This window comes from Adiantum capillus-veneris, chromosome 23, assembly GCF_014529385.1.
Source record: "Adiantum capillus-veneris isolate H3 chromosome 23, ASM1452938v2, whole genome shotgun sequence".
Taxonomy (NCBI): Eukaryota; Viridiplantae; Streptophyta; class Polypodiopsida; order Polypodiales; family Pteridaceae; genus Adiantum; species Adiantum capillus-veneris.
The window spans coordinates 81,889,912-81,962,000 of record NC_140953.1 but is presented as its reverse complement, the minus strand read 5'-3'; the positions used below and the strand labels follow the sequence as shown (position 1 = coordinate 81,962,000).

The following is a 72,089-nucleotide window of genomic DNA, read 5'->3' as shown; positions in this document are numbered from 1 at the left end:
TATATAAATCCCCTAAGCTAACAAATTTAATATGACTATGAATAGTGTGGTATTAACTTGTCACTGACATATCCATCACAGCAAACAAAAAAAAATGATAAAAACTAAAAAATTGAACATTATAGTTAGAAGCAAACCACTTGTTTAATCTGCTTGAAAATGCTCCACTTTAGAACTACATCCCCAGATATAGCTTTGACAATCAGCTCCAATTTGTAACAGGTATCTTCTCCATACAAAATTGCTCGGTTCTGCAAAAAGATTAGACTACACTCCCCCTAAAGGAATGTAGTTATCCTACTCCTAAATTTTATGGGTTTTTTTGTTGTTTTTGTTTTGTTTGTTTTGATGTTTTTGCTTGTTTTTAGTGTTTTGTTTTCAATAAAACAAAAGAAATCAAGCATAAAAGAAATGATTCTTTTTGGATTTTGTGAAATTTTTTTATTTGTTTGGGTTTTGTCATAATAATCAATATCTAATTCTCCTAAATGATTTTCTCATGTTAAACTGATCATTTAATATGGGGAAGTGCCAGGGGAGAAAAAGCTAGAATATTGGTCAAGCTAGCAGACCGGCCATAGTAGGGATCCAAAGGGGGGGTCATCTGCAAAAGAGCCATGTGCAACAATGGGCTAAAAAGACCCTAAGGTTCAGCCCATTAAGACTGCCAAAATGCTAAGGTTCCAAAATTCAAAGGTTGTGTCCAAAGGTCAACCCTAGGGGAATTGGATGCTTTGTGTGTGTACAAAAAAGTCTTTTGCAATCCCTACTTAGGAGGGGGCGAGCCTTTCTTGTAGGGGATGAGAGAGAAAGCCACACACACACACACACACACACACACACACACACACAAGCTCCCTTTACACAAAGGGAATGAGGGACACATGTCAGCTCCCCAGCCCAGATGCCCACAAGGTGTACCCAATTCCTATTGGATGGCCTTGGAGGTGGACCAATGAGAATTAGGCTAGAGTAAATCTAGTTTAATTAATTTAAAAACACTTAATAAAAGAACCAATGAGAATTAAGTCCTCTAGAAGACTATTGGATAGTATTCCAAGTGGTCCAATGAGCATTTAGCAGCCCAATGGCTTGCCTGATTCCTATTGGCAAGGAGGCAAAGGGGTCCAATGAGAGTTTAGTTGAATTATTAAATTACCTTAAGCTCTCACAAAAGGGAAAAGGGGGACACATGTCAGAAGGCTATCACTTATGCTGCTTAATTGTCATTGGCTAGCTCTAGGGAGGTCCAATGGGAGGACATCAAGAGCAAATAGCAAGGGGGCTCGCCCAAGAGACAGAGGGGGCTGATTTTTGGAAGGCATTATCGCACACACACTCACACAATCTCATGTGTGAAGTAAAGAAGACTCTCTCTCCTTCTCAAGATTTAATGGAAAGCTTACCACCTACTCCAAGCTTGTGAGAAGGGAGGCCTACACCAACAACTCTTGGCTTTGTGATGCAAATCCAACCAAGAGCCAAGCTTCAATGCATGCTGATCTCCTCTACCATGCTAATTACTAAGCTAATCTATGCTAATATGAGTGATTATGTGAGGAGATGTACATCTTTCTCGTAAGATACTCATTCTTCCTCTCAATCTACTCTCATACCCTGCTAGCTCTCACCATCTTCGAAGGTGTGTGAGGTCTTTGGTCTGAAACCGGGGATAATTGATGTTGTGTTTGCTAAGTGTTTTGCTTAGTGCCTGAAGCTTTCATCTTTATTGCACTAGCTAGTCTTGAAGGAACACAAAGAATTGTATTGTACAATGTCTCTCTTGATGGGAGAAACCATAATACAAAGCCTTTTGGAGGGGTGACCGGCTCCATGCAAATCCGGTCTTCAACTATTGTCAATAGCTTAATTTCTCTCTCTTTTGAAAGTATTATTCATGCTATCTAACTATGTGTTATGCTTTTTGTTGCTCTCTCCACCCAAGCACTCTTGTAATTCTCATTGGGAATCTATTCTAATGAAATGCCCACTATGTTCATGCTAATTTCTGTTTTAGGCCATTAAATGCTACATTGGTATCAGCACAAGGTTTCTGTTTTCTTGCTCAAGAAGGGAGGTCCTCAAGCTAGCTATAAATGGTTGGTATTATTAATTGCCTGTGAGTAAGTTGAATAGGGATTTTTCAGCCTTGCAGTGCGCTTGCCTTTGTGCAGTTAACGGGGCATCACTGTCGAGAGCTATGGTCCTAATAGTGGAGTCCTATAGGGCTTGCCTACGGCTTAACCACTATTGAGCTATTAGAAGCTTGACAGGAGCCGGTGTTGTTTTGGTGTTGAACAACCCTCTCTTTTATTCCTTGCAATTAATGGTATTCGAGCCACGGGTACAGTAGCTTGAGTGCTTTTTCTAAAGGGGTAAAGAGGAGTAGCAACTACGGCTTGAAGTGCCAAAGTACACATAAAAAGTTTACACCTAAAAGTTGTTAGAATGGCTCACAATAGTAAAGAGAGTGAAATTAATGTTGATAACTTTGATTTTGCTAATGAGCAAGCTACTAATGATGCTCCGATGCTTGTTAACTATCTTGTTTCTAGGCTTCAACAAGCCATGGGCAATCCATCTCTCAAAAGTAAAGTGCAGTGGCAGCTCCGTGCTCACGGGATTCTCCAAGCTTATCACCATGACGAGAGAACACCTAGGAAGCCTCCTTGTGAGACTCCCAAAAGAGGTCTCTCTCCGATTCGGGAGGAAGAAGAGAATCCATACAAAGGGCTCAAGAACTTACTTCTTGATGATGCATCTCCTTCCCAAAGGAGAACTCAAGAGCCTCCACCGAAGGAACGAGAAAGAAGTAAGTCTCCTGCCACCTCGGCGAAGATGGCTCCACGAAGACGGCGGGCTAAACGCTCTCCATCACCACCAAAGTGGAGAAGACTATCGCACTCTTCTCCACACCATAATTCCAAGAGGGATGATGAAAAGCAAGAGAAGAAAAAGGCAAGAAAGAGGACACCCTCTTCTCCATCTTCTTCATCCTCTTCCTCTTATGAAAGTGATGGTGAAGACGACAAAGATCAAGACAAGAAAAAGGCGAGAAAGAGGTCACCCTCTTCTCCACCTTCTTCAAATTCTTCACCTTCTGAAGAAAGTGATGGTGCAACCTTTGAACCATCAAAAAGAAGAGGCCATAGGAAATCCTATGCCGCATGGAAGAGGTCATCCAAGCTGAAGAAGTTCAAAGAGGGAGGGAAGAACATCTCTTTCCTTACCTAGGATGGCACCTTTGGTGCTACAGACAAAGTCTTGGACTTTATCCAGCAATTTGATGCGGCGTTTGGAGATGAGGGCTTCACGGTGTCCTCTAAGCTACGCCATGTAGCTATGCACTTTCCAAACTCCGCCAGGCAATGGTGGTCTAGCCTATGAGCCAATGGTGAAGCTCCACGAACATGGAAAGCTTTAAGAGCTTCCATTATGAAGCAGTTTTTGGCCACCGATGCAAAAGACAAAGTAGTCACCGAATGGTGAAGCTTAAAGCTCTCTCCCTATGAATCCATCCACAAATTGTAGACAAGCTTTGGGACCTACAACTCAAAGCCACTGTCTTCAAAAAGTTGTATTTTGGAGAGAAAAAGCAACAATTTTGTGCGGGCTTAACTGAAGAAATGGCGGAGTATGTCAACTCCCAAAGGCCACGTACCATATCGGCGGTAATACACCATACTATGGTGGCCTCTGGAATCAATTTCCAAAATGGGGCTAAAAGAAATAATAAGCCCACGGAAAACAAGGGTTCCAATGAGCCTAAGGGGAAGGACAATGTCCAAAAGTCTCCTAAGGGCAAATCCAACAAAGCTAAAGAGAAGGGAGTTTACAAAGGTAAGAACAAACTCTCTCCTGAAGATCTTGAGCGTTATCATAAGGATAACCAGTGTTTCAAGTGCGGCGAACAAGGGCATGCGTACCGCGCTTGTCCCCAAAAGAACAACCGCCAAGATCCTCCTAGAGCTTCCTTGGTTGAAATCCAAGAGGAGGAGACTCACCAAACTCACCACAAAGGATCTCCTCTATGCCATGCTTGGGGAAAGGTAAGAGAACATGATGCTTTTATTCTCTTTGACCGTGGTTCTACTCACAATTTTATATGTATAGAGTTTGCCACCAAACTAGGCATACAAGCTGACGAGATGGGAGATGTCCTACCCGCAGACAGTGCGTTCAAGGAGCAAGAAGCCTCAGTCACTCCCTTAATCGGGAAATTGAGGCTTCATGTTCAAAGCTATGTGGACAAAGAGGACTTCTTTATCTCTCCTCTCAAGCATGAGGATGTAATCCTAGGGGCACCATGGTTTGATCGCCTGGCTGCGAATGTTAAATTTCCTGAAAGGAGAATCTCCTTTAAGTTCAGGGAAAAAGACATGTATATAGATGCTAAGGAAATGGGTAACACTATTCCCATTGTACATACACCAGCCTTCAACAAGTCAATAAAGAGCTCTATTTCCGTGTACATGATTTTTGTTAAAGATTCTCAAAATGAACCTAATGCTTTAGCAAAAGAAAATAAAAGCAACCAAAAGGAATTAGAGTTATCCAATTTTCTCAAGGGGTTTCAAGATGTTTTTATTGATGACATCCCTTGTGAGCTACCTCCTAAACGAGGTAATGATGACCATGCAATTGAACTTCTTCCAGGAAGTTCACCGCCTAACAAACCTCCTTATAGAGTTTCTCAAGCTCAACAAGAGGAGATTATGCCGCAAGTGCATGAGTTAGTTGAGAAGGGCATGGTTAGGCCTAGCTCATCTTCATTTTGCTTACCTGTGCTATTAGTGCAAAAAGAAAGACGGCACATATCATATGTGTGTCGACTATAGAGCACTAAATAGGATCACTATCAAGAATAGGTTTCCCGTTCCATGGGTAGAAGACCTATTTGATAAGCTACAAGGATCGACCTACTTCAGTAGGATTGACCTAAAAAGTGGCTATCATCAAATAAGGATAGTTGATCAAGACATTGTAAAGATCGCATTTCGGACCACATTTGGTCTTTATGAATACATTGTCATGCCTTTTGGCTTGACCAATGCACCAGCCACATTCAACCGCTTGATGGAGAAGCTGTTCAGGCCTCATCGAACCTTCACTGAAGTGTTCTTTGATGATATTATCATCTACTCTAATTCATTAGACGAACACAAGCAACACCTCCAAGTAATATTTCAAGCTCTAAGAGAGAATAAACTTTATGTTAATCGAAAGAAAAGTGAATTTTTCTTGCAAGAGATTCAGTATTTAGGTCACATTATCTCTCAAGATGGCATCCAAATGGATCCATCCAAGTTAGAGGTAATAAAAGGATGGCCTAAACCAAGGAATCTTCATGAACTAAGAAGCTTTATAGGTATGTGTGCATACGATAGATGCTTCATAGAAAATTTCTCACAAATTGCGGGACCATTACATGACCTAACAAAGAAAAGCGTTAGGTATACATTGTCTGCTAAGGAGAACAATGCTGTCGAAAAGCTTATCTCTGAACCTGTGCTTACACTACCGGATCTCTCAAAACCATTTGAGGTCCAATGTGATGCTTGTGGTGATTGCCTTGGAGCTGTTTTGCTCCAAGAAGGGCACGCCATAGGCTATGAGAGTCGAAGGCTCGACCCTGTTGAGCAAGCTCTAGGCATATATGAAAAGGAACTCCTTGCAGTTCTACGTGCCTTAGACTCATGGAAGCACGATTTATTGGGGACTCCTTTCATTCTGCGAACAGATCACCAAAGTCTTAAGTACTTCATGACGCAGACCAAGCTCTCCGACAAACAAATGAGGTGGGCAAATTTCCTTTCGCAATTTCATTTTCATATTGCTCACATTGCTGGCAAGCATAATCAAGTAGCTGATGCACTCTCAAGACGACTGAGAGTGAATGCAGTTTCCATAGCAACTCACAATGATCTATCTTCAATGACAGATGAGTATGCTATTGATCCCGATTTTAGAGATGTGATTTTAGCGCTTGCATTAGGGAAGAAAGAAGAACCATTTACTTTACAAGATGGTTATCTTCTCTACGGCAATAGACTATGTGTTACTAACTCACTACGTGAGAAAGTAATGTATGAATCACATGCTCCACCTTATGCGGGGCATAGAGGGATTCAGTCTACCTTAAAGGGAATTGAAACATATTTCTATTGTCCTACCATGAAAGTGAACATACAAGAGTATGTTTCTAAATGTGTGGTATGCCAAAAGACAAAATTTGATAGAGGGAAGCAACTTGGATTGCTTCAACCCTTGCCAATCCCTAATTCACCATGGGAGAGCATATCCATGGATTTTATCTTTGGATTGCCTAAGTCTATCCATGGGAATACGAGAATATGGATGATAGTAGACAGGTTCAGTAAACAAGCTCATTTTATACCTGTCAAAAAGACTATCAAAGCCCATCAAGGGGCAACCCTCTTCATTTCACAAATTTTCAAGTACCATGGCTTGCCAATGTCCATAGTGTCGGATAGAGATCCTAGAATGACCAATAATTTCTAGAAGGGTCTCTTTGAGAATTTAGGGACAAGGCTAAACTTCTCTTCGGCCTATCATCCACAAACGGATGGCTAAAGTGAAATAGCTAACTTAACAATTCTCCATCTACTAAAAGCCTATGTAACGGAAGTAGATCAAAGATCCCAATGGGAGAAGTACTTACCCTTCGTGGAGTATGCTTACAATAACACTGTACATACTTCCACGGGAAAAGCACCTTTCGAGGTAATTGAGGGGAGATCAAATAGTCCCTTGCTACTTAAGGTACATGGGAAGATCTTCGTTGCAGATGAGTATAGCCGAGACCTACAAGAATATTTTCAAAAGATTAAGGATGCTATCTCTATCTCATAGCAAAGGCAAAAGGCTACTGCTGACAAGCACAGAAGAGCCCAAGCCTTTAAAGAAAATGATTGGGTCTTATTAAAGTTTCAACACCCACCGGAGGTCGAGGACCAAGAGGCGGTGCTGTAGCCCGAGTCCATTCTCCAAAATGAAGACAAGGTATTAAGAGGCGGTAAGACTATCCAACGATATCTTATTAAGTTTAAGAATTATCCTTTTGAAGATGCTAGATGGATGCAAGGCATACAATTAAAGGATAACCTAAACCTTGTCAATGCTTACAATGCTTCCCAAGAGTAAACAAATGTTCAAAATGTTAAAAATGAACAAAGTTTTTTGTCTTATAAGACTCTCTTTTTCTTTATTGTGCACAAAAATGAAGTAGTATGCATGCTTAGATCAAGTTTGCGGAGACGACGTCTCCCAAACACCAAGTAGAGCTTGTCACTCTACTATGGAAGACTGCTAGGACTAATGTGCAGACATGCTTGCGGCAGCCTCAGGCTCTCCAACGTCAAATGGACTAGTCATCCATTATGGAATGATGTCGTAGGGTAACATAGGGATCCTCTACCCGCTACGAAAAGGACTCATGAATATGCTTTATCTTCTCTACACCATAGTCGAGGACGACTATGATTTCAAGAGAGAGGTAATGTCATAATAATCAATATCTAATTCTCCTAAATGATTTTCTCATGTTAAACTGATCATTTAATATGGGGAAGTGCCAGGGGAGAAAAAGCTAGAATATTGGTCAAGCTAGCAGACCATCCATAGTAGGGATCCAAAGGAGGGAAAATAGGGATCCAAAGGGGGAGCCATCTGCAAAAGAGCCATGTGCAACAATGGGCTAAAAAGACCCTAAGGTTCAGCCCATTAAGACTTCCAAAATTCTAAGGTTCCAAAATTCAAAGGTTGTGTCCAAAGGTCAACCCTAGGGGAATTGGATGCTTTGTGTGTGTACAAAAAAGTCTTTTGGAATCCCTACTTAGGAGGGGGCGAGCCTTTCTTGTAGGGGATGAGAGAACAAGCCACACACACACACACACACACACACACACACACACACACACACACACAAGCTCCCTTTACACAAAGGGAATGAGGGACACATGTCAGCTCCCTAGCCCAGATGCCCACAAGGTGTACCCAATTCCTATTGGATGGCCTTGGAGGTGGACCAATGAGAATTAGGATAGAGTAAATCTAGTTTAATTAATTTAAAAACACTTAATAAAAGAACCAATGAGAATTAAGTCCTCTAGAAGACTATTGGACAGTCTCCCAAGTGGTCCAATGAGCATTCAACAGCTCAATGGCTTGCGTGATTCCTATTGACCAGGAGGCAAAGGGGAACAATGAGATTTTAGTTGAATTATTAAATTACCTTAAGCTCTCACAAAAGGGGAAAGGGGGACACATGTCAGAAGGCTATCACTTATGCTGCTTAATTGTCATTAGCTAGCTCTAGGGAGGTTCAATGGGAGGACAGCTAGAGCAAATAGCAAGGGGGCTCTCCCAAGAGAGAGAGGGGGCTGATTTTTGGAAGGCATTATCACACACACACTCACAAAATCTCATGTGTGAAGTAAAGAAGACTCTCTCTCCTTCTCAAGCTTTAATGGAAAGCTTACCACCTACTCCAAGCTTGTGAGAAGGGAGGCCTACACCAACAACTCTTGGCTTTGTGATGCAAATCCAACCAAGAGCCAAGCTTCAATGCATGCTGATCTCCTCTACCATGCTAATTACTAAGCTAAGCTATGCTAATATGAGTGATTATGTGAGGAGATGTACATCTTTCTCGTAAGATACTCATTCTTCCTCTCAATCTACTCTCATACCCTGCTAGCTCTCACCATCTTCGAAGGTGTGTGAGGTCTTTGGTCTGAAACTGGGGATAATTGATGTTGTGTTTGCTAAGTGTTTTGCTTAGTGCCTGAAGCTTTCATCTTTATTGCACTAGCTAGTCTTGAAGGAACACAAAGAATTGTATTGTACAATGTCTCTCTTGATGGGAGAAACCATAATACAAAGCCTTTTGGAGGGGTGACCGGCTCCATGCAAATCCGGTCCTCAACTATTGTCAATAGATTAATTTCTCTCTCTTTTGAAAGTATTGTTCATGCTATCTAACTAGGTGTCATGCTTTTTGTTGCTCTCTCCACCCAAGCACTCTTGTAATTCTCATTAGGAATCTATTCTAATGAAATGCCCACTATGTTCATGCTAATTTCCGATACACACAAGTTTTTAGGCCATTAAATGTTATAGGTTTTGTGGTTTTGTTTGTTGCTTTTAAAAAAAAAAGGCTCTCGCTACATATGACGGAATAGTGCAGGTGCATTGGCTAAGCCAAAAAGTACTAGATGCTATAGACTATAGGTATCAATACATGGTCCAGTTACCTACTTTCGGTAAAGGCTTCAGAATCCTACTCCTAAACAATGCCCTAGTTAAAGGCATCTATACAAGGTTCAGAAGCCTACTTTTACCAAAAATTTATAGCTCCCTACATGTATGTCAAACCCTATCCACTTTTCTTATAGTGTGCTATGGATTCCAAACATATAAACATGCTATAGACACCTACTTTTCACTTGAAAAGCTACAATGTCCTACTTGTATAATGCTCTATCCAATACAAAAAATTTTAAAAGAAAAATTCATTCTTTTCAAAAACCAAAATGTATATGCAAATAAAGTAGCATCATGTATTATAACTCACTAGGTACAATCAATAATATTTTTGCATTGCATTACTCTCATGCATCTCTAATCCTTAAACACACATTTTCCTTGCACTAACATATGCATTTCAATTTTAAAACACAGATCCCACCAAACATGGCATCACATAAGTCTAAAGTACCTATTTCAATTGTCATAGAATTATTCATTGAATTTTTCTCATTTGGTCAACTCTCATGGAAAATTTTGCTAAAATTCTATTGGTCAAACACCAAAGTTTTGCCAAATATGTTTGAATTTGGATTTCACTGAAACTCATCATTCTTTCTACAAATGAATGAAAATAACTTGTATATGAGCAAGAATAAACAAGGAACCCTCTCCTCAACAATAACTTATGTCACACCAATCTTGTCACACTTACTCATTCCTACTCTTTACTCACTTCTCACTCTCTCTCAAACTCACAATCTCTTTTTTAACTTCTCTCCTCACACAATAACTTAACCACTTAATCAACTTCCATGATTCTAATTCATCTTGCACACACATAAAATCCTTAAACATCCAAATGGGAACAACAAAAACTCCTCAGTGTAGCCCAAATATTCACACATAAATGACAATCCATTAGAACTCACACTCACTTCCATATGACATGAAATGACATCTCTCTAATTATGAGTATCTCAATCAAAATGAGCTAGCTATTCCATAGTACAAACAATAAAATATTTTGTTTTATTTTTCATTTTTCTAAACCAAAACAGTCACTATAACTTACTCTCTCCTATGATTCTCTTGTCATTGAGCTCAGGTAATTTGGTTTACTAATTTCAATTTTTCACCAAAATTTGCAATATGGCCTATTACACCATAATATTTATATCCAAATTGTCTCTTTTCGTATATTTTGCTATCCTTGTTTTCTATACAGCCTTTTCTAGGTTCTATTGGAAACTTTGTTTGGACATTTTGTCTCCTAAGCATGCTACTATTTTTTCTTCTCTTTCCTTCATCTCCCTTTTGCACATATGCAACGCATTGCCTAATCTCCTTCCCTAAAATGACTACATTTACTTGAAATTCATATCTAATATGTCTCTTACATTTTTTACCATCACCACTAACATGTTCATTGTGATTTTCTCTCAATCTCTCAGATTCATTCAAAGATAAATTCCTTTCTATGTTTAACTCCTCACAATCATGTCTAGTCTCAAAAGTAGAAGAACCTAATTCAATTTCAATTCAATTAGAAGAACCTAATTCAATTTCAATCTCAGAGCACTGCTCATATGCAAAGTAATTCATAGACATGTTCTCCTCACAAGAAACAATACTTCCTATACTATCTTTCACCAATATAGAAGTACATATCTCTTCCTCAATATCACACACACCATTTAATTCATAAGGTAATAGACTTTCAAAAAAAATTTGCTCACACACCTGTAAATGCTCTTTATCAAGGTATGCTTCTAACAAGACTTGTCTTTTGTCAATATCTATCAAGGTAGCTATATTATTATCTACTAGCTCTCTTTCTTCTCTCTCTAAATCTTGTAATAAACATGGGTTATCAATAGAAACATCTATATGGTTATTGATAGATTTGCTAATATTGTCAATACAACAGTCATTATTGACTATAGGAGTCATAGGCGTCTCACTCTCATGTGACCTCTCATCATTCAAAAGGACTTGGCATCCAAATGTAAGTTTCCTATCCTCATCAAGCTCCTCTCCCATTGTATTAATGCACCCACTCTTGGTTTTTACGTCCTCAACATACAATTTAGGTTCCTTATCTAGAACTTCACAAGTTTTTCCTATTTCTTTATTAAAACGTATTATATCTTGTTGAAATAAATTATATTCTAGCATGGAAGACTCTTTATCTTGTTTAGCCTTCATCAATGCTTGACCATTTTCTACCTTTAATCTAATCAATTTTTGTCGAATTTGAGCGAAAGCCTCATCAACTAGTTTCTGTTGTTTAAGTAGTTCTCCTTTTGAACCTAGGTCTTCTTTCTAGCGGGGGGAGGAGACGCTTTCCCTTTATACAGACACCCAGAACGGTTACGCGCCGCAATCCCTTTCTTATTGATAGGCTCAAGGGGGACGCCAGCGGGCTAGTTAACTGGGCCTTGGGAATGCCGTCCGACAAGACCCGGATAGGATTTGGTTTGGGTTCACAGAGCTCTGAAACCAATAGCTCCTACTTTCTGTGATTTACGACACTAGGTGGTAGCACGACCAATAACGCTCCCAGCGGTAGCGCCGGCGGACCCTCAGGGAGTGCAGGATCTTTCGACAGCCTCGGGGGGCTGTCAAGTGGCTCTACTACACCCTGTGCCCCTCCCCTTAACTTTGCCAACCCCCTTTTCTCAAGCAGTGTAGATCGTCCGTCCCACAGAGAGATATCCGAGGACGACCAGCCGTCATCCAACATTGTCGATTTTCGAACCGCTGAGGTTCACCACCAGGAGCCTCTCACAAGGCCTTTGTCCCCATCCCGTCGGGCATGGAGTGCTCCACTTGATGTAGACCCCATTTTAGTAACTATTATTGGCCCTGACGGCTCCTCCTCCGTCTATAGGCAGCCTGGGGGTGGCTATAACCCTGCCTCTGGCTCCATTCCACTTAAGCGCTTTATTGTCGCTTTGCGTCGAATATGGCCAGCGTCGGCTCTTCCGCAGGCTCCCGGATGGTTTGAACGGTGGTGGAACGGAAGCACGCCCCAACCAGCGCGCCCCAGAACGAGAAGCACTTGGGCTATCATCCGCGCGGGGCAATTCAATTGCCTTGATTAGACGACACTTCTGCAAATAGTTGCATTATTATCAATCGTCCTACTTGTACTTCTTTTGGTATACCTACTGTACGACAGTCAGGTGCGAGGCACACCTGGGGTGGCCGTCTCCGCCTCTGACGATGGAACGCCTAGCGGGCGCGCTATATATATAACTAAAGGCCAGTTTAGGAGAGAACGGGATTGTCGAAAGGGCAGGGAGAAGCCCGCAGAACAATTACTAAGAACTGCCCCCCCTACAAGGACGTCTCCAACTCCTAACTACGCAGCGCTTTACGAATACCCACCCCGGTGGATCCCTTAAAAGGAGGTGGACAAGATATGCCAATAGATCGATTTGACGAGGTTCCACTTAGGCTACAGAAGGGCGAGGTAATAACAGTAACAGGTTACCACGGCTTCAAGAGTGCAACCAGTGTAGTAAAATATCCCTTAAGAATGGATTTTGAGGTGGTTCGATGGCCATTGGGTTCATCAACCTGAGGTGTTTTGCGTACTCTTTTATTTCCCACTGGCTCGAAACAGTATTGCTTCCTTTGCAATCGTCTGAAATAAGGTGGTACAAGATGACCCTTTACCTTGCGAGCGGTAAGACCTACCAGATACCTTTGGTGGGCAAGTATGGCAAGTTTGAGGGGCCTCAGAATACCGATAAAATGTTTGAGGTTAGCCTTATTCCTAACCAAGGGTCTAAAGCAACAAAGACGTTCCGCCTTCGAGGTGTAGCGGAGGCCTATGACCAGTTTGACCGCCCTGACCTCAAAGCACCCGAGATAATCCAACAGGCCCAGATCCTTGAAAGATCCCTGGTTACCCCAATGATTTTCCCAGTTGCAAGCGGTGTTGAGGGGGACCAAGAGGTCATGATCCTACGATACGTAAAAATCCCACAGGCAGAAAGGAGGGCTCAACAACGGGATCCTAAGCGGCGCGTGAAGATCGTGCCCATCCATTTTTCAGCTGCCTTCTGCATGGGATTTCATTAACCGTGCATAAAAGCAGGTGGAGGTAGATAACTAATGGTTGATATAATAGAGGGGGAGCCACTGGCTCAATGCTTGATCCCCCTGTCGTATTTAGAGTTTGGGTTGATCAACGACCTTTTGAACTGCGGGTGCCACTTGTATTTCCAGAAGGGTAAACAGCGTCTCTCGGCGGAAAAGGAACGGAGGGTGATCAGAGAGGATTTGGTAGGAGAGTGCGCGGTAAGGGCACCACATCCCAGAGGGTCTATAGGGTTGGATGTGGATTCGCTCCCTCATGGAATTGGCCTTATAGATGTGGATGATTCCTTTGTTGCGCGCACTATTAGAGACTACCTTGGGAAGGGCGATTCCTTTATACAGGAAAGGACTCCCTCGGGCGGCCTCCATCTTTGGGGGCGGGGGATTCCCCTCTGGGAGAAACCTATGAAGGGCGGTTTGTGTTTAGCAGGAGTCCGTGTAGAGTATTTTTCCAGTGGGAGAATAACAATCTTGGGAGAGGGCCGTGAGGTCTATAAGAGGGCCCCCCTTGACGGATTAGGCGTGTTCCCGCATCCTCTCTAGCCCGCCCAGGAGGGCTGCGTAGCTGAGGTTAGAACGCCTATTCTTAAGGGGACCCGGTGGAACACTCTTTACGGGCAGGTAATGGGTAACCGGGCTATGCAAAAGGAGACCCTCATCTTCCAAGCTCGCTATCTTTGCGACCCCCCCTTTGAGAAGGAAGAGGAGCTTGACCTCTTGAGAATTCTTGAAAAACGAGCGGATGAGCAGGCAGGCGAATATGGAGGAGATAAGGTTGAGTTGGACCTCGAACTGGACGCCCACATAGGGGCATTACTGGCCGATCGCTTTAAGGATACCTGGGCCTACCTGCTTCCAGACGAACAGTGGTATGAGTATTAAAATAAAAGGTGGGATAGTCCACCCGGATGGGCTTACGAGATACTAAATAAGATAGAGGAGGAGATGAAGGGAATGGGGGCTGCGTTTACACGACCCCAAAGGAAGAGAATGAGCTCCCAACATCTTCTTAAATCAGTAGAGGAGCGCCTGCGCTGGCTCCTTAAGTGGGCTAGGACGGTTGATTCAGGGCTCCCCTTTCTCAACGGAGTACTTGTTCCTCACAAATCAGGGCCGTTGTTACACCCGCCGAGTTCCTTGTGGCTCTGCACGAGCTATGCAGGTATTGAGCTGGATATGTGTACACCAATGACCCCCATCCAGAAAAGCTTCCTCCTTACCATGATGGATGGAGACGTCCTAAAGTTAAACTTGTTGAGATCCTTCCTGAGGCTAGTCTTTACATTGGATACCCGCGAGCAGTTTAGTCTCTTTCTGTGGGGGCCCGGGGCCACGGGAAAGTCAACCCTAACAACGCTATTGGGGCACATACTAGGGGAGAGGTGTGAGAGCCTGGACGTGAGCCGGATAGCAAATAGATTTGAGCTGACACTGGTTGAAGGTAAGAACTTGCTGCTCTTCCCAGATGTTACTCGACAACCGAGTAATGCGGCTACCAGCATATTAAAGAGGTTGCTCTCCAACGAGAGGGTAACTGTGGAGGCTAAAGGGAGGCCGGCTATGTTGGTTAAGGCCGACGCCCACTCCCTTTTTATGGCCAACTGGAGGTGGCCTGACGTGGACTGATCTAGCGGGGGGAGGAGACACTTTCTCTTTATACAGACACCCAGAACGGTTATGCGCCGCAATCCCTTTCTTATTGATAGGCTCAAGGGGGGCGCCAGCGGGCTAGTTAACTGGGCCTTGGGAATGCCGCCCGACAAGACCCGGATAGGTCATAGTGTGGAAGCCCTTAATGAGTTAACAGGAGGTGGGGCTGACTGCTCAGAGATTATCGAGTGGGTGACGAAAAAGGTTAGATATGACCCAGGGGCCGAAATACCACTAGGAGCAAAGAAGGTGCCTATTCCTGGGTCTCTCTACAAGGATTATATCCTCTACGTGGATGCAAATGGGATAGAGCCTATCCCATTTAACCAATTTGGGGATGCGCTGGACGACGTCATAAGGTCACAAGGGTATCACGACGTTGTTATTAGGAGGAGATCTATAGGGAGAGTAGTGCAAGGGCTAAGGCTGGGTCATGGGGAACCCATAAGGAAGAACAAAATAACAGGTTCAATGCGGTACCTGATGAAGACTGATCCTTGGCCGGGATTTAAGGAGGACAAGGAAGGATGGGAGCGGGGAGGCTGCGAGACAGTGGACCACGTTGAAAGCGCGGGCAATGTCGATAGTGTCGATAGTGCTGATACTTTATCCAGCGGGGAACACGTGGACGGAGAGGAAGAGGAGACCAAAGCAAAAGGTATCCTACCCCCTAACCTAGGACCAGTCCTGGAGGACAGGCCGTGGAAGCGAAGGAAGGAGAGCCTCTGCCAAATCTAACCCCCCCGGAAGTTGAGAAGGCCCTAGAATTCTTGGGGCAGTATCTAGAGCTTAAAGAGGCCTATGGAAGAAAGGAGGTATGGAGAATAAACCGATCGGCCAGTAACGCCCCTATGTGGGCGTCCAGTTCGAGGTCCAACTCAGCCTTATCTCCTCCATATTCGCCTGCCTGCTCATCCGCTCGTTTTTCAACAATTCTCAAGAGGTCAAGCTCCTCTTCCTTCTCAAAGGGGGGGTCGCAAAGATAGCAAGCTTGGAAGATGAGGGTCTCCTTTTGCATAGCCCGGTTACCCATTACCTGCCCGTAAAGAGTGCTCCAACGGGTCCCCTTAAGAATAGGCGTTCTAACCTCAGCTACGCAGCCCTCCTAGGCGGGCCAGAGAGGACGCCGGAACACGCCTAATCCGGCAAGGGGGGCCCTCTTATAGACCTCACGGCCCTCTCCCAAGATTGTTATTCTCCCACTAGAAAAATACTCTACACGGATGCCTACTAAACACAAACCGTCCTTCATAGGTTTCTCCCATAGGGGAATCCCCCGCCCCCAAAGATGGAGGCCGCCCGAGGGATTCCTTTCCTGTATAAAGGAATCGTCCTTCCCAAGGTAGTCTGTAATAGCGCGCGCAACAAAGGAATCATCCACATCTATAAGGCCAATTCCATGAGGGAGCGAATCCACATCCAGCCCTATAGACCCTCTGGGATGTGGTGCCCTTACCGCGCACTCTCCTACCAAATCCTCTCTGATCACCCTCCGTTCCTTTTCCGCCAGGAGATGCTGTTTACCCTTCTGGAAAAACAGGTGGCACCCACAGTTCAAAAGGTCGTTGATCAGCTCAAACTCTAAATACGACAGGGGGATCAAGCATTGAGCCAGTGGCTCCCCCTCTGTTCTATCAACCATTAGTTATCTACCTCCACCTGCTTTTATGCCCAGTTAATGAAATCCCATGCAGAAGGCGGCTGAAAAATGGATGGGCATGATCTTCACGCGCCGCTTAGGATCCCGTTGCCGAGCCCTCCTTTCTACATCTGGGATTTTTACGTATCGTGGGATCATGACTTTTTGGTCGCCCTCAACACCGCTTGCAACTGGGAAAATCATTGGGGTAACTAGGGATCTTTCAAGGATCTGGGCCTGTTGGATTATCTCGGGTGCTTTGAGGTCAGGGCGGTCAAACTGGTCATAGGCCTCCGCTACGCCTCGAAGGCGGAACGTCTTTGTTGCTTTAGACCCCTGGTTAGGAATAAGGCTAACCTCAAACATATTATCGGTATTCTGAGGCCCCTCAAACTTGGCGTACTTGCCCACCAAAGGTATCTGGTAGGTCTTACCGCTGGCAAGGTAAAGGGTCATCTTGTACCACCTTATTTCAGATGATTGCAAAGGAAGCAATACTGTTTCGAGCCATTGGGAAATAAAAGAGTACGCAAAACACCTCAGGTTGGATGAACCCTATGGCCGACGATCGTCAGTGCACTAGATCCCGACGATATAGCGCAGATTGTTGCAGATGAGTCTAGATTGCAATCATTATACACTGGGATTGCCTACAAAATGTTGTTGTTATATCCAGACAAAACAACCGAATCAATAATCTCATTACTGAGCAGTTGGGTGGGCAATTTGCCCAAGGTGGCCTCTGATTTGAAAGAGGAATTCCCTCAAGAAGTAGACAAGGGTAAGCTAGAGCATTGGAACACTAGATGGAGAGCTGAAAAGAAGAGGTCAAGGGGAGCATCCCACATAGACACACAGTTTGGCCTAAGCAAGAAAATGCAAATGGCTATCACCAAAGTTGTGGGGAGCAGCCAAGTTGGAGAACCGTTTATTGAGGAGGCTGCCATTGAGGGAACATCGGGTTCTATTGCTTCTGCGAGTCACCTGGAGAGCAGTATATACAATTCTGAATGTAGTATGACTCTAGGCATTCCAAATAAGTCCATTAAGAAGATCAAGAAACTTGGGTCAGGGGTTTATGGCACAGGGTGGCAAGTTCAAATGAAAGGGATTAGTTTCCTTCCTGCAACTAATACTTATTCTGCCAAGGAGTTCAAAGGACAGGCCAAGCATCAGTGGAAAAGCTTTGCATCAGAAAGTGGGGTAGATCTCAACCATAGAGGGATTGTGAGGAGTATTGCCCACTCTGTAACGTTGCCATGGTTTCTGATATTCCCCTACTTCAATGGAGACAGTGCCCCATCCACATGGCTCTTTCACGACGCTTGTAGCGCATCAAGAGGGGAAAGGAAAGATCCTTGAAGACTTTAAATGGGAGCAGCCCTCTGAAGACCAGAAAACATGTATCAAGAACCTGTGCAATCATGCTCCCTCGTTGATCCATGCCTTGGTGAAGGCATTGCGATTCGCACATGACGAGGGAGTGATCCACAATGATCTCCATCCATGGAACATCATGTTGGACTTTACCAAGGATCTTACTCCCCGTATTGGAATAATTGATTGGGGATTGGCTCTGTGTGTTGGCTTAGAGACACAAAAGACCAACAATATCGATGAAAACTGGCAAAAGCTTCATCCTTGGTGAGCTCCTGAGTTACTAGATGCCAATCACCCGTGCCCATTGACCAACGCCACATATGTGTACGGCATAGGATGGGTGATATGGCAATTTTGTAAGTTTTGTGGAGAGTTCTCTGACTACTACTGCACAGATTGGTTCAAACATAAGGTTTCAGTGGAGGTACAAGCCATATCTAGGATTGTTGTGGAAGGTTGGGTGAGGAAGAAATCCACAGAGAGAAACACCTTGGCCCTCCCTCTGAAATGAGTGTAGCCTTTTTTTGATGGATATATGATGTACTTTATGAAGCAGGGTTTTCTGAGACTTTTGACTTATAAAAGCACTTTTAAAATGGGACGGTTAAGGAGCGAGCTTAGCGAAGCGAGCTTTGGAGCGAGCTTTTTTGTTTTTTCCATCCCACCACCCCTTAGCAACCATCACCACCCACCACCCTAGCCCACCACTAGTGGTTAGTGGTGCTAACTTACTACCACCATGTGCCGCCCCTACTCCTACCACCACCGCCAATTGTCGCCCCTCTCTCCAGTGGAGTAGCCAAGGACATCCTCCTCTCTCTCTCTCTCTCTCTCTCTCTCTCTCTCTCTCTCTCTCTCTCTCTTCTGTTGTCTTCCCTCTATGCATGTGTCTCTCTCTTGCCCGCCACCCCTCTCTCTTGTTGTCTCCCCCTCCCACCCCCTACCCCCCCCCCCCTTCTCTCTCTCTCTCTCTATGTGTGTGTGTGTGTGTGTGTATATATATATCTATATATATATATATATATGTACTTTTCTATAGCGTTAAAATTCTCCTCTCTTTCTCTTTGTCTCTCTAAAAAACCTAAAACGTTATGGATTTTGCTAGTGTCTTTGGTTTTTTTTTAATAAATTAGACCCTCTCACCGCTCCCCTTCTCGCCCTCTCATGATCCCTCCAACCCATTCCTCTCTCTCTCTCTCTCTCTCTCTCTCTCTCTCTCTCTCTCTCTCTCTCTCTCTCTCTCTCTCCAACCCACCTCTTCCCTCTCTCTGGCCCCCACCTCTTGCTCTACGCCCGCCCTCTTCCCTAGCTCCGATCCTTCCCTCCCCCCCCTTCTCTCTCTCTCTCTCTCTCTCTCTCTCTCTATATATATATATATATATATATATATATATATATATATATGTGTGTGTGTGTGGTGTGTGTGTGTGTCCTCCTATATTGCTCTCCCTATCCCTCTCTCTCTCTCTCTGCCCCCCTCCACTTGCCACCTCTCTCCCCACCCCCTATTCCTTTTCTCTCTCTTTACTCCCACCACCCCCCCCCCCCTTGAGTCCCTCCAACCCTAGAGAGAAATGAAACGAAATGGAATGAAATGCTGTATGAAGGATTTTCATAAGGTAAAAATGACATATGAGACCAAACTGATACAGTCTTGATGGATATAATAATACAAAGGAAAATGAGAGAGAAAGAGGGGAGAGAGAGAGAGAGAGAGAGAGAGAGAGAGAGAGAGAGAGAGAGAGAGAGAGAGAGAGAAGACATGGGGGAGAGAGGGGTGAAGCTCACTCCAGGAAGGGAGGGAAGGCAAGGGGGGGGGGGGGGAGAGGAGAGAGAGAGAGAGAGAGAGAGAGAGAGAGAGAGAGAGAGAGAGAGAGAGGGGAGCGGGGGGGGGGGGGTAGGGGGTGGGAGGGGGAGACAATGAGAGAGAGGGGTGGCGGGCGAGAGAGAGACACACGCACAGAGGGAAGACAACACGAGAGCGAGAGAGAGAGAGAGAGAGAGAGAGAGAGAGAGAGAGAGAGAGAGAGAGAGAGAGAGAGAGAGAGAGAGAGAGAGATAAGAAGAGGGGTTATAGAGCGACTAAAAAAAGAGAGAGGAAGAAGGGAGTAGGAGAAAGGAGGACTTTAGGGAAGGGATGGTGTTTTCTAGAGGAGGAGCTGGATGAAGGGAAGGTGGTTAGAGGAGTAGATGGAGAGAGGAGTTGGAGGAGAGGAAAGATTTTGGAGGAGGAGGCTGAGGAGGAGGAGGAAGGGAAGAGGAGGAAGCACATGGGCGGCAAGAGGAGGAAGGGGAGGTAGAGAGGGCGGCACTCCAAAAAAAAAAAAAGCTCGCTCCAAAGCTCGCTCCGTTGAACTCGCTCGAAGACCTAACTCTTTTAAAATTTGGGTTTTATGCGCCATGGATGATGTATGAGTAATAAAAACACTTTGTTATATCTCAATAGACAACAAATTTTCTATGAGTTTTGTTTTTTCTCTTAAGTTTCAAGCAATAAGCCACGTGGAATCACTGATTGTCATTCATTGATTTAAAAAATGGTGGTTACTCTTATATCAATTGATTGTCATAAGATGGTGGTTATTCTAATATCAATTGATTGTCGTAAAATGGTGGTTACTCTTATATCAATTGATTGTCGTAAAATGGTGGTTACTCTTATAGCAATGGATTATCATTAAGTTTGTATGCCGTAACTGAAGTATAGTGTTTAATCAGGATATGGATAATGATAATCAAAGGGCTAAGCGCACTTTTGAGCATCTCAAATCCATGTGTCAAGGCGGTGGAGTGAATGACACCGCTCGAATTGCAGCTCGTTGCTCCCAATGAGCCAACCCAGTGGGTACACAATGGAAAGAGGTGAACTCTACGATTGACCGAGAAATGGTCAAATCCATATGGCCAGGCGTTGCAGATGACAACATCAAGAAAGGCCGACTCAAGCTATCACAATGCATTAATGCAGACATACGAGACAATGGAGAGAACATATATCTTGATGTTATGGGTCATCCTATGCATCATATGGATTGTCCATTGTGGTTTGCCAAGATGTTATACATGCATTATGTCTTGGGTGAAGCAGTGGACTTCAGCTCAAGGACACCTCATATGACGGTTGAGGACATTCGCAGCAGTGCAATCACCGTCACACGGCAAGAGATGTCATTGGCACTAGAAGGTGCATCAATGGAAGTGCACCAAGTTAAGGAGGAGCTTCAAACTCAACTCAGGCAAGCATCACAAGCTACACAAGGCTCTCATGTAGAAGCAACCCTAAATAGAGACTTGCAAAGGGAGGTGAAGGTGCTATCTCGCCACGTAAAAGAGTTAGAGGCGACTTTAAAAAAACAAAATGCTGCCACATTGATTGAGCACCCAGCATCTGTTGAGGCCCCTCCAGCTTCTGGTGAGCACGGTGGTCCTTGCCCCATATGTAGATCATTCTTTCATGAGTGGTGTGGTCACTTCAGCTTGCCATGCGAACATATGTACCATATATCATGCTTGATGCAAAGCATGATGAATAGCTTTCGTTGTGCTATATGTGAGTATGAGATATCCAAAAAGCTATATGCAATGTTCAAAATGTCTGAAGACTATAATAAGCTTAAAGGTCAGCGTGAACAGGAGAATGAAGATATTCTCACAAATATTTCACTATCACTTGGATAGTTTTTGTAACATTTGAAAACATTTACTCGTTGTCTTGCGAGAATTCATTAGTGAATTGTGAATTGTCTTCACTTCATCTTCAATTATGATATGTGATAATGCAAAGATTTTTTAGGGCTTTGTATATTAAGAAGCTTTAATAGTGATTTGTGGCCTTGTAAAGGTTTTTAAGGGCTTCGTTTATTATTAAGCAAATGTCTAAACCTTAAACTAAATATAAAAAAAAGCTTATAAGATAAACAGTTTCTGAACTTAAACAGAAGTCACTCAATGGATTCGATAATCTATTAATTAAACCACCGTCGCTTGCTGCGAAGGGTCAAAGTTGGTTCAATTTCCAAATTCTCTTCAATCTCTTCTAAAGTACATGTAGTTTCTACTTCATGAGATTCCCCTTGCAGCTCACTGTCTTCGTCCACCTCATCATTGGTTACATCATAAGTCCAGCGCGGCATCTCGTCTTTGTAGTTCTCAGCTTGCACTCTTGCAATAGCCGATGGGTGGTTGCAGTACATATACACCAATTTTTCAGCTCTTGAATTTAGAAGGTGGTTTCTGATGGTGGAATTGTCTACTATCCATTTGAACCACTCTGTGTCATTACTCTTGTACCAATCTTGCAATACCAAGTTCAAGCTGTGTGTACTACAACCAGCACTATATAGGTGAGAGAAGCGACTTTCAAGTATCCTACTTGCAGCCCTGCAATTTTTGGCATTGTCCATGATTACTTGGACAACATTTTCTTTTCCAAGTTCCTCAACTGCGTCGCCAATGATGTCAGCTATAAAACTGCCAAACTTTATTTGACCAGAGCTATCCACAGCTTTGATAAAACATTCACCACGAGGACATACAAGCATGATGTAGATCAATGGCCGCCTTTGAACGTTGGACCAACCATCACTAACTATGGTGTATCCAGATTGTTCTGTTGCATTTAATATTACCCTTTGAATATCCTGTTGTGTGCTTGTGTAACATTTATCCAACATTTGGTTTCTCATATGGTGATATATTGGAGGGGTAAATCCAACACCATACTCCCCACTGCGTTTCCAAACTGATTTCCATGCATCACGGGTGACAATGGCCATTGATCCCCCAGTGAAATAGACGGCTTTAGCTAGTGCAAGTTGTGCTTCTTCTAAGGCAAGCGTTTTGAAGCTCGTCTGGAAGATAACCTGTCTACTTTTTGACGATCCTACCTGAAAGTCAGGAGATCCATGGTTTGGAGGTGTAGTTCCATTGATATGAGAAGTTGGTTCCCTGCTTTGAGTGCTTCCATTGGTGGGCGTCACACCCAATGATCCCTCGTACTGGTTTGATCTTATCGATACCGGGGTGTGATGGTCGAAAGTAGAGAGTTTTGATCTTTTGCTCGTGGAAATTAGCTTACCAATTAAATCTTTTAAGCGCATAGCTGCTTCTTCTGCACCTAGGCCCTTGCACTTTCCTCCTTGGATTCTGGTATTGCCACCTAGCAAATGATCTCTTATTCTTGGTGCTCCTCCAGATTTCTCTTCACCGCAAAAGTTACATTTCCAATATTGATACTTATTAAATTTGTGGAAAAATTCCACTCGGGTCCTGGACTTTTTCCACCTGCCTTTCGCTTGCCCTGCGAAGTGGTGCCCTACGAAGCAGGACCTGACATCGAGGTAGGAGGTCTCCTCAAGGAAGCTAGGCTTGAGACACCAACATCACCGCTCACATTCCTGGTGGAAGACATACTTATTGGATGCCTGCAATACCAATAAACATAGCTCAGTATGCTATCTCTTCTTTCAAGTATTATTCAAACCAAACATTAGTGTTATAATCAATATCACACACAAGCGTAGTAGTGAAGCCTGAAGGGAATAAACCTCAATCTACTCAAACATGAGCAAGCAAATACAACGGTGAATCAAATATGTGATCAGTCCATCCCAAAAGTAGAGATATCGACCCAAAGATTCACCTTCCTACCTCCTTTCATGAATCAGTCCAGTCCAAAAAAGAACTAATGACCCATGATTGGAGCTCTAATCGAAATAGCAAGCAAATACAACGGTGAATCAAACATGTGATCAGTCCATCCCAAAAGTAGAGATATCGACCCAAAGATTCACCTTTCTACCTCCTTTCATGAATCAGTCCAGTCCAAAAAAGAACTAATGACCCATGATTGGAGCTCTAATCGGCATAGCAAGCAAATACAGCGGTGAATCAAATATGTGATCAGTCCATCCCAAAAGTAGAGATATCGCCCCAAAGATTTACCTTTCTATCTCTTTTCAAGAATCAGTTCAGTCCAAAAAAGAACTAATGACCCATGAGAGAAGTTCTAATCAATATAGCAATCAATTTAGCAAATATAACGGTGAACCAAACATGAGATCAGTCCATCCCAAATGTAGAGATACCGACCCAAAGATTCACATTTCTACCTCCTTTCAAGAATCAGTTCAGTCCAAAAAAGAACTAATGATCCATGATCAGAGTTACATTAAGTTTAATTTTTTTTAAAGACTATTCATTTTGTTACCTTTAGTTTTTCTTCTAAATTTTAAAGGATGACTAAATTTAGAGGAAGAGGTGATGTGATGTGATGTCTATAAAGGGGTTATATAGAGTCGCCAAATATGGAGGGGGTACACGACGGGCCCGGCGGGATTCTTGCTTGTCCCGTCGGGCTCGCCGGGTTTCATATTAAACCCGCCGGGGCTGCCGGGATTGTTGGTTGTCCCACCGGTTCTACGATTTCTACCGGTTTTCGTAGGTCATGACATTAGATATGTTATTAACATGAAAAAAATAGTGATAATAACAACAATAATCAACATTTAACAAAATGCGTCATCGCGTAATTAAAATCCCTGCTTCCAAGTCTTTCTAACTACGTTCATTAACCTAACGGCCCTCTTAACTAGGCTAAAAGTGCACAATTTTGCCTTTCATTTGCTACCTCCAAGCCCATTTTAGCTAATTTATGATTATGCGTTCGTATTTCATTTACTTTGCTATGCTTCGTAGTCCAAATATGTCTTCCCTCCCAGTTTCGTAGTCCAACAAACACTAATTTATATCAATTTCCCACTTATGCGTTCTCAAATCTACTGGAACTAACTCTAAAACACACAATAATGCATTTCAAATTACACTGTTACAAACATTTCTTTCTCACTAGCACTAATCACTTATTTCCAAAAACACTTCTTTATCACAACCACAGATCCCAGATTCACTTTCAAACTGACATATGAACTCAATAATCATAAAATTTGATATTTTTACTTTGCAGAAGCAAAATTTAACTCTCAATTTGCCCATTCACTCGCTCATTGAACCACAAATAGATGAATAATGAAATAATTGCATTCAAAATAAATTATTTATGACAAATGTTCACTTCTCCCCATCCAAATGCTTTTAATATGCAATGATTTTCTAAATTTAACCTTTAGCAGACATTCACTATAATGTTGAATCATAAACATACATATGCCACTTCGATTTATATTCAACTATGTCTCAAAATTTTATGCTCAACATTCAATTTTATTGTTTATTGGATAATTTTATGTTTAATTTGTAATATATTTCAAAATGTAGACCAACCTTTTACTTCCTTGAATTTTTGTTACGGTTATCTTTTGACTGTCGTATTGACTTCTCAGCTCCCTAACTTGGCTCTGGTTTGTTTGTCCATGCCAACTCTTGTTCACTCATCCACTCTAATGCTCACTTCGCTCACTTACGCAAACTCTCACTCTTCTCTGTCTAGTCTCTCTTATTACTGCACTTCCTAACTAGGCATTCTCTCTCTAGAGCCTAATTTCTCTCTTCTATTCCTTCTCTATCATCTGCTAACAATTCTCTCTGTCTAGCTTCTTGCTCGGATCAGACCTGTAGAGGCTCTTTCTCTCCTCGTCTGTCTCTTCTCTTAATCAAATACATACACACACTAACATGCTATCATTCTCCTGCAACTCTCCTATTTCTCCGAGGACTCTCCCTTTCTCTGTCTTCAATACTACAGCAAGGATGAAAATCTCTCTCTCTCTCTCTCTCTCTCTCTCTCTCTCTCTCTCTCTATTTAACATTGCAGCAAAGAATTCTTTCTCTATCTTGCGCGCACACACACACACACATTTAATGATAGAATGCATCGCATACATAGAACGTCACAAACAAACACCTACACACAGAAATTTGCTAAGTCAATTCTCCCTCTCTCTCTCTCTCTCTCTCTCTCTCTCTCTCTCTCACACACACACACACACACATTTCCCATGCACGACAGGGCCTTGTTGCGGCTCCTTGTCTCGCAAGCTTGCATATTAGCCTCTCTCTCTCACACTAATCTTGCGCTACAGAGGCAGAAAAATTACTCTCTCTCTCTCTCTCTCTCTCTCTCTCTCTCTCTCTCTCTAATCTCAATAACACACACACAGCCAGCGCTCACACAGAAAATCATTACCGTCTCTCTCTTTCTTGCATCAAAATCTCTCTCTCGCTCTTTCTTTCTCGGCTCCAACCTGATGAAGTGATCTCTCTCTCTAGTTCTGAACACGGAGCAGAGGCCTACTCCTCGAAAACCCTACCCGTCTCTCTATTTCTTTGTCTCTCTCCCTATCTTCACGTCGACAGCATCCTCCTTGGCAGAGCCTTCATCGACTGCTTCTCTCCCGGCCTACTCCTTCCTGGCTGGCTCGCCAACCAACACAAGGAAACCTCCTCTATCTCTTCTGGATTTCTCTATACACACACAGGGCACAGTGCCCTCCTCTCGGGCTCCCCTTGGCAGCTCGCTACTCCATTCTCACAGCGCCATCATGGGCCTCCTCGCGACGGTTCTGATCAGATCTATGCAATAAAATTTTATTTTTGATTTTGTTTTTAAAAATGTGAAAAAAAATTACTCCTTTTAAGTTTCCATTCACACCTCAACTTGGTCTCTCTCATCTTGAGTTCAACTCTCGTCCGCTATATCTTTAACGTCTCTTGGGATAGTTTCCTAGGACGTTAAAACTCTTTCTTCCCTCACTTCAATTCACTGCAGAGCAGAGCTGGCCTTTCCTCTAATTCTCAACCCGCTCGGCAAGGAAACCTAAAACCCTTCTTCATGGCTCGTCTCTCTCTCTCTCTCTCTCTCTCTCTCTCTCTCTCTCTCTCTCTCTCTCTCTCTCTCGTTATCTGCCCAAAAGAAAGGTGGCTCCTTTCACTCTCTCTCTCCCTAAACTTCATACTCAGTAACCTTGCGGCCCACCGACGTCTCTCTCAATATGATTCTGACGCTTGGCACTTATAAGCTTCCTGCAAAACAATGACCAAGCATTTAAATTTCAATGACATTTATATGCAACATAAGATCATACTAAACAGGCATTCTGATGCAGTGATTTACATGCATATGCTCCTAATATGCCCATGCAGGTTCCCAAATTAACTCGAGTTTGGTACAAAAAGTGAAAATATTCAAGGGTAGAGAGAGAGAGAGAGAGAAAGAGAGAGTCAAACCAATGGGCATGGGAGTGGGATTGAGGGATAGAGACATAAAGGGAGAGAAAGGAATATGTAAAGGGACATTATCCATGATGAAAACTGATGGGAGCCACAAAAGAGATGTGTGTGTGTGTGTGTGTGTGTGTGTGTGAGAGAGAGAGAGAGAGAGAGAGAGAGAGAGAGAGAGAGAGAGAGAGAGAAGAAGATTATTTCAATTTCGTGGGAGACTATCCCAAGAGACCTCAAAGATCTATCCGATGAGAGTTGAAGTCAAGACCTTATTCAAGAGGGAAATGGCATAACCAATCTACCACACTTGGGTGATAGAAGAGTCTCCATCAATAGGCCACACTTAGAAAGATATTGTTGAGTGTGGGATGGAGAAAAAGAGATCGGATAGATCATTTAGATGGTAGGAGAGAAGAGGAAACAAGAGGGAGCTAGGTCCACTAAGTGACTGTACAGACGCTCTGCACGAGGCCATGCAAAATCTCCTTTGTGAAGATCCCCTTTCCCCTTTTCGCCCTGATCTTTTCCTTTCCTTCTCCCTAAGCTCCCCTCTTCTCCTTCCCCCTCGGGGGGAAGGCAGTAAATAATGATAGCCATTCTTTGGCTTTCCAATTTTAGAACAATAATCTACTGCCCTTCATCCTTGCAATAAAGCATATGCCCTTATGATAGGCTATCTTTGCAAAGCAACAGAAAAATTCACCTTCTCTTCTCATTGTACATAGGTGTGTGTGAGTTACCAATTATCTGACAAATAAGAAAAAATATAAAAATAAAATATCCTATATATATCATGGTCCACCCTTTGCGTGTAAATATTTCCCCTTATCTTGAGCCTAAATATATCATAGTTTTAATTACTCTACTATATAAGAGTTATGTGTATATACTCTTTTAGGTGTGTGTAAATACCAAGCTTAAGTAAGCCACCTGACATTTTAGCCATCCACAATACATTTTCATAGCGCCCATGTATACATCTCATGCATTTGATGTCCTCACTCAAGCTTCCACTAAGCTAGGTGTGACTCCATTCTAGCAAAACTCACAAAAAATCATTTGATTCTCTCAAGATGAATTTTTACTTATCTATTACATCTATCTTCCTTACAATAGATTATTGAATTCACAATCACCTATCATGCTAATCAATAATTAAGGGACACCTATTTTATTTTATTACTATTACTATTATTTATTTCACCTCTTTATCATAAAATACTAGCACAAGTCAATGCACTAGTTGTTTGTTCTTCCCTCTTGCACATACTTTAGTTAATCAAAACCTCTCATCCATACATATGTAAGGATAATCTTAATTATCAAATTCATGCCATGATGCATGGAGGGACACACTCTTGGAGCCACATGGAGGTTCAACCAGAAAGGGACCACAAGAACACTTCTTGGAGTCTTAAATCATATATGTTTTGGTGTGCTTTTTTGCGTCCATCTCCCATCCGAATTTGAAGGTGTCATGAAATGAAAAAAGGTAGCCCGAAAGCTGAATAATCTTCCTTAATTTTTTCTCATAATTTATTGAGCTACCATCGGTGAGATTTTTTTTTTTTGGTGGACCCTAGTCTGCACACTTTTTCTCACAAGTCACCCTAGTCTTCTCTCACCTTCCTTCAACTTCCACACACACTCATTCCTCTCTATCAATCACTCAATCTACACCTTCCATGGCTTTCATCACCCTTCTCACCATTACCCTCCCCTCTTACACCCATATCTCTTTTTTGAAGCTCCACCTACATACATTATCTCCATATCTCTCTCTATTACTCTCATATTACAATTTTATTTCATCGTTTCAAAAGTGCATAAAAATTCAGCAACCTAACCATGCTTAGAACTTTAGCAAAAGGAGGGTTTTTATTAACAAAAGACCCTGACATTCTTAGAGATGTTCAACTATGGCGGTGGCATGAGATGAAGAAGACCAATGATCACTTTTGACAATCTACACACGGGTGAGCCTAAGATATCTCAATGGTTTGTCCATCTCATTCACCCCTCTTTCCTCAGTGCTTCAAGTCATTATACCCATTGTGATTATATTACTAAATTACTTTAATGATTACTTGACATTAACTGCTAATCTTTCTTGTAAATTGCACCCACTCTACTCTACCTTAGAGTTGGAAACCTCACACAAATATCACTCACCTCTAGCTCTAGAATCTTCTCAATATTTCTCTTCTCTTGAGCCCACATCCAAAGTGACTCAAGAGACAAAAGAGCCCCATTCTCATAATAACATATATATAAAAGATTTCATAAACATGGTTTTCTGTGTAAATGTTGATGAGGAGATAATCCTAATAAGGGCTCTCCTCACCTATAAATAGAGCCCTTTTCCCTTTGTATATGGCATGATCTCTACACTGTTTCTCTCTACATTGAGCGTACCATTCTCCATCTTAATTGTAGGGAGAGAGAGAGTGAGCTCTCTCACTACAAGAGGTTGTGTGCTCTTGTGACGCTGTTAGCGACGGAAATACACTGGGTTTTTATAACCCCCGGCGTCGCTAAAACCGTCGCTATATGCGACGCTATAGGCATCGCTATATAGAGACGCTCATAGCGATGGTCATAGCGACGGTTATAGCGTCGTTCAGAAGTCTATAGCGACGCTCTAGAGCCATAAATAGCGACGCCCGAGAGAAATGTTTTTTGGTGACAGGGCATTGAATGCCCTGCCACCCATCAACCATGTTGTACTTGATTCACTTTTTTAAAAAAGTGCAAGGGTAGATAATAGACCCAAAATAGTCACCCACAAGACGCATTGTTTGCAAAATTGACAAGCGTAAAATTGACAGTTGTACACATCATAGGCAAAATGAATTGATTGGCAAATGTAATAATGACAATTGTACAACATCATAGGCATAATGAATTGATTGGCAAAATGAACTGCGGTGTCAAATGTAATAATATACATGGTTCAAAAAGACGTATAAAATCCGTCTCATGATACATAAGCTATGAGAAACCCTAAACTAATGCTATCTAGCTACGGCTAAATTGACGTCCTCTAGTCAGACGTCTCATCGCGTCCAAGCGGCGTATCTGTCGGATTCTGCAAAAAAAGACAATAAGACAGCTTTCAGTAAGTATAAACATATAACGACATTTATAAAACAATACAAAAAATAGAAAAGAGTAAACCCTAATAATAACCATGCTGCCGCAAGAACTGAGAATGTCCATCAGGGTGTTTAAGCCCTTCCTGCCTGCGTACTCGCGCTCGTACGGTGTGGGATCACGTCCTGTCATCGACCACTATCAAAACATACAAAGATTTCATTATGTTAGAATTAAAAAACTCATAAACCCTAAACTATCGAACATAAAGAGCAATGCGAAAACACTTACAAAATCGGCCTCAAATGATGCCCATCCACCGCTCCCCAAGTGGTGCGAGCTCCCTGCCTCTACTCGCGCTATGGCTGCATCCTTTTGTTGCTTCCACTTGTCGGGATTCTCGCGCGCTACTTTCTTCGCATTCTTCCAATCTTCTTTGGCCAGCCAATCTGGCCTGTTCCACCCATGCTTGATTGCTTTTTGCACTTCGGAACGCTTGTGTTTGCAGTATTCGCGCATTTGAATCTTCATCAGGTCTTCATTGAAGCGCTGATCCCGTGTTGGAACGGGAAACTCATCATGAAGTATGTTGATGACTTTGGCTTTTAAATCACTTGGTACTTCACTCCATTTGTTTAGTATGTAGTGTCTAAACAGCTGAGAGCAAAGACCACGCATGCGCGAGATCACCTTCTTGCCGTCATCATCCATGATGATGCCGCCGCTGAAGTCGACGGAGTAAGGCAAGCCCTCTGGCCGGTGACGCGTGAACCTGGGTGTCCCGGCAGGGGTCTCTAGCGGCGTGTCGATGGGGGTACGGACGTCAGGTGTCTCCACTGGCGTCTGGGCCCCGAAGCGAGGAGTGTCGAGTGGGGTGGCTCCTGGCGGAGTAGGTAGAGGTGTTTAGCTGCTAGGAACAGTCAGCCGCGCAAAACCTGGCGTAGATGGCGATGCTGTGGCTGGTGTGGGGGCGGGCAAAGAAGGGGAGGGTAAAGAGCCTCATCGAACACGAGGCGGTGTGGAGGCATCGGCTGCGGAATCCCCACAACCACCGCCACCGCCACCACTAGAGTGCCGGTGTCTAGACGAGTGTGAAGATCGTCTCGTCGACACCGAAGCTTCGGAGCGCACCGAATGCTCGGAAAGAGAGGGAGATGCGGATGGAGTAGGAACGCGCGATGATGCGCCAGAGTGATGATGCTCCACGTACCACTGTCTCTGCTGCAGTGACAAAGAAGAAAGAAACTCCTCATTATCCATACCTGCATTAAACACACGAATATTTAAACTTAATATTGAATGAATAGAGTAGACAATGACGCAAAGACCATTAAATACAATGACGTAATGACGCATATAAATACAATGACGCAATGAATTGAGTGATAGAAGAGGCAAGTCGAAAACTCAGAATTTTCAATCAAAAGATGTGAGCGCGAGTAGAAAAGAGCGTTATACACCATGGAAGGTACTTAGAGAGCGAGAGCTTTTACAACACGGAGCAAAATTGTTCAAATACAATATTTGTGGCTTTAAGAGATCTCTCTCTCATCCTCGCATAACTCAGCATAACTTCCTATATCTATATAGAGCTCTCGGTTTAAACACATATCCTCTGTTTCATTTTGTAGCTCCTCTGCATGCACCCCATATAGAGTAGTAGCATCTTGATGCTTGTATGGCACCACCGCAGCGGCTTCTGATTGAGCATCTTCTCTGATCTCCTCCATTGATGCCGTTGTGATTGGCACATGGTGGCCTTCATACGTCCTTGCACTATGACGGGCTACCTCTATGACGTACCACCAGTTTGATGTAGACTTTGTAGGATGAAATATTACCTGCCAGAGCCACATAACTTACATGAGAGCTTTCAAGCACATAACTTGTAAAAGGGGGATGTTAACTATTTACATACTTACTTGTTCACAATGCTCGGGTAGTACGAAAGTGTCTCTTAGGTCAGTCCATTTCTTAGTAGAATCCACCTCAAGAAAACCAGACTCTCCTCTACGCACAGTAGCGTTGTGACCCTCCATGATTATCTTGAACCATTGCACGTCGAACAAGTCGACAAAAAATCCTCTGTAATCGATCCTTAAAATCTCTTGTAGCGTGCCGAAGTCAGTGAGTTCCGCCACCACAGGATCTGCATCAGAGGAACGTCGTCGACTAGACTATTCCAATTTTGCCATGATTCCACAATCTTGAGTAAAACGCTTTTTGTCGATCCGTTCCACCCTAAAATGTCGACCTTTACACCATGCTGCTTTGTATGACTTATACTACAACGAACAAAGATTATGAGTGGCCGTTCAAACGTTTAGAAATAAAGTCACCAGCTAGTCGTACATTGCAAACTTACCTTGGTCGCGCAACCCCGAGAGTACTCCCACTCTTCCTCAGTCACTTCGTCACCGCATTGTTGTGCGCTTTTCAATTGGTTGTGCAACCATCTTAAGCTCATGAATGTTGGTAGGCTCTCCAGACCCGTCGGATAGTGCATCGGTGGTCGTCTTCCCCGTCTCCACTCGATTCGTGCCCTTTGTCGCTCTTGCTTTGCATCCTCATATTGTGAAATCCACTTTTGCATTACTGGATTGTGAAGCATGCAAAATTGGTTGATTTTAGCCTCTAGATCTTCCGTCATCTTCTTCTCAACACTGAGATTGCACATGACAATCCCAGATATGCGCTCATCATCTATGGTTCGCCATAGCGTGTCCCGGGCTTTATCAAATCCGTCTAGCCACTCTCCAATGTACACTAGGGACTCTGATACCAACCAACCTTCTGCCATGCTACCCTTCGAACGTGCCTTTTGACGCACATATCCCTTAAGCATTTTCATGAAACGTTCTAAGAAGAACATCCATCTGGAATGAACTGTGCCAGCTATTTCCACCTCATCAACTATGTGAACAAGAAGATGCACCTGAATGGTTAGCATGGTAGTAGGAAAATGTTTCTCAAACATGCACACAAGCTCCGCAGCATTTAGTTTGGCGAATGGTATGGAGTCTACATTGATCTCCTTTTGTGAGATCCATTGCACCAGCTTTGCAAGTTTGTAGATTGTGTTAGGGATGTCGAGAGACAAACATCCCTCAATGGCAACCGGTAAAATAAACTGTAAAGTATGTGCAGCAATGATATTAAGGTCCACATTTTATGCAATGATATTAAAGTCCACAATGAACGTACTTGACACATTTTATGCCAATCGTGTGACTTCAAACCGGTAAGCTTTCCTTCTTTAGTAAAACACGTTTGGAGCGAGTGCATTACGCCAGTGGGGGTCCGCAAAGATCGAATGGTCTCTTTTACTTTGCGTTCTTGGGCTCCTGTGAAAATCCATGGTGCTTTAGGGAGTTTTATCGATCCATCAGACGCTGTTTGCGGCCAATATTGCTCCATAAGATCCACATTTCTAAGGTCAACTCTGGCTCCCAAAGTATCTTTCTTGCCGGTCAGATGGTCCCATAGTAGATTACCCACATTCTTGAATATGTGCATTGGATCGAGCAAGTGATTGATCATGAGTCGGGGCCAGTATGGTAACTCGTACCATAGAGATAGTCTCTTCATCCTTGGAGGCAATCCGTCATCGCACATCTCCTTCTGCTCTAACCATGCTTGTGCAAACATCCTTGGTGGCTCTCTTCCCAAAAAGCCGTCGCATAACACATGATTCTCTGGAAGATACGCTTGATGACCTTCGTAGATTTGCTTCTTCAGTGAGGACGCCCTACGTGCATTCAGTCTAGGTCCACATGTGACACATGCTCTGTATCCGCTTGTTTAAAGCCCTGCATGTATACACATGATAATAGATCAACTATGGGAAAAAACAAGATTTACAGTGTCTGAGTGAGGAGTGTCAATAGATCACCTGAGCATTCTGTTAGCCCGGGATAGTCATGCATGGTGCACATTAGAATGCCTCTGATCAAAGCATTCCGTCGTCCTGTGTGTCGGCTCATATCCACCACCTCTATGCCAATCCACAATTGTTGTAGCTCTTCCAATAGTGGACGAAGATACACATCCATATTCTCCACTTTATATCGCCCTGGCACAATCAAGCTTAGCCATAGGTGCCCCTTCTTCGTAGTCAACCACGGGGGAATGTTGTAGTTGACGATGACAACGGGCCATACACTGTAAGATGTTGATCTTTGACCAAATGGATTTACGCCATCCATAGCCAGGCCTAAGCGCAAATTTCGAGCTTCCCTGGAAAAATCCGACCATGTTTCATCTATATGTTTCCAGGCTACGCAATCTGCAGGAATTCGTAGCACACCATCCGAAGATTTATTCTCCTCATGCCATGATACTAGGGCGGCCATGGACTTACATTCGAAGAAATGCTTGATGCGAGGAAGCAAAGGAAAATGTCGCAAAACCTTTTGTGGAATTTTTGTCCTGTGGAGATCTACTCGATATCTTTCAGAATCACATTTCAGACACTTCTCCATGTCTATGTATTCCCCTCTGAAAAGAATGCAATCATTAGGACAAGTGTGGATAGAATTGTAATCCATCCCCAAGTTTCGCAAAATCTTTCTTGCTTCATCTCGGGAATTTGGCATCACATTGTCAGCTAGTAGTATGTGCTCTTTAAGCAATCTACACAACATAAAAATACGATACAGTCGTGTAAAAATCTATCAGATCATTATACATTTAGAGTTTTATTAAAGTAAACTAATTATAATAGATCACCTGAAAAGCGCTGTGACGCTAGTGTCACTCCATCCAAACTTTGCCTGCATGTTGAGAAGAACCAGGAGTGCTTTCAATCTAGACATACGTGCTCCATTATACAATGGCGTATCGGCTTCACTTTTCATATCATCATAGATAAGCCTTTCTGAATCCATGATCGTCTCGATCATTTCATCAATCTCGGGCTCAAACATTTCCTCGTTGGGAATGTGCTCTGCATGATCATCCCCTGAGCTATCAGAGGCTACATCTTGTGGCCTCACATATGCTGCTTGACCAAAGCGCCTGCGAACATGTCTATTGGGTTGCAAGATTGCTGCTTGTTGGCCAGCGTCAGAGTCTGACGAGTTATAATTGGCAACAACTCGATCTATAATAGATGGATCGAACTCGCCAAATTCGCGAACGTGATGCAAAGAAACACGTCTTGTCTGTCGCACAGCATGCTTGCATTGATTACAAGGACATAAGACCCTCGTTGAGAGATAGGTGTTTCGGTTGGACGGTCCCACATCCTCGTCACTACTCATAATGAGGATAAAAATCTTATAACCTGGACAACAAATTTAATATTCTATTGGCATTCTTCGTCTTATCTCTCTCTCTCTCTCTCTCTCTCTCTCTCTCTCTCTCTCTCTCTCTCTCTCTACCTCACATTCTCTAGTCATGTCCAATCCCCGCACACCTCGGTCTAGAGGTGCACGGAGATCAGAACCATCGGGTTATAATCTCGTCTTTATTGGTCAATACCTATATTTGTGGGTACAAGAAATCTACAGACCCACGTCTACATGATACTGCATGTAGTGGAAAAAACCCCTTTGCCTCTTCTCTAGCTGTAGCACTTCATAGCATCTTAACATCTTTTCACAGTAGATCTTTTCACTGTTCGTCTAACTCTAAACCCTAAACCGTAAGTAATTCTTGCGTGGACTCGATCTAACGTAAATAAGCGTAAATCTAAATAAACGTAAATCTAACTAAAAATAAATCTAAATCTAATTTAACGTAAGTCTACATCTAACCTAATCTTTAACGTCTTTTGGGGATAGTTTCCTACGACGTTAAAACTCTCTTCTTCTTGTGTGTGTGTGTGTGTGTGTGTGTGGGTAAACCTAAATAAACCTAAGTCTAATCTAATATAACATAAATCTAAATCTAACGTAGATTATGTTATATTAAAAACAAAGAACTAAACTAACAGGGATTATAAGAACCTTAAAACTGATTTAACACATAATTTTTCACATAACTCGGCAAGAGTTGGCATTCTCATCACTAAAGATGTGAGAGTTAACTTCCGGCGGTGACGCTGCCTCATCTCCGTCCACATCTGACGACAGCAATTGGCCCTTTGGACCGTTCTTGCTCTTGTTACTAACTTTGAAGTTGCTGTTGAATGACTAGAGGTTGTCTAGATGGTCATTGTCGAGGATGTAGTGACTCTTGCCGCCCTGAAGATCCACCTTCTTCCCTATCTTTTGAAGACATTTCACTAGTACTTTTGGATCGACGGAGCCCACCATGAGTGAAGGCAGCAATACCCTATATTCCATTGAGGGCTTTCTTCACCCGCTTCATGCAGGCATCGCAGTCTATGGAGACCTAAATCTAATCTAGTATAACGTAAATCTAAATCTAGCATAAATAAACGTAAATCTAACTAAAAATAAACCTAAATCTAATCTAATTTAACTTAAATAAACCTAAATCTAATTTAACGTAAGTCTACATCTAACCTAATCTTTAACGTCTTTTAGGATAGTTTCCTACGACGTTATAACTCTCTTCTTCTTGTGTGTGTGCGCGTGTGTGGATGTGTGTGCCAATAAAAAGAGATAAATGGTATAACCTTTCTATCACCCATGCCAAGTATGATAGATTGGTTATGCCATTTCCCTCTTGAATAATAGGTCTTGAGTTCAACTCCTCGTCGGCTAGATCTTTAGGTCTTTTAATTTTAATTAGTTTCCTACGACGTTAAATTAGTTTCTCTCTCTTTCTCTCTCAATGTGTGTGCGTTTTTTTGTTTATGCATGTTTTCTCTCTCTTTTCCTCTCTCAATGTGTGTATTTTTTGTTTATGCATGTTCTCTCTCTCTTTTCCTCTCTCAATATGTGCGTTTTTTGTTTATGCATGCTCTCTCTCTCTTTTCCTCTCTCAATGTGTGTGTGCATTCTTTGTTTATGTATGTGTGTGTGCGTTTTTGTTTATGTTTGTACTCTTTCTTCACCCGCTTCATGCAGGCATCGCAGTCTATGGAGACCTAAATCTAATCTAGTATAACGTAAATCTAAATCTAGCATAAATAAACGTAAATCTAACTAAAAATAAACCTAAATCTAATCTAATTTAACTTAAATAAACCTAAATCTAATTTAACGTAAGTCTACATCTAACCTAATCTTTAACGCCTTTTAGGATAGTTTCCTACGACGTTATAACTCTCTTCTTCTTGTGTGTGTGCGCGTGTGTGGATGTGTGTGCCAATAAAAAGAGATAAATGGTATAACCTTTCTATCACCCATGCCAAGTATGATAGATTGGTTATGCCATTTCCCTCTTGAATAATAGGTCTTGAGTTCAACTCCTCGTCGGCTAGATCTTTAGGTCTTTTAATTTTAATTAGTTTCCTACGACGTTAAATTAGTTTCTCTCTCTTTCTCTCTCAATGTGTGTGCGTTTTTTTGTTTATGCATGTTTTCTCTCTCTTTTCCTCTCTCAATGTGTGCATTTTTTGTTTATGCATGTTCTCTCTCTCTTTTCCTCTCTCAATATGTGCGTTTTTTGTTTATGCATGCTCTCTCTCTCTTTTCCTCTCTCAATGTGTGTGTGCATTCTTTGTTTATGTATGTGTGTGTGCGTTTTTGTTTATGTTTGTACTCTTCTCTCTCTCTCTCTCTCTCTCTCTCTCTCTCTCTCTCTCTCTCTCTCTCAAAAACACTATGTGTGTGTGTGTGTGTGTGTGTGAGAGAGAGAGAGAGAGAGAGAGAGGGAGAGCGTTACCTGTTCCTTGCTTGAGGGCGCCGAAAAACTCAAATATGAGATCTGAGTTTTTGGGCGCTCTCTGTTATTTTTTTTAGCCCAGCCGGCGTCGCTATGAGCGTCGCAAATTTACTTGTAAATTTGTGACGCTCCTAGCAACGCCGGGAATTTTTTTTTTAAAGCGTCGCTGTGTGAGCGTCGCTAATATGAATAGCCTCTTGTAGTGTCTATATAGCATTGCTTGTGGTGGAAAGATTCTTTGAGCTAGTTGTAGCATTGCAAGGGAGTGAGTGATTCATAACTTCCAATCAAAAGTTTTACCTACTCTTGGACATCAATTGAATCCATAATTTGGGTGAAACCGTGGTTCAAAACTCTGTTGAGTCTCTCCAATTCACACTTGGCAACCTCCTTGCGTTTGGTTTAAAGTGAGCGTTTTCATTTTGAGATTCTTTTGTAGTATTTTCTTGTATGTGACGCAAGAGCTGTTGTGTTTGTTTTTGTTGCTTGGAAAAACATTACAAGAGGGTTGTATGGTGAGGGGGTTCCCATAACCCTAAGATAATGTGTAGATTGCAACATCATTAAACTTAGTTGTGTCTCTTGACTCTCCTCCAAGATATCTATACACCCGTGTCAATCATTAAAATTGAATCTAAATTCTTGCACAAAACTCTCTCTCTCTCTCTCTCTAGGTGTTTGGTGTGTGTATTTGTAGCATTGATATTAGTGTTAGTGTACCCTTCATTCTTGCTTGTATTGCTCAGAGATTCTCCTCTTTTGCATCCTAGATTGCTCTCTAACTAGGTGGTGCCCCTTCAGTTGTTGTTGGTTGTGGGTTTGTTGTTGTTTCTCTTATTTGTGGCTGCCCCAATCCCAATTGAGCATCACGGGAGCCTTGAGGGGTGTTTAGAGGTCACCTCTCTTATTGCCCGCCCCGAACCGTTTCAATTTTGGTGCCCCACTGAGGACGGCTTGTGTATATTTTTGTGCAGGTTCAACCTTTAGAATAGTCAAGTAGTTTGCATGAATTAGAATAATCTATATGATCCTTTCATTCCCATTGCAAGGCAGAAGGTACACATCATTGTTAGTACTAAGTTGTAATCATAACGTATAATTCATAGAATTTTAGGTCCTCTTAGGTTGGCCTAGATAAACACTTCGACAAATCCTTTTATTTTGCCTCGCTTTAGGTGCGATCTTAGTTTGGACATATATATCTTTGTTTTTATTTAAGCATTACGTCATGCATAGACCATGGATAATGGCTCAAGAATAGAGGTTTTTCTCTTTCATTTCACTCCACACATTAGAATAAACGTTGAAATTAGTAGAAAGATCCATTTTAACAACGTATGGTGTTCATGTTTGGTGCCCAAAGAGTAGGAGAAATTCTCTCGTCACCAAAGCCTGTAATCCTACCTCTTGTTGACTATCATAAATCATTTGATGTGCATATTTTTATTTTGTGTTAGACTAGATTGAAATTTAGATAACATTACTGAGTAAATATTTTTAAGAAAGAAGAAAAGAAACATGTTGTGACTTTGAATTGAATCAATGGAGGCCCAATGCCAAACGTCAGGATATCCTCTCTTTTCTGGAGATCCGTTGTCATGGAAGAAAATGGCATCAATCGTGGTTGTGGCCGGAAAAGGTAAAAAGAAAGAAGGAGTCATACCATGTCCCTCTTGGACATGGTATGGCTCCATACAACCTGTTGGAAGACATGAGAGGTAAGGGTCTTGATATCTCATGGCTTCAGTTTATTGCATTATGTCACAACCTAGGAGGGATTTAATGAAGGCAATTATTAGCACTAAGAGAAAGGTAAAAGAGAGTGCGCCTATTGTAAAACTTGAATTGCACAAGATGAAATAAATGAGGATATTACACCTATGCTGGATTGCTACATCAAAGGAAGGTTGGTTAGGAAAGGTCTAGTGGATGGGGCTACTCAGGCTACTTTCAAATAGGTATCGCATTGGAGGATCATTTGAAAACAACCTTCATCACTCCTTGGGGCTACTTTGCTTTTAGGGTCATGCCTAACAAATGCTCCTGCAACTTTTCAACGTTTCATGAACATGTTATTTCAAGCATTCTTTGGAAATTCAATTAGGGTGTTAATTAATGATTATTGCATTTATAGCTCAAAATCATTGCATCTACAAAGATTAGAAGAAGGTTTGAAGAAGCTCTACAACATGGGAGGTCAGCTCAATCCCAACAAATATCACATAGGTGAAGATGAAGTGATCTTACTCAGTGACAAGGTTTCCTATAAGGGCATTGAGGTGGATCCTTCAAAGGCAAAGGCTCTCATTGAGTTACCATCACCCAAAGTCTTAAGGAGGTCATCACATTCATTCAGAAGGTGAAGTATATGTCCCACTTTATTCACCTAGCCTCAGAGTTACTTCATCCATTGCAAAAATTGGCACAACAAGTGGAGTTTATTTGGTTTGATGAGCTTGAAGAATATTTTTTTAGCATTGAATTCATTCTATCAAAACTACCAACACTCATGCCTCCTTGTTGAGAGTACACATTCTTTGTTATCTCTAGTGTTGAAAAAGAAACAATTGGTGTTGTTTTGCTACAACAAGATCCCCACAATACCCGGATGCAACCCCTATACTTTGCTAGCAGGGTCATGAATGAATTGGAGAAAGGCTACACACAAAATAAACTCATGATGCTTTCTCTCATGTTGCGGTGAGAAAATTTAGATCCTATTTGTTACCAAGACCTTTTGTAATTCTCACTACAGAAAATTTGTTTCCTTAGGTGTCATCTCAAATGAGCCTTAGTACTAGGATTTCAAAGTGGATTATGGAATTTCAAGAGTTTGAATACTCTCTCAAGGTAGAAGATAGTGTGCGTGCACAGTTGGCAGGGATTCTCACTTATAGGGTGCATGAGAAGGAGATAAGCGCCTGAAATAAAGACCCTACCATTTCCACCACCTAAAAGTATTCCTAATTTATTTACCTTGTTCTTTGATGGAGCTTTTTGACAAGCCACAGGTAAAGTAGGGAGAGGGCTGGTGTTGATAAACCCAAGTGGAGAGTTGGTTATGAAAGAGAAGGTCAATCTACTAGGTTCAACTAGCAACAATGAAGTGGAGTACATCATACTAGTTCATGGTTTGAAGATGTGCATTAGTCAAGGTATACAACCGCTCATGTTAAAGGGGTATGTTCTTCTCATTGTGAAGTAAATTTTAGGAATTTGGGCTTGCAAGAATGAAAGCCTGAGGACAAAATTTCATGCGATCTGTAGGTTGTTTAATCAATTTGAAGAGGTGCAACTGTATCATATTCCTAGAAAACAAAATGAAGATGATGACATACTTGCACAACAAGTAGTTACATGTGTTGATAAAGAAGTGGAAGTCATCATGGTGACAGCCAACTGGCAAGAAAACGAGATACCAAGGATTGGAGTCATTGGCTCCCATTATTGGCTACATTTTGGAGGGCGAGTTTCCACATGACTTCACAAAAGCTCACAAGAGGAGACTCATGAAGAAGGCAAGTTTCTATCTCTTCCTAGAAGTCTCCCTCTATCAAAGAGGGAAGGATCAAGTGTCCATAAGAGTACCAAATATCGAGAAAATTCCAACCATTCTAAAAGGTTTGCATGAAGAAGCATGTGGTGATCATTTTGCCCAAGAGTTAACTGTGAAGAATATTTTTCTTGCGGCGTATGTTTAGCCAAGCTTGCATGTGGATGTCCAGCATTTGTGTAAAAGCTATCACAATTGTCAGGTAAATGGAAATAGAAGATTGGTACATGGACCAAGGCAAATCGTGCTTGCAAATGGACTTTTTGAAAATTGGGATATTGATGCTATGGGTCCTCTGTAGGAACAAAAAATGGTAAACTCTACATTCTAGTGGCTATAGATTACATGACTAGATGGGTAGAGGTTCAACAGTGTGGCAAGGGTAAATGGAAAAACCGTGAGCAACTTTGTTACACTAGTATTTGTTGTAGATTTGGCACACCTTTGGTGATTGTTTCTGATAATGGTCCAGGGTTCAGGAAGGGTTTATATGTGACCCAAGAGATGTGTTTGTTTTTTTTTCTTGGGAAAACATTATAAGATGGTTGTATGGAGAGAGGGTTCCCATAACCTTAAGATAATGTGTAGATTGCAACATCATCAAACTTAATTGTGTCTCTTAACTCTCCTCCAAGCTATTTATACACACGTGCTAATCATTTAAATTGAAGATAAATTCTTGCACAAATCTCTCTCTCTCTCTCTCTCTCTCTCTCTCTCTCTCTCTCTCTCTCCCCCTCTCTCTCTAGGTGTTTGGTGTGTGTATTTGTAGAGTTCATATTAGTATTAGTGTACTCGTCCTTCTCGCTTGATTTTTCTCTTTTGTGTCCTAGTTCCCTCTCTAACTAGATGGTGCCTCTTCACTTGTTGTTGGTTGTGGGTTTCTTGTATTTTCTCTTGTTTGTGGTTTCCCAGTCCCAATTGAGCAGCATGGGAGCCTTGAGGGGTGTTTAAAGGTCACATCTCTTGTTGCCCGCCCCAAACCATCTCAATAATTTCTAATGGCACTGCATGAATCCCTGCGTAATGGTATTGTCAGAGGGCAAGTTGCCCCGGTTGGTGTCACGCAAACATCATCAAGCTCACCTAAAGCTGAAGGGAATAGGCCAGCACATATCCTAGCAGTACATTAGAAAAAATATGAACCCTCTAGGGGCATTTTGGGATTAAGGTTAATTAAAGGCCAACCAATAGGAAGAGGGTGGTGGATACACTCTATACCCTCAAAAAAGTAGGGGGACAAGGTAGTCTTACACCTCTTAATGGCCTTTGATTTAGTGAGAAGGTAAGGGAGGTGCCTAGGGAAAAGGAGAGGGGTGGGACCACTTTGATTTCTTTTCCCTCACTTTTTGGCCCGGATTAAAAAATACACTAAAAATTTAAAATTTGCAAAACTCACATTTTCCCTACTTAAAATCGCCCAAACCTATTTTATGGTCAAAAAAGCATTTTTTGACCTTTGAAAGTAAAAATGCGCACTTAAAAACCCAAAAAATAAAACTTTTCAAAAAAATTCAAAACATCACTTTCCACCTCCCAAATTTTCCCCAAACCTGTCCTATAGCTATAAAGTGATTTTCCCTCTCTACAGACCTTTTCACAAGCTCTCCATTGCTGCAACAACCACATGCACCCTGTTGTCACACATTCTCTCTCTACTAGCTTTCTTCCATCTCCATTTTAGCACCAAGCAAGCTCCTCCCCCTTCTCTTTCCCCTGCCCACCACATGTTTTCACACCAAGCTAGCTCCTCCCTCTTCTCTCACCTCCATTGCAACATAAAACAAGATCCTCTTCATCCTCCTCCTACTTTCATTAACTCACACTACATGCAAGCCTCTAGTCTTGAAGGCAGCAAAAGGATGGGCTCAAAGGACCTGTATGCCACAACAACTGAGTGGGTGTTGCAAGGGTGCACCTCCAACGTAAGGATAAAATGGTAATGAAATTGTACTTGTAGCTTACATTCAGATCTTGATAGCATCTCCATCTCTAATTATATCATGCTAGAGACAAACAACCTCTTTATGGCTTTGAACACTTGGGGCTTCACATCTCTATCATCAAAATTAAGCAAAGTTCATCATACCATTAGGGTGTGATATTTTGTTGGTGGCTTTGGTGCACTATCTAATGTTGCATAGCATGCGATTGAGTCTTACAGTGCAAGTAAGACTCATTATGTATGGAGAGTGGTCAAAGCTTCTCCTTCTAGTCTCTTCTTCGTATAATTGTCACTAGATTATTGGAATGATATCATTTTATACATTATCCCTTTGTGCTCACAAAATTTGGTATCTACTACAGACCTCCTAGGTCCACATCCTACATGTGCCTTAAAAAAAGGCTAGAAAAGCCTATTCAAAACTAGCCTCTTGAACACCCTTGTCCCCTTAACCCTTCACAACATTAGTCTTAATACCTAAAAATTAGAATCCTGTACAAGTCCCATGCAAAGTCCATATTTTTCCTAATGGGGCGGAGTTGGACTGGACTTTAGTCCCCTTCTACAAGGTCCTAGCACCTATGCACATGCAGTGAAATTTTGTCCTCTCGCGAACATGTCTCCTTTTGTACGGCATCGGCTACAAACTGACATGCTGAATGGCTTTTGGTCTCAGCCACCTAGTTTGGCATTTAATGGAGCTCTGCATAACATTTCAGGTCAGAGACCTTTTCAGGTAAGCCCTACCGCCCATACACACAATGGTTAATTTTCTGTCATTTCTAATGTCTGGCAGAACATTGAGCCACCTATGCAAGATTTAGAAACATTTCTAAATAACCCTCCCCCTCTCAATGATGGAATAAATCACCATTCTCAATCTAGCTCTCTTAATGTGGTGAGATGAAAATTGGTGGGGCTAATGCAAAAGAAATTGAGGAGTCGTACAATGCTTCAAAAACCCTTCAATCACAAAACCTTAATAATGAGAAAGGGGAAGTTATCATAGGAACGACTGAACTACATAGCTAATTCAGACACCTACAGGAGAGGGTGGTTATAGGCCTATGTCATGGGATCAGGCCGCCAATTGAAGTCCTCAAATAGTGGATCTCTCTCAGAAATGGGAAGGAAGGAACCTGCTTTCTTCTCAAGTCCAATACCTCCCTAATAACTATTACGTGCTCTTCTTTGAAGAAGCTGACAATGTAGTGTAAGTCATCAGGAGAGGCCAATGGCTAATAAGGGATTACTTCAAAGAAGGACATCTAATAAGAGACTATTCTGACCTTGCAGCTAAAAATCAAAAGGAAGCTGAAAAAAATATAGAAGTGAAGGAAGGTAACCAAGGCTTCCAACAAGTCAATAGAAGAGGGAATTTCAGAACCAAAAACCATGCTAGAAATAACCCCACAAAAGTGGTCAATAGATTTGGGGCTTTACTTGATGATGTTTTTGATCCTTCATACTTAGAAGAAGGAGAGGATCCTGATGAAAATAATTCCCGATGAACCAAAAATTGCAAATACTCCAGCCCAATGTTCAAGCCCTTTGAAGTACCATTCCCAAGCAGGATCTATCCCTCCTAACTTCATCTCCGAATTGCAAGAACATGCATAAACTGCTTATGGATAAACTAACTCAATCTCCCAGCAATTCTGTGGACATCCTAATGACTCAAGTTGAGGAAGAAGCATTGCCACAGATTGTTAGCATGCTTAAGAGGAAGAAGGAGAAAAATATAGACCCTAATAAGGCTTCAGTCTCTTGTGTTAAACCCTCTAGAACTCATAGAAAATGAATGCTGCCATTTCTGGGTTTTCTCTTAACTATAAAGGACTTTATGACCCTGTCAAGTCTGTAAGCATAAAAAAGTGGATAAATGATAGACATTTGCAAGATGATTACATCTATCTGCCAGAGACTAAGATTACTAGGTTCAATCTGGATTCTAACCTGGCCAAGATCATCAGACATCACAAATGGTTTTTCACTAATCACTGTGCAGGTAGAAGTGGAGCTGCTATTGGAATTCATACCAAACATGATCAATCAATTGTTGATGTTTAGAGGTGCATTATAGATAGTTGGGTATCAGTATCACTCAAAGCCCCATTCAATTACACAATTGTCAGCTTATATGCTTCAAACTCCACTATAGAGAGAGCAAAGTTGTGTTCTGAGCTTGGAGACTTACAAGACCCTCTTCTGATCATAGGGGACTTTAGTATGGTAACTTCCTTGAATGATAGGTACAAAGCCGTAGGCCAGATCATTCAAGGGTCTTAGAAGGAAAGCTGGAATTACTTGTTAGACAAACTCACTTTGATTGATTCTTTTGAAGGAACAAGTTTTACTTGGTCAAATAACAAGCATGGGTCCTGTTACAAATCACCAAGGCTTGATAGAGTATATTTGTCTGCCAACTTACTTCACTCTCATTGGTTGGTGAGTTGAAATTTGATTCTTCTTTGCTTCTGTCTGGCCATAAACCTTTGGTTTTTGAGATCCAAAAAGAAGAGCAAGTTTATAAAGTAGGATGGCCTTATTTGGACACTTATTTGTTTAAGTTGCCTTCGGTCAGAGGGAAAGTTAAGGAGATTTTTTATAGTTCATTTTTCAAGCATAATAAACCTTTTTTTGCTTGGTAAGAAGCTATCAAAAATACTCAACACGCTCTAAATTTATTTAAGAGGAAAGCTAAAGGGATAAGATCTCGAAGAGGAATGATGATAAACAAGAAGAATTCTCTCCTTAAATCCAACTCCCTTGATGATAGGTCCTCCCTTGAGCTCTTAGCTTTGAAGGACCCGCTTAGAAAGAAAGAGTTGCTTGAGGCTCAAAGGTGCCCTTTGTTGGACTATAGAATTTTGGGATGGCAAGATAGATAGACCCAACTTTAAAATGTTTTCTTTACTTTCAAAAAAAGTGTAGGGACTTTATCCTCTCCTGCTACATAAAATGGGAACCATGCTGCATCCCAAAAAGACAATTTGGAGATTACCAAATCTTACTTTCCCAATATTTTCTCTGTATGTACTCAAAGACAAAAAAGCATCACAGATGCTAGAGCTAAACGTACTCTAGTGAAGAAAAAAACAGTGCCTAGCTACATGGCCAAGCTGTTAACCTCCCCCTTACAGAAGGGGAAATCAGAGAAACTATTGGAAAACTAAAATATGGTAAATCCTCTGGTCTTGATGGAGTGCCCAATGAAATCTACTAATTGTATCAAGATTTTATTGCCCCCTACTTAATGAAGGTCTAGCAAGAATCCCTGGCTTTAGGTGCTCTATCTCCTTTCATTAATGATGGTGTTGTTAAATTGGTACACAAAAAGGGCTCAAGGGATGACCTGTCTAATAGGAGACCCATTACATGTTTGCCATCTACCTATAAGATATTTTCACTCTCTTTAGCAAGAAGATTTAGTCCTTTGATGGATCAGTCATATTAAAGGAGCAGAGGGATTTAACAAAGGGATATTTATATTGGATGCAATCATTACTTTATGGGAAGGGATGGACTATGCACAACAATCAGATCATGATTATATCTTTTTCAAAATTGGTTTTGGTAAGGCCTATGACAGGATTGAATGGGAGTTTATTTTGCAAAGCTTGTTTGTTATGGGGCTAGGCAAAAGCTTCAACAAATTTGTTCACATTTTATGTGAGGTCCTCTCCCCGTCTCATCTTGATGGAACTGAAGGACACATGGCGGTCGCTAGATCCTATGCGGAAGCAAACAAAAAAATTGTCTAAGAAGAAAAAGAAGACCAACGGATGGTCTCTCATCACTTAGTGAGTTGAGTCTAAGCCACCAATGAAAAGAATCTAGCTCCACCTCACAGGGGAAGCGTAATTTTGTATTATCGGACCTATTCTCATCTCCAGGAGGAGAAGTAACCTCGGTGCCTTTTTCCGCATAACTTTCAGAGGCACATACACCGAATTCCTTTTGCTCTGGCGTAATGCGATATCTAATGAAGTACTTTATTGCACAGGACAGAGAGTTCCTGATTGATCGGGACTACCCGTCTCATAGGCTTTGGCAACCTGAGCCAAGCCCCCACTTTCCACCCCGCACTCACACAGATTCTTTGTGTGGCCTAATTACTAACACATTTTTGTTCAACACTTAGGGTTCCTTTTTATGGTTTCCCATCACAAGTTTGTTAAGACAGCCCTTCAAACATTGTCAAACCGGCACCAAGACATATCTTTCCTAGAAAAAAGTACTCAACAAACAATACTTCATTAAAAATTCCAATGTCCTAGAGTTTTGAGGACCTTTAGCGAGTGGCCTCCCATACAACCACTCCATGATCCCACCCAATTCATGGAGTAACTCTCCGGGTAAAAATCATGTATCCACCGCATAGAAAAAAAACCATGTACATATGCACCGCATAGAAAGAAAGTCGTGGATTTAGCTCCTGAGATAACTTCGTGACCTACCGCCCTGTGATCAGTAGGGGGTTCAGACTAAATGGACATTAGAATAATGAATGAAATTTGTTTGAGATAGTTTTTCCTAACAACCATTCTTCCTACCTCAAAACAATCTTTCAGCATTTCTTTCCTATTTACTTCAAACTTAAATTTATATAAAACCTTTAAAAATACCAATGCCATTGTCTCAGTTGGATTTCCAACATAGTTTGGGGAGTTTAAACATTCCTAAAAATTATCATAATGCAATGCTTATGTAAAATACAAAAAAAATAAATCATTCTACCTCATGAATTTCCTCTTCGATGCCTCGTGAGATGATCGGATTTTCCACTCTCATCGGTGCTTTACCATTGTTCGCCATGTTGCTAGTTCCTGTCTCGCGGTCGTTAGGACCACCAAAACGTGTCCTCTTGGGGGACATATCTCACTACTTTGGGTTAGAAAAACTGTTAGGAAATAAGAAGTAGCTAAATAGATAATTGAGTAGATTACTTAATGGAGAGAGACAGATTTATATACACGAGATTATAGAGTAGAGAGAGAGAGAGAGAGAGAGAGAGTACACACGATATACGTGGTTCACCCAATGTGGGCTACGTCCACGGGAAAGCAACCACTCAATGGCTTTAGTACTTCAAAACAAGAAGTAGTTTACAAAGGGATTATACCCTTAATGGAGCTCCCGCCTTGCTTCACTCTCACCACCTCACACTCACCTTGTTGCATCAACTTCACACTATGAAATGTGTGTAGAAATGGCCTCCTTTTATAGGCCAAAAGGGCTGCCCTCTCTTATGAGAGACAGCCATGTGTAGCCGCCCTTGTGCGAATAAGTCCAAATCGGACCCTCCAGCCCGCCCATGTGTGGCCGCCCTTGAGAAGACAAGTCCGCTTTTGAATTCGGCCACCGGCCATTGAATTCGGCCACCGGCCACCGGCCATTGACTTCCGACCACCGGCCACCGGCCATTGACTACCGGCCACCGGCCAGCCGACTGGTTGTTTTTCGACCACTTTCCGGCCACCGTCCGGCCATAATATTCCGGTGAAAAAGAATATTCCGGCGAAAAAATAAGTCTCGGGGGCCTCCGCCCCCGAGGCCTTTAAAGTTGCCCCTGATTCTTGTCCGTGAAAATTTTGGTTTCCGGTGAGTGATTTTCCTTCACGCACGATGGCTTCTCCTCATAATGGGGGCCTTACAAATGTGCGCTTTTACCACAGAAAATTACAAGGGTAAATCAGGCTCCATACTTAACAAAAACTCCAAATAAAGAAGGCTAAAATATGGTATCAAGTAACCATATCAACAATGATTACGCATCCACAAGGATTAGGAAAAAAAGATACCTATTCTTACTCATAACATTACTCTACATCTAGGAGAGTGCAATGAAATGCTTTTAATCCATAGCTCTCCTCAAGTAGAAGTTGATTTGAGTTATGGATAATCACACATAAACTTGTGTAAAGCAACATTGACAAGGGAAACTAGCTAAGATTAATCGACATGCTGATATGCACAAGTGATTTAGAGTAAAAGAATTCTTCCCCTAATTAGTCACTCGACCATGAATGAAGAAAACAGGCTTACCATAAACACACATGCATAATATTTACCATAATTACATCCACCATAGGCAATATATAGGAATCACATCCATGCATCGCTTTTGGCTCATCATTACTATGCACAATGTATACCTATAACCAATCATAGACTTGGGCAAAAGAGAGGGTCAAAATATACTTTACCATGCATAAAGATGTACAATTAGATTAGTGCAAATAGAATCTTAATCATACATAATCTTTAATGCAGAAGGGAACATAATCATACAGAAATCTAGTGCACTAAGAGAGATTGATTTCACCCTTTAATCATGTGTTAACTAGAGCATAAGAGGAAATATTAATTCCTTCTTAATAATGTACTAAGATCACATAAGTGGGTAGGAAACAATTAAACATTAATTCTTCATAATTAAGGAAAATTAGATCTCTTTGAGGGATTATGGTAGCTTTAGTGCTCCTTAATCCGACAAGAAGGGAATGATCAGTAGGTAAGAGTCTATTGATAATCACCCATATCAATTATACTGCAACCATCTAGTAGAGATAATAGAATAGAGTAGGCTCAACATAGATCCTCCAGAGAGAAGAGGCTATGGGGCAATTAGAGTAATATAAATTGAACTAATCACCTTGATTAAGCCTCCTTTTGTATACTAATGGATGTAGGTAAGCTCCTCCAATGGAGGCTCCGACAGCAGCACTTTCTTATGAGACTTGGGAATTGTGTGTGTCTAGAGAGGGGTGGACTACTCTTATATAGGCCTCCCCTCAAAGAGGCCCGATTTGGTGTGCTAAATGTGGAACTGTAGAGCCTGTGCACACACACACACACACACACCTCCAAGTGCCATGCCAAGTGTGGGTTTGCCTAGTGAGGTGTCCTCACTTGACTAATACACAATTTCTCTCTCACACACACACAATTCAATTGCAACAAGAGGAGGTAGCACTAGCTTCATGCTAAATTTAGAGTTTTCTGAGTCCTAGTCCCATGCTCCATTACCCACCCCTCACTCATTGGCCCATGCTATACCCTATCTCGGCCAAGCTTAGGTTCCCATGCTACACTTCCTATGCCTAGCCTAACACTTGTCACAAGACTACCTATACACATGACCCATGGCCATACATGGTGGGGATACATGACCATGCATCTAGGATCATCCATGCATACCCATACATACACATCCACATACATGCCATACACATACCTTAGAAAATGCTAACCCTAGGCTAACTTGATCTATACTAACCCAAATTCAATTATGAAACTTGCTAACTCGAGACAGACCTACAGATAACAGATACGACTACCTGCCATAAATAGCAGCCTTCGATGTTCGAACCCTATTTTTGCATACCCATACATGCACATCCACATACATGCCATACACATACCTTAGAAAATGCTAACCTTAGGCTAACTTGATCTATACAAACCCAAATTCAATTATGAAACTTGCTAACTCGAGACAGACCTACAGATAACAGATACGACTACCTGCCATAAATAGCAGCCTTCGGTGTTTGGACCCTATTTTTAACGAAATCTGGGTCGGTGCACAGTTTGACGAGTCAGTCGATCGTAGACCATACTGGGGGTCATAAACTTTCTATTTTTGGATATTTTTCACAAAAACTGAATTTGACCAAAATTAAAAGTTCTTCAAGGATCATAACACAAAAATGATATCTAATCACTGAACTTGCTAAAAATAGCATCTTTTGTCAACTGATATTTAGGCTTAAAATTTTACATCGGTAACCCTCTTCTAGGGCAGGTAGAGACCTTACATTCTACCCAACGTGAAATAATTGAGATGCCCTCATCTTAAGAGTAAGTCTGGGTAATCCCTCTGAAGCGTTAGTTGGACTTCCCACGTTGCGTCTTCTTCTGGAAAATTCTTCCACTTGACTAGATGTTTGATGATGTTCCTATTCTTTAGTTTTCTTTCCCGCGTCTCAAGGATATAATCAGGTTGTAGCTCTAGACCGCCTTGAGTACGAATAATGACTTGTTCTGCATCTACAAGATGATTGGGATTAGAAATATAGGGTTTAAGCAAACTCACATGAAAAACATCATGAACTTTAAGGTTTGAGGGTAATTGCAATTTGTAAGCTTGGTCACTTACAACCTTTACAATCTCATAAGATCCATAGTATCTTGGACTAAGCTTCCTGAATTTTCCCAAGGATAGATTACTCCTCTTGGGTCTAAACCTGAGAAATACTTTATCTCCTAACTTAAAAGTTCTTTCAGATCTTTTCTTGTTTGCATAATTCTTCTGTCTGTCCTGAGTTGCTTGAATATCCTTGCGAATTTCTCTAGTCTGCGCTTCCATGTCTTCTAACATTTTCTTTAAGTCCTCCACTTTAATAGTCAGATCAGAAAAGTTTAGTGGAGCTATACACTCTTATCCATAGAGTTCCTTAAATGGTGACATTCCTATGCTTCTATGATCAAAAGAATTATAAGCATATTCTACTAAAGGAAGATATTGAATCCATTTCCTTGGCTCTAGTGAACAGTAAGCTCTAAGAATATCTTTGATTACTTGGTTTACCCTTTTAGTCTGGCCATCGGTCTAAGGATGATATGCCGTACTGAAGCATAGCTGAGTTCCAATTGCTTGAAAAAGAGAAGTCCAAAACTTCAAAGTAAACTTCGCATCTCTATCATTGATGATTCTTCTTGGTAACCCATGAAGTCTAAAGATTTCCTTGATGAAAACCCTACTAATGTGAGAAGCACTGTAGGTCGTCTTGACACATATCAAGTGAGCCACCTTAGTGAGCATATTGACAACCACAAATACAGAATCGTAGCCTCTGATAGAAGGTAATCCGGTGACAAAATCCATACTGATACAATCCCATTTCATTTGAGGTATATAAAGAGGTTTGAGTTCCCCGGAAAACTTGATTTGTTTGGCTTTAATTCGCTGACAAGATAAACACTGCTTTACGTAACGAAGAACTTCACATTTCATTGCTGGCCAAAAAGAACTTCTTCTGTCTGCATTCAAGGTTTTTGCATACCCTGGATGTCCAAAAGTCACGCTATCATGAGCTTCAAATAAATGCTTTCTTTAGTACTGGATCCTTAGGTACATAAAGTTTTGACCAAGATAAAGAAATTTCCCTTGAAGAGAATAATCTTTAGCTGGTCTAGAAGCTACTTTAGGTCCTTAACCTTGTTGAATCTGTGTTAACAGTCGTACTCTGGGTCATTTGAAGAAGCTTCTCTAATCCTTCCCAGAATAGGATTATTGGGTATAGAGATAGCATTAAGGAAAGACTTACAATTGAGTCCATCTGCAACTACATTGTCCTTCCCAGATTAGTACTTGATATCAAAATCGTACTCTTGAAGAAGTTCAATCCACCTCCTCTGTCTCATGTTGAGGTTGGGTTATGTAAAGATCCACTTTAAGCTCTAGTGTTCGGTAACTAACTGAAATTTGCAACTCAAAAGATAATGTCTCCATAGCTTCAATGCATGGATGACAGCAAGAAGTTCTAGATTGTGAGTCGGATAGTTCTTCTCATGATCCCTGAGCTTGCAAGAGGTAAAAGCTACTGGTCTCCCTTCCTGAGTAAGAACTCGTCCTAAGGCAAGACTGCTGGCGTCGGTGACAACTTCAAAAACCTTACTGAAATTTGGAAGCTTTATAATAGTGGAAGACACCAAATATCTCTTTAACTCAACAAAACTAGCTTCGTGCTTTTCTTTCCAATTGATTTGCATTCCTTTCTTCAGAAATCTTGTCAAAGGTGCAGCAATAAGAGCATAATCTTTGACAAAAATCATGTACCACCCTGTAATTCCAATAAATCCTCTAACTTCACTAACAAAAGAAGGTTGAGGTGAATCCACTATATCCTTGATCTTCTCGAGATCAACTGGAATTCCATCGATGGATATAATGAAACCTAAATAAATAACTTGAGGAGTACAGAAAGTACACTTGCTTTCCTTAGCATAAATCTAATGTTGACGTATAATTTCCAACACTTTCCTGACATGTTCTTCATGCTCTGCTTCGTCTTTAGAGTAAACTAAAATATCATTAAAAAAGACTAGGACAAAGTCATCCAAGTAAGGTCTAAAGATATCCTGCATTAGTCGATTGAAGCTTCCAGGTGCATTAGTAAGACCAAAGGACATAACTGTGAATTCATAATGCCCATACCTAGTATTAAAAGCTATCTTTGGTATGTTTGATTCTTTGATTTTGACCTGATAATATCCTGACCGAAGATCAATCTTTGAAAAGATCCTGGATCCATGGAGTCTATCCAACAATTCGTTAATTGTGGGAATTGGATACTTGTTCTTGACAGTCACTTGGTTCAGTCCACGATAATCTATGCATAGCCACAAATATCCATCCTTCTTCTTTTGAAAAAGAACTAGTGCACCCCAAGGAGAAGTACTAGGTCTAATGAACCCTTGCTGGATCAGTTGCCTAAGCTATTTTTTAAGTTCTATAGCATCTAGTAATGGCATTTTGTATGGTCTCTTAGAAAGAGGTTCACACCCTGGTATAGTTTCTATCTCATGTTCTACTTCACGATATGGTGGTAGATTGGTCAAGTCTTTTGGGAAACCATTGGCATACTCCTTCAACCATTCTGGGTGAAAGTTTGAATCTGATTGACCCACCTTGTTAAGCTTCACAGCATAAATTTGTTGTCCCTTCTTAAGTCCCTTTAGAAGTCTACTGGCTTTAACTAAATGAGCCTTGGGCATCCCATTTTTCCCTTGAACTAGAACTTCATTCCCAAGGTTATCTGTGAACGTAAAGTTTCCCTAAGCACAATGCATGTGGGATTGGTTCTTTTTCAACCAGTCCATTCCTAAAATTCCGTCATAAATTCCTAAAGATAAAGTACGAAACTACGCAGAAGTAGCATAACCCCTTAATTTAAAATCTATCAAGCCTGCGGAATGTTGAGATAACACTTCCTTCCCATTAGCTAGTTCTACTACTAGTCTATTTGCAAGATACTGGTTTATCTTTAACTTTTTCATGCATCTAGAGATAGAAATGAATGCATATAACTTCCACAGTCTATGAGGAATTCAACTTCATCACCTTGGCGCATTCCAGGAGCTTGAATTACAGCAAACTGCTAGCGAGCACGAGGATTATCTATGGTAGCATGCAGCACTGCCCTTTTATCTGTTTCATCTCCTATAGTCGGTTGTCCAACTATAGCATTAGCCCTAGCAACTGCACCACTTCCTCATCCTCTGCCTCCTCTTCCTTGTCCTCCGCGATTGTTCAGTTGACCTCTTGACAAAACCTGGCCACTTGTTGTTCCAAGGTCATCTTTGGTGCTTATCTCTTCATGGTCACGAACTTGGAGTAATATCCCTCTACAGTCAAGGATAGCTGCTTGAGTGAGAAAAACTCATTCATTTTGATGGCCCTATGAGCTGGTGGTAAGTAACGTTCGGTCACTACACTCTTAATTTCTTCCCATGACTGAGAAGATCCGGTATATTTGTTTCCACCATATTTTGGCATCTTCGGTAAGTCGAAACATGGCAAGCATAGTTTGATTTTGCGGATGAGTTCTCGCAGCTTCAAAATAATCCTCCATGTCTTCAATCCACACCTCTGCATCTTGTTCGACGTTAAGCCCTTCACCTTTGAAGTTGGGGGGTTGTGCTTGCTTGAGAAGAAGTTTTTTCTCCTGAACCGCCATATAAAAAGATCAAAAGCAGGTACCTACATGATTTCATAAGATTGATAGACTTTTAAAGACTTATCACACGGCTAAGATTCAACTTCAAAATAGACACAAGATCAAGATACCCAATTCAAAAGACTGGATTCTTTAATCATAAAGTGAATATTTACAAGGATAGACTTACAAAAGAGTCTTAGGGTATTTCATCTTAACTTATTGTAAATTTCTATGGCATCTAAAGAATCCGCATGGCTAGCTAACTTGGAATATGGTGATACAAATGATGGGTGTTTGTAGCCACATTTCTACAATCTTCTAACCGATTGGTATAATAGTTCCTATACTCATTTGGAATCAGGAAGTAAATTACAAGATCCATATTCTTAGGGGTATCCTTAGGGATATAAAAAGTTATGATCCTTCGATACGGAATTATCTCCACCACTTTATCCCATACCCATTCGTCTAGGGGTTTCCCCGTGCCTCCTAGATAAGTGGGAACAGTGATACTCGAGTTTTTACCCAAGAAGTAGTACAACTGAACCACTCTCAGTTCCTCTTCCCAACGTAGTTTCTTTAAATTTGTGGTAAGACATCGCAGCTTCCAAGCATTCATGTAATAATTCCTGCCTTCATTGCTCCATTTGAGCTCCTAGCCTTTATCTATCCGAGTCGAATGAGGAGTGTGAGCCTTCACCAGTAGCTCCATCACGCTCCATTGGAAAAGACAGTTTGGAGAAGGACAGACACTCTCATAAATAAGCTTAAAGACTTGGAATTTGCAATATTCTACCACAGGATCTTCTTGAAATCGACGCATAAGCCTTGGATTAGCTAACCAATTTTTCTTGTTTTTAAAATTTTCAGACAATATGAATTTTCCCAAACTAACCTAGGCTTTGATACTAGGTGTGAGGTCCCCTCCCCGTCTCATCTTGACGGAACTGGAGGACACCTAACAGTCGCTAGATACTATACGAAAGCAAACAAAAAAATTGGCTGAGAAGAAAAAGAAGACCGGTGGATGGTCTCTCATCACATAGTGAGTTGAATCCAAGCCACCAGTGAAAAGAATCTAGCTCCGCCCCACAGGGGAAGCGTAATTTTGTATTACCGGACCTATTCTCATCTTCTGGAGGAGATGTAACCTTGTGCCTTTTTTCCCGTAACTTTCAGAGGCACGTACACTGAGTTCCTTATGTCTGGTGTAATGAGATATGTAATGACGTACTCTATTGCACAGGGCAGAGAGTTCCCAACTGATCGGGACCACCTGTCTCATAGGCTTTGACAACATGAGCCAAGTCCCTACTTTCCACCCCGCACTCACACAGATTCTTTGTGTGGCCTAATTACTAACACATTGTTGTTCAACACTTAGGGTTCCTGTTAACCCTCACGGCTCACAGACACCCTATCACCTACGAGACGGACGTTGTAACCTACGGCGGACATTGTATTATTTATTTGGTAGAGTCAGGTACCGGGCTTGTCGGTCCAATAGGAAAAGGGTAAGAGTGATCGCCGATGAGAGGCGCACTGTAACTGGAACATTCAAGGGATTAGTTGGCTAAGCATGGGCGCCCAAGTGTGAATGGGGTGAGCTCATATAAAAGTCAACTAAACCTAAAATTCACTTATTCTCTCATTTGTGCAATAGAAGAGTGCTCTTGCTCTATCTCCATCTTCTTCTTCTTCATCTCCTTGTGTGTGTGTGTGTGTATGCGTGAGAGAGAGAGAGAGAGAGTGCGATCGAGCATTGCGACGATGGCACGATGACGGCAAAGTGGCGGCTCCTTCTTCTTTGTGGCGAGGAATCCTCCACGAAGCAAGCGTAGAGCTGTGAGTGACACACCATCGCCTTCTTTGAGCTTACTAGTTTAGGCTTGTTGTGTGCTTGTAGCCATTTGTGGCTCGCACACGGTGTATCGGCAAGTTACTTGCATTGACACGTGCGACATACGTGCACATTTTTGGCGCCGGCCGCTGCCGGGGAATGCCATACACCAAGCTCGAGTAGCACTCTGTGCTTCTCCGTGGTGCAATTTCAATTATAGGAAAGGTAGGGAAGGAGTGTGTGTTTGTTGAGAAGAGGGATTTGGTGTTATACTATTTTTATTTTTTTTAATGGAGTTTTCAAAGGTACTGTGTTTATTCTCTGTGTATTAAGGTAGTTAGTTTTCTTTGTTAATGGAGATTTCAAAGGTTCTGTGTTTATTCTCTGTGTATTAAGGTAGTTAGTTTTCTATGTACAGTAAGTAGGAAGTAGATTAGTGAGAGTTAATAGAGTGTGTTAGTGTGTAAGAGTAGGTGTATTAGTTAGAAGTAGGTAGATAGAGTGTGTGTGTGTGTGTGTGCTCTCGCGTAGGCCGCAACGACCTTATCCTTTTAAAAAAAATAAAAAAATTTAAAGGTAGGACCGGTATCGGGAATATCTCCCAGACCCAAGCCCAAGCTCACGCTCAGGCCTAGGCCTCAGTCGCCTTTTAAAAAAATGAATTTTAGCTTCACACGTAGCTAAAAATCAATTTTTTGAGGAACAACGGAACGTCACATGCTCGAAAATTGTGATGTAAAGCACACATCGACCCTCTAAGTGATACGATCATTTCGAGCTATCACAAACTTAAAAAAAAAAAAATCAAATATTAAAAAACATTCAAAAAACATCAAAAACAAGAAAAAATCAAGTAGAAAACAGGGTGCAAAACACCCACAAAACAAAACAAGTAACCTTTGAGGGTACTTGCCGACACTTGTAGGGCACCCAAAGCACATGTATCTACGCTCTGGTCGTGTGCTAGAGTCCGAACAACTAGCTAGTGCTTAGGTTTACGGGGGTACTCACTATCCTTCCACGCTAGGGTCTACGCCCTCGGCAGGGACCCAAGGTAGTGCAACCCAAGACCCAAATATAGCGGCTACTGACTCTTCCTCTGACTACGATATTATGGAAGAGAATCTTACACAAAGCCCCAGGGGAACAAATGAAACCGTGCCTAGCTGGGCCCAACAACCTGGAACTAGTGTTTTTAGCCGTTTGATGGAAACTTTTAGTAGAGCTACGCGCTCTGAATTCAACCTATGGCTAGTGAAGCATTAGGAGAAAGCTGGACTCACTTTTGGGCCTTTCAATTCTAGAGAGAGAGTGGCGCTCGACCAATGAGGAAGAGGCTAACGTTACGTTGAAAATCGACATTTTGGAGTCAAGCTCTTTTTAAAAAAAGGGAGGAAATTTTATTTTGGTTCATCAAATTGCACAATTTCATGCTTTCAAGGCATAAATGTCGTAAGTCGTACTAACTATGTACCAAGGAATTTCAGAACTTTCATTGAAGACTCTATCTAGTACTTTGTTCCCGCCCAAATATGACTTTGAGTAGCTCTACTTCCCTCTCAAAACTTCTTCCCTTTTTTATATTTGCGCTAACCTTTCTGTGTATTCATTCTACTGCACACCATGTCTACTTCTCGAAGGCCTAGCACTACCATTGACTCTGTTAGCATTTTTAACAGGTATACTACACACTATTAAGCATGGATTCCATCTCGTATAACTATCGGAAGTTGGGTTCTACTGCAAACTAGGAGGAGGAAGAGGAGGCAACGCAATGATTTCGTGGAGGCTTTCAAGGGTCAAGTTAAAGAGTTTAAAGTGTGTGCACAAAGCAAGCGGGTGAAAGAGGTCCTCATACAACATGCTTTCCAGCATGCAGACTTAAGGTGCAAACATCTCCTCCAAGTTTTCCAAGGCATCGACCCAGTTGTAAGTTATTTCAGCATCTCGCTTAGTGCATGATTATATTTGAATATTAAGTGGTGGATATCATCTTTGGTATGTTTCAGATATTTATCCATCGAATAGGACAGATTGGCAACCAGTTGAGAGTATAGTTGGGATTTTTGATGCTTTCCATGCATTTATTGGTGAGCAAATGTACCGAGGAAGACAACACAAGGAGCTTGCAGATAATGGAATTTTCTTTTATGATATGTCATATGTGGAACCGAGAACTTCCATTGGTTGGGGTCGTGTAGCTCCTTTGTCACTTCCATCCTTTGACAGCAAGGATTGGTCCCTGCCTACTTTGCAAACTAGTGAAAGCTTCAGGAATAAGTTGTTTCAGGATATACAAAAGTCCCTCAAGTATTCAATTGCGACAAAAATAGTTCGGCTCGCACTATTTATGCCTCTTGAAGTGTTTGCAGATTTTTTCTTCAATGAGCAAATAAGAACTACCGCAACAATGTTCATTTGCAAGTCTGAGAGCTGTTTGGACTTTTTAGATGATAAATGGGATAGGAAACAATCACAGAACAAAATCTGTATTTTGCAAAAGAAGTCCATAATTTTCAAGTTCATTATAAGCTCTCAAAATTTCTTAGTATCGTTTTACTATATTAGATATCATCTTCTAAGTGGGCAGCTTATTCCACTCGACCAAGATACAGAGAACAACCTCGAGAACAAACCTTTATCAATGGAGCTCTACTTTCGAGACAACCTACTTACTGTGATGGAGACAATGTCAAGCACAACTCTGGCACAGCTCAGGATAGATCTTACATGTGAAGAACTTCCACTTTTTCCGGAATTGTATGCATTCAGTCTCAACAATAGAAAGGTGCTTACTAAATCGATAAATTTTAATTGTCTTTAATACACTATGACTGAATCTACCTTTTTCTTCTTTTCAGATTCCAAGGCGCAAGGAGAAAACAACATTGTGCAAGGAGTCCATAACAAATACACTTCACTTAATTGCTTCCACCGGAAGCTAGGTCACATACCTTGTGCACGCAAAGAGCTTTGATGTCATGCAAACCATGATGTACTCTTCAAAATGACTAATGCAGAGATATTTTTTGGCGGTCAAACAATGTTTCAAAAATGTACATTTTCGATGTTTCAAAACTTTACATATTGTGTTGTTTCTGTCAAGAGTAATCTGCTCCCTTTTCCAGCCCCTGTCCTCTCCCCCGGTTTGTGCCACTCGTCCCTTGCTCTCTACTCCGGTTGCTCCCCTGCCCTCTGCTTTGGTTGCTGCTACCTCTGCCTCTAGGGACACTGGTCTCGGGAATCCTTTCGCGTCGCTCGAAATCATGGGCCTCTTCCATGGCTTCCCATGCTTCTTGCACCTGTGAAGCTTCTCGCTGTTCTTGCTCTTGCCGTCGACGTGCAGCCCATTCCTCTACTTCTGCGGGGTCCGCATAATATTGGTGTATTGCTTCTTGCATATTTTGAACTTCTTCTTGAGTCTGATTGTGGCGTTGCGTCATTTCGTTAATGCGAGCCTCTTTGAACTCGTTAGCTCCCGCCGCTTCCTCTCTTGTACGTCTGTTTACCGAGATTATAATATGTTGGATGGCCATTACAGAAAAATGTCGCACATCGTTGTTGGTGTAGTTATGTAATCGAAGTTCCTGTAGAAGCGTGATACAGACATCTGTTGCCTCATACATACGTTGCAGCAAACAATAAAACAGCAGATTACTTACGTTTGGTATATCCATAATTTGACTGATGAGCAACACGGCATTCAAATAGGTTCGCTAGCCACAGCTATAGTCATCAGTCTGCGTGGGAACGGTTACCCGTTTGTGCTTGACTACATTTCCTAGATCATGTTCTAACAAAAGATGCTCTACACAACATACAAGTTTTTTCGCAGCACTACATACATAACCACTTGAGTCAGCAACACATTCCAAAGAGACACTACACTGCTTTCCAAATGTACCCAAATGGACCTTACGTTTTTACACGACCGTGAAACGCCCTGCTTTGCCCGGAGTTTGCGTAGTAAACAATCTTAGCTTCCATGTCAAATAACATCAGACTCCAATGATCACTACAAAGACACCATCAAAGATTAGGAGAGATTCGCAATGTAAGATGTTTTTTACAAGGCCAGAAAATACTCACGATTGATTGTACGCAGTGACCAGAAAGCGCGCTAGATCAAAGTTGACTCTGCTAAACCAGTTCATCAGACTCAAAAAGAAAACTGAGTTGTTCTACAGATAAGGCGATATCAGCGGATCTATTACGTAAACTTTCTCTTGAACCTCCGGGGGCAGAAGCGAGACAGCGTGGCTAACATGAACAAATGGCAAAGATTAGACTTGAACACCAAGTGAGTCAATACCGAGCGAGTGGGGCAGCTATCGAGTTCCATAGGCCATTGATTCGCTTGGTATTGACCATTGTCTTGGCTGAAATGAAGAACTTGACGACTACCGCAAAGACATGGGTCAATACCGAGCGAGTCAGCGGCGGATTCCAATTCCATAAGCAACTGACCCGCTTGGTATTGACCCATGTCTTTAAGGTAGTGAACCATTATAAAGAAAAACTTGGCAACTGCCACAGAGACATGGGTCAATACCGAGCGAGTAGTACCAAAATTCAATTTCATTAGCCACTGTCTCGCTTGGTATTGGCCCATGTCTCGGTAGAGACCCATTTAATGAGCATAAGAATTAACGAGCATGAGAATTACCACAAAGCAACATTGACGACCTCATTTGTTGCGAGCGAGTCAGTGAAATTGCACATGCACATGAAGTATACATTATCAAGGTTGGTAATGCAGGCCTCTTCTGACCTTGCAGGCAGCTATATGTGTGCATGCAGAGGCGCTGAGCTCAACAAAGTTCTCAACTCCTCTTCATTCTTCTCGTTGATTTGCTCTAAAATAATTGACTCATCCGATACGTTGGATGGACCTTCTGATGCAGAGCCTTTCCCTTCCCTTTCTTGAGCTGGCTCCCTGGCTGCCTGAGGCTCCTCCCTAACAGCCTCAGGCTCCGGATCATTTTCCTTAAATATTGGTTGCTCCATAGATGCCTCAGGCTCCACCCTGACCTGCTCTTGTCCCTCATCATCCACGATGGGCTGCGAATCCTCCATGACTTGCTCATTTTGGTGTCTAGCTGTCTCCTCGATAACTGTCTGTGTTTCTTCCATGACTGCCTCGGGTCCACTCTAGCTTGCTCTTGGCCCTCTGCGGCTATCTCAGCCTGCCCATCTGTGTTGTTTCTCTCGACCCGTGATCGGGTCCTTCTGTTGTTTGTTTCAGCCCTAGACGGCTCTGTCTATCGTGCACGAGGATGGAGAGGGGGGATGTTGAGAATATCCATGGTTCTACTATCCCGGATAGGCACTGGCTGAAGCAGCCCATCATAGCAGAAACGAAGCCTACGAAGAGTATCAAAATCCCGCGGCATGAAAGTGACCTGGTGTGCATGGGCAGCCAGGATATATCCATCACTGAAGAATTCCACGAGGTAGTCTTCAGCAATTTCTTGAAGGCAAAGGAGTGCACTGCTGGCCCATCGCATGCCGACTCTCCACTGCTCGCAAATCTCCCGCACTACTCGCTGGAAAGGGAGACGTGGAATAGCAGGTTGAACGTATCATTCTATCCTACGCAGCTCTTACAGTACACCTCTGTGCGCCTCATATCGGCATCTTCTTGCTTGAGCATTCGAAGATTCACCTGTTGCCCTCCTAGCAGCGCAGGCCTTTACACGAGGCATCTCTAAAATACAATAACACCAAAAGACAATTCATTTGTCAGCACAAGGGACTTCAGATTTAAGGAAAGGTCAGTACCAAGCGAAAAGATGGATAGGAAAGAGTTTCCTTGCCTTATTCGCTCGGTAGTGACCTCAGAAAATAGTAAAGGTAGACATGACTTATATTTTCTGAGGTCACTACCGAGCGAATAGGTGCATAGGAAAGAGTTTGCCTTGCCTTATTCACTCAGTAGTGACTTCAAAAATAGTAATAGCAGATATCACTACCAAGCAAACATGTTTGCAACCCCTGCAAAAAAAATACCTTATTCGTTGGGTGGTGACCTCAGAAAAGTGTACAAGCAAGCGAACAGGTTTGCATCCGCTGATACAAAATAGCAATGTGAAGGAGATCTTAAATCGATGCAGTTCTAACTGTCATGTCGTTCCCTCCGATCACCTCCCCTAATACCGGGGGGATGATACCATTGATTCTCTCTCCACGTCCACCTCTCATGAAACCTCATGGAAGTACCACCCCTCACAGACCACTCACTCATAAGCCAGAGCCCAGGATCTGCTTTTTAGGCATGTCTGAAAGTCTATTTAAGAAGCAGTTGTTTCAGAACCTCCCTCAGGGTTTCGCAGAACAACTAAAAGAAGCTTAGGATAGTGGCGATGCCTTTCAGGTATACTCCCGCGCCGCCAGCAACACCGCATCCGGGCCCTCCTCATGAGGTCCCCCCTTGGCCCTCCCCCGATGTTACCTTTAATGTTCTCGACCGACACAGCTCGGGAGTGGCTGCTGTCAACATGGGAGTCAATTCTCGAGGTAAGTTGCTGGTAATTCTTTGCTTTCTGCTCCCAATTTCCAAGCTCCTAGTTTGAAGAGCTTACTTGCTAAATGCTCTATGCAGGATGCTAGCCTGAAGCTACAGCAAATGCTGATTGTCAGGCAGAGGGTCTCAATCCTTAAAAACTCTCTGGAAGCAAGAAGGCTTGAAGACATGCAGCGATTGCTCGCCGAGAATGGCTCTATGGAGGCAATCATTAATTGGCTTCAGGAAATGAAGGATGAAGTGCTTGAGCTAGCCAGTAAATATGAGGAAGCCATTAACTTTGCAAACATTCTTTGCGAAGAGATAGCCTGACTGTGAACCCTAAACCCTAAACCCCTAAACCCTAAACCCCCCGGAAATTAATAGGCCACTCTTTGTAAAGTCTGAAGTGTTTTCTAACTCAAACCCGGTGTTCAGTTGTAATTTTTTTTCTTTCTTATAAAATCAAAAGGCGTATTTGGCAAAAGAAAACCCTAAATCCGCAACAAGCAGGGGTTACCTTCCCCTTATTTTCTTAGTATTGACCTCTGTACTAGCAGACCTCACTTAACTTTTCTTTTGGTCAATACCAAGCAAATAGGGCCCTTCGGACTAGGTGACCTTACCTTATTCGCTTGGTACTGACCAACTACACAAAATACAAGCGCACTCGACCGAAATCAAAATGCGTATCTGGCAAAAGAAAGCCCTAAATCCGCAACAAGCAAGGGTTTCCTTCCCCTTATTTGCTTAGTATTGACCTCTGTACTAGCAGACTTCACTTAACTTTTCTTTTGGTCAGTACCAAGCGAATAGGGCCCTTCGGACTAGGTGACCTTACCTTATTCGCTTGGTACTGACCAACTAAACAAAATACAAGCGCACTGGACCAAAATTAAAACGCGTATTTGGCAAAAGAAAGCCCTAAATCCGCAACAAGAAGGGGTTTCCTTCCCCTTATTTGCTTAGTATTGACCTCTGTACTAGCAGACATCACTTAACTTTTCTTTTGGTCAGTACCATGAGAATAGGACCCTTCGGACTTGGTGACCTTACGTTATTTGCTTGGTACTGACCAACTACACAAAATTAAAGCGCACGGGACCGAAATCAAAAGGTGTATTTGGCAAAAGAAAACCCTTAATCCGCAACAAGCAGGGGTTACCTTCCCCTTATTTGCTTAGTATTGACCTCTGTACTAGCAGACATCACTTAACTTTTCTTTTGGTCAATACCAAGCGAATAGGGCCCTTCGGACTAAGTGACCTTACCTTATTCGCTTGGTACTGACCAACTACACAAAATACAAGTGCACAGAAGGGTAGTAAGTAGCATACCTCTTCACTGTGTGTAGAGTTCCGCATCGCTAAAGCACTGCAGAACAAGAGTAAGAGAAGGAGGATGCGCGAGAGTAAGAGGTGATGGAGTTTTCTTACCGCGTAGCGTCGATGGGGGTAGAGTTAATTAGAATGATGCACAGTAGAGGACGCGAAAAGAGGCAGAATAGTTGAAACTTGAGATGTTTGGCGGGGGTAATGCCTCAACTTAGAATGCTTACCTCGGGGAGGGTGACAACTTCACTTATGCGCGAGATTGCGGTTGGTAAATCGTACTGTATGGGAATCTGAGACCATTTAATATTGGTTATCCTTGAGAGCGCAGCCCACGTGCCTTTTTGAGTGACCGTTAAGGGTCAGACAGACGCCAATCGCCCTTGCAGTCGCCATCTCCATCTCCATCTCGCACCTTCTGCCTGGCCAGCTCTTGTGCCTTTGCCTTTTCTTCGCCCTTCCCCTTGGCCAGCTCTCGTGATCTTGCGTTTAGAGTCAGACGCCGATCGCCCTTGCATTCGCCATCGCCTTTGCCTTTTCTGCGCCCTTCCCCTTGGCTAGCTCTCGTGATCCTGCAGTTAGAGTTAGACGCCGATCGCCCTTGCATTCGCCATCGACTTTGCATTTTTTGCGCTCTTCCCCTTGCCCAGCTCTCGGGATCGTGCGTTGAGTGACCTCCACTGGGTTGAATCCTTTGCTGCCACGTCGCCATCGCCATCGCCCCCCTACTAGTTCTTGTTGTTGGTGGCCTGCGACATCACCATCCAACTCGGCGCCATTGGATATTGCAGAGATAGGTTCTTTCTCCCTGCCTCTCCCCTTCCTGTGTGTTGTTAACTGTGTGCGCACCGAAGCCACTACGTTAGGGTAAAAACGCATGCATGGTTGGAATAATTACTCATTATGTGACCGTATCGCATTCATGGTTGGAATAATTACTCCTTATGTGGTGACCGTATCGCATTCATGGTTGGAATAATTACTCCTTATGTGACCGTGCCTGAGTTTGGGCATAGTGAGTGAGTAGGCCTATAAATCTATCACTGATAACATAATATGCTCTGTTCTTATCCACCTGTTCCGAATGCCACAAGACAGAACCAAGCAAATAGGGCCCTTCGGAGATTCTTGGGGGGCCTACTCGCTTGGTACTGACTCAACTAACGTCACCACTTATGACATTAGCGCACGGGACATAACCAAGCGAATAGAGTTGTTCGGAAATTCTTGGGGGCCCTACTCGCTTAGTTCTGACTCAACTAACGTCAACTCTTATGACTTTAGCACACGGGATAGAACCAAGCGAAGAGGGTCCTTCGGAAATTCTTGGGGACCCTACTCGCTTGGTTTTGACTTAACTAAGGTCACCTCTTATGAATTGAGCGTACGGGGCCGAACCAAGAAAAATAGGACATTGAGGGGTACTCGAGGCCCAACATTCGCTTTGTTATGACACCAAATAGTTTTGGCTTGCTTTTTTTTCAGTCATGGGGATCATAGTCCTGGAGACAGATGTGAGCGAGGATACATGTGAAGAAAAACTATTCACATTCTTATATAACGCCCGTGCTCATCACCGTGCACCAGAACTATCAGGAATGTTCAATGCAGAGTTTTCTATACAGAGGATTATAGATTGCTCCTTTGAGTACCTACAAAACCATTCGCAACAATATGAGGCAGTCACTTGTGACAATTCCATGACAGTTGATGGCATGAGATATGTGCACCCTGCTGACCTTGACCCTGACAAGAGTGCTTCAAGGAGACTGAATTGCTGTCTTGAAAAGTGTCCCTCCAATGCACTGCTTGTACAAGGCAGGTGTATGAAGCACTTAAAATTTTTTTGATTATTGGAATTCTACCATGGGTTTGTCTGTTACTTATACTTGCAGACGGATGGCGAGTCAGAGACTTCGCAGTCAACAACTTTTGGTAGTTGTCCATTGGCGCTGGAGGAAGAGGTAGAGGATGTGGAGGTGCAATTCAATCCAGAAGAAGAGCGGAAAGAGGTACTAAAGGAAACATTTGATGCGGGCTTAACTCTTGTTTCTCTTGCGGATGCAGCAATAGGGTGCATGCAAGAAAGCCCAAGTATGGAAATGACTTTTCCTCTCAATTGTGCCCCCAGCTTTGCTATGGCGGGCGACACCCACTATATTCTGCTCACAGATATCATGCATGAGCTCAATATACGACAGGACTACTGCCGAGCGGCAATTGCAAATTTTTGTGAAGCAGACATGGGGTTTGTGGACGATGATGGAGTGGACCAATATCTTATTCCTGACACAGCTGTCCGCGACTCCTGTCCGCGACTCACAGTTCACTTCAAGGTCGCAACTGATTAAAGATATGTTATATGAAGCGAAGTCTGGAGAGGCCAATTTGCCAACAGATGAGCAGTTTGAATTGACAACAAAACAACTCGGCTTGGAAAACATCGGTAGAGAAAAGCCCAGATACATTTAAATCGGTACTCCCATTGCTTGCAGCTCCACTGAACCTTCCACTCCTGATTGAGTCTCCTCTTCATACTTTCCTCCAGCCCTCCTACCAATTGCCGACCTTTGACATTGCCAGCCCCCATTCATTTATCACCCTGCAGGCCCCCGTGATCTTTCACCTTTTTTGGATCTATCATCATAATTCACTCACCATTGTGAGTTTTTTTTTTAGATTTACTTTGTATAGGAAAAAATATATTCATAAACTATCAATTCTTCTTATTCAAAAGGAGGTTATGGAATTAAAATTCACTTGTGGGGGAGGTCGATGCTAGAAATGGACGAGAATCAGATGGCAGTTTTTGTCGATCATTCAGATGGTATTAGAGATGGCCGAGTGATAAAATATCATGAACATTTTTTTTTGCTGCCAGGTGCTAGTGTATGACGATAGTTTCCTTAGAAGAGCGGGAGGCCCACGCCAAGGGCTTCTCACTGGAGTCCAAGGCAAGGATGCGGCGTTGTCTCACTACATCGGGCGTTTCAACCACAAAAAGGTTTGTAGAAACAATTCAAGTACTTGACAATTGTACTCATCTCACTTACGGCCCATAAATTCATTGCAATTATTATGTAGATCATAATATACCACAAGAAATATTCTGAATACAATGCAAAGTTCCCTGTCTTTGCAATGAAAGCTATTACAAGATTGTGTGGTGGGCACCCCCTCCCACTAAACGCAGAAAGAGTAATTTTGATTGAGCAACAGTTTGCTCTGCGTGTATTTGGCATTCGGTATGGGTGCTAGGCACTCAGAGCCCCCTATTTCATGTCCTACACAGCTCAGGCTTTGGCTGCAGGGGTTGAAGACCCGGAAAGCTTAGATCCATACAATAAGCGGCTATTTTTTAGGGAAAGAAGACACATGATGCCCGTAGGGATGCTGCCATCAACAGAGGAACGAGCTCGTCTACAGAGCTTGCACATCGAAGAGGTACAAAGTGAGGAGGAAGGAGGTGCATCGAAGAGGATAAAAACGACGGGCTCGGGTCCCATCTTCTCCCGCTCCTGACTTGTGACCGGCGCCACCTCGCATGGCGCTCCGCCGCATTTGAAGCTCCCCAAGCCATCAATTTCTTCTCTTTGCGGATGTGTTGTAAAGACCGTGTAATTTATGAGCTCTTAAGAAGTTCCTTCTGCCTTGCTCTATGAATTAGTCGTCTATAAGTCCATTGGTGTAACTCTAATAGGCTATTGGCCTTTTCTTTTCCTCCCCCATGTCGAGTGTGCTTAAAATAACCTGTTCTTGCCATGTAGTGGGTTTTTTCCATGCCTTGTGTGGACCATATTGATAGTGAGCCGTATGTCTTGGCAAAATATGGACCATGGTTGAACAGTATGTGCTGCATTGAAATAAAACAACATGGTCAATTGAGTAGAATTTAAAATTTTGTTTTGTATACGTAGAATGCCAACCTACCATGTAATGTGTGATATGTTGCCCACCCCACCTTGTAAGGTAAGCCTTTTTCCAATCCAGCAAGGCTGCTTGAAATGATGTGAGCTTACTTTGGTCCCAAGAATGTTGCTCAAGGTAGTGGAAAATTTTATCTAGTATTTCCACACGTTCGCCTTGTGATTCTGGATTGCCCCACCACCAGCATTGTCTTTAACCACTTTATGTAACTGTTTCCATTTGTTGAACAGGATTCTCCTTTCTTCTCTATCTGAATCTTTGAGGCTAAACCCAAGAAACCTTCTTGCCTTCACTCCGCCTATCGATGCTTTCCTCGATACCTTATACCGACTTTGAGACATCTTAGGATCCTCTTCGATTTTGACATTGCCTCCATGCAAACCAATGTATGAGAGCACTCCCTCTAATGCTTTGATCACTCTTTTCGACTCACTCTTTGGCTTTAATGTCCATGCAAAACATATGTACAAATGAACCACCTTTTCAATTATTCTACAGAGTGCATGAAGTGTACAGACGTGAACTCTACTCAGAGGAATATCAAGCACTGGTTTAAAAGTTTTATCTTGAAGATGTCTGTTGGGAGCTCTAATCCACTGCACACTCTCAAGTGATTGTGCATCATCCATGCAATATAAGCATGGATTTGCCACAGCTGCTCCGTGTGTTATGTTGTACATACACTTAAGAGTCTTTATGTCACCTGCCATGTGCCATTCCACTGTGTAGTCACCAAATCCTTCCACTGAAAGAACGGCTCCGTTTCTTTGTTCACTGATGATAGAAGGAATTTGAGTTTGACTAAAAACCCAATCGAGGATTTCAAAATTTTCCTTATCAACCTGCAGTGAAAAATGAAAACACAAAATCAACAACCAAATAATCAATATTTTTGTTATCAGAGATTGAACGAAGTATACCTGAAATGATCCTAGAGATAGAATGTTGTTTTCTGATTGCACGCTGAAGTATCGTGGATCCTCTTTCGTTATTGATGGATCCAGAGCTCTATTCATGAGGGTAATGTTGACTCTCTCCAACTTCTTGTTCTTCAGGACCTCGCACTCGTCGAGCTTCAAAACAAACTTGAGAACCCCACCGCACTTGTCTCGACTGATGTCAAAGAAGTGAACTGCATACCTTTGCAATGCTTCAAGATCAGTGAGAGGTTGTTGTGCTCGTTAAATTGTACCTTTCTGCCGCCCTTGCCTAAGAACGTTGCTTCAATATGGAATGGTGACCCAAGTTTCAAACACCTCATCGTTTACGTGCCGGCGAGTAGCCTTTACATGTGATGTCTTTGGCAACAATGATCCTATCTGTAGTTTATTTTGAGATTTTTTAGCTAATGCTTTGAAGAGTGCCCTGTATCCCATCTGCGAGATGCCACTCTCATCAAGTATTGCTTGCACTTCCATTGGTTCCAGTTGATTCTCGTTCATGAAGGAGGTAAGTAGCCTCCCTTTAAACTTACGAAATTTTTTCTGAGTTATCATCTCTTCAACTACTTCTTTTGGAACTAGGATTCCTGACAAGAGAACGAAGGATAAGAATGATAAAGACGGCGGCTACCTACCAAAGAATGTCATTCTGGCTTTTTGTTGTGCAAAAAAGTATCACATAAAATGCACAAGTTAACATTTTCATTTTCTCTCTCTAAGCCGATGTGGCACTTCTTAGAGGGCCCAAAAGTGAGTCCAACTTTCTCCTAATGTAAACGAAGGGGGTGGGGAAGTAGAATTACCATTCACATCTCCTATAGACCCCACACTCCCTCAGAGTGTCCATGTGGACATTCCACCTACCTCATTTAATGAGGGCCCTACCGAGCTACCACCTTCCAAAGTCGCCTCTAAGGTAGCGGTGACTAAAAGTCAAAACACGGGAAGCAACATTGTATCCACCTCACGGCAGCCCTCTAGTACACCAAGTTTGGACGGGGTATTTCTCAATGAAAATTGGGAATATGACCTACACACAGAGACTTTGACCGACCTATACATCGGCAACACATACCATGTGGGTTGGTTAGAAGTTATACAATCTACATCTAGTGCCACTAGTCTAGAGGAACAACAACACATGATCTGCAATGTCATCCATAGGATTATCCAGTCCGAGAGGCAAAATAGAGGAATAAACATACCTTCGACGGGTCCTATGCGATTTTTACACACGCACAAAGGGAAACAACCCACTCTATCACAAATGGAGACTCCCCCTATGAGTCCCATCGATCCCCCATATGTTGTTTCGCCAAGGGTCTCAATGCAATCTGAGCCCACAAGTGATAGCTTTACTTTTCCAAGTCTAGCTCATCTTTCCCTGGATGACACCACGGATACCACGCCTACCCCAATGATGGGCATGCCAAGAAACACACCATGGAACTCATTTGTTAGTAAAGCAACGCTACATGGCATCTCAATGCCTGCAATAGTACCTACAAGTGCGTACCAATCGTATGCACCTATGGGTCCACGTACTCATGTAGTCCCTACCCCTCCCATTGTTTCAACTACCTATGCTCCACAACCACAATACACAAGTTCTTATTTCCATGGGACTATACCGGCTAGCATTAGCATGTCATATCCGACGTCTGCTATGCCTAGGGCCACTCATATGAGCTGTGGACCACCACATGGCACAACATCCTACCCAACGTGGAATCCAAGGGCTTCCTATGTGCCAAGACCAATGCCAATACCTACTCCACATGTAGTCTCTGGAGCGCCTTCACCCACGGTACCTGCTCACTTAGGTGACTTGGCAACATTTTCTCAAGCTATAGGTCGACCTATTGCTGAGAATATGTGTAACGCTCCTGATAGAGATCCTAGAAGTAAGGCAGTACAAATAGCCAAGCTCACACAAAAATTTAGTGGAGACGGGGATGTGAGAAAGCATATCGAAGTGTTTGAACAAATATGCGATTCTCTAGGAGAACACAATGACCTACATAAGAGCAATGCTTTAAGCCTAACCTTAAGTGAAAAGGCTCGGGATTGGTATAGAACCCTAAGGGTGGAAGAAAAAACGATTTACCCTACTCTTAGGAGACTGTTCTTAAAAGAATACATACGAGAGGGAGTGCTTTGGGGTGTAGCCTCTCAGCTCCAGAAAGCCCCACGAGAGGAAGGAGAGTCGGTGAGAGACTTTATAAGTCGCTTGAAGCATTTGAACTCTCGTTGTAATCCAAATGAGCG

General features: G+C 42.3%; 1 protein-coding gene and 2 pseudogenes across 1 annotated transcript; 2 read left to right on the top strand and 1 right to left on the bottom strand.

Annotated features, from left to right (window-relative positions):
* The first annotated feature begins 14,001 nt into the window (after positions 1-14,001).
* Positions 14,002-16,612, top strand: LOC147428071 (uncharacterized; annotated as a pseudogene).
* A 25,995-nt stretch (positions 16,613-42,607) lies between these two features.
* Positions 42,608-44,458, top strand: LOC147428070 (uncharacterized; annotated as a pseudogene).
* Positions 44,459-51,406: 6,948 nt separating this feature from the next.
* On the bottom strand, positions 51,407-51,925 carry LOC147428069 (uncharacterized). The gene has a single exon (XM_086496799.1). The coding sequence runs from the start codon at positions 51,923-51,925 to the stop codon at positions 51,407-51,409; it is 519 nt and encodes a 172-aa protein (XP_086352925.1).
* Between the last annotated feature and the right edge of the window lie 20,164 nt (positions 51,926-72,089).

Excerpts from the sequence above, each read along its gene's own strand:
- LOC147428069 (XM_086496799.1), bottom strand. The coding sequence starts at position 51,925 with ATGGAAGCGCAGACTAGAGAAATTCGCAAGGATATTCAAGCAACTCAG.